At 46.2% G+C, this 60,740-nt stretch overlaps 2 protein-coding genes across 2 annotated transcripts in view; both read right to left on the bottom strand.

Moving 5' to 3' along the window:
• Positions 1-309: 309 nt before the first annotated feature.
• On the bottom strand, positions 310-47,409 carry LOC135909513 (decapping and exoribonuclease protein-like). The gene is made up of 6 exons (XM_065441487.2): positions 46,842-47,409; positions 34,454-34,683; positions 23,725-23,950; positions 15,260-15,395; positions 3,527-3,612; positions 310-817 (listed from the first exon to the last, which is right to left on the bottom strand). Exons 1-6 carry the CDS (start codon positions 47,234-47,236, stop codon positions 697-699), a joined length of 1,194 nt encoding a protein of 397 aa, XP_065297559.1. The 5' UTR covers positions 47,237-47,409; the 3' UTR covers positions 310-696.
• An 11,112-nt stretch (positions 47,410-58,521) lies between these two features.
• LOC135909529 (decapping and exoribonuclease protein-like) overlaps positions 58,522-60,740 on the bottom strand; it is a 92,943-nt gene continuing 90,724 nt past the window's right edge. The window contains exon 6 of the mRNA XM_065441509.2: positions 58,522-59,040. Within this exon, the coding sequence (XP_065297581.1) occupies positions 58,881-59,040 (160 nt within the window). The 3' untranslated portion in view covers positions 58,522-58,880. The remainder of the gene's footprint in view (positions 59,041-60,740) is intronic.

Below are 60,740 nucleotides of genomic sequence, written 5' to 3'. Positions count from 1 at the left end.
CTAAGCACACGGATGTTTTCGCATTTCGCCCCCATCGAAATGCGGCCGCCGTGTCCGGGATTCGATCCTGCGACCTCGTGCCCAGCAGCCCAACACCATAGCCACTGAGCAACCACGGCGGGTTATTTTCATTGTGGTGCAGCTGCTTAAAGATTTTGCAACTTCGCAAAGAAATACCTTGGTTGTTAGAAATAACGCTCGTTTCGAGGACCGAGAGCGAACTGTAGAAGTGTGACGGATCCCATATTCCAGGAATTTCGCCAAGTCATCGCTACAACCGTCATACCAACGAAAATAATTAGAATCACGCAGGTGTAACAAATGTTTTTTATTTTTATGCCTGCCTCGTCAATGAATATTACGAGTTCTGTAGGCATTCATTTACCTTTTAGTGTAATTACTTGAAATATTTCAATCTTTATAGAGCACTGTCATTAAACGGTAAAATTTGCAATAATTAGCTCTATAAGACATTATTAAACACAGCTACAATTTTGCAAGAATGCCATGATATAAACAATATACTTTGGATTTTTCAAAGGGCAATGTGCTACCGTCGTACATCTTCACAGAGTAGAGCGTTTTGCGGGGCGCCTAGAAAATATCAAACCCTTTGACTTGTAAAAAAGACTTTAGAACAGCTGTAGTAAAATCATCGCATGAGGTGCGATTAGACGAGCAGCTGATGTGGACACTTCAATATCCTTCGAACGCCTCCAGGAACCAATCTGGCAGCCCGTAAAGGTTCCCAGGATCTGTCAGGCGCTTGCAGACAACTTCGCCTGATGTAGGAACGTACTCGAAAAGGTAGGCATTCCTGCGGATCAGAAAACACTCAGCCTGCTGACAGCAGCGAAAGAATATTATGTACATCCATGTTCGCCCTAAAAAAATACGTCTCTAGCGCAACACACATAAGACACCCATGCCCGCTGTTTTCCGAAAGTGGTGACACCCTTCGATAAAGCATATCGCTATAACACATTCTAGTAACAGACTGTCTGCGCACATTTATATGGGTAACATGATCTCCTCCGAAGGTAATCACTTTAGACAAAAACTGAATGTATTTTGAGTGTCTTACCCCGTTCATATTGGTATTCAAGATATACGAGTAATTATATTACATTTTTTGCACTTGGCCTACATATCTCTTCTAAAATTTGCGGTTTCATGAAGTTTCATGAATGAACCGGTACATTCCCCACAAAAGCTACAAACAAATATAGCAAAAAGCACGACTGCTCATTTTCACTTCCACAGCTTGCTAGTCATGTCATTCAACCACATTATGAGCTCAGCTTCATGAACCAAGTAAACCGTTTCACATACTCAGGGTACCTCTCAAACCTCATGGTTTTAGTGGCAACGTGGTAGGTCAACAAAACGGATGGATCAGGGCGGAATAATAATAGCGGAATAACGCGGAATAACGACAGATTTAGAAGTTAGATTATGGGGTTTAACGTGCCAAAACCACTTTCTGATTATGAGGCACGCCGTAGTGGAGGACTCCGGAAATTTTGACCACCTGGGGTTCTTTAACGTGCACCTAAATCTAAGTACACGGGTGTTTTCGCATTTCTCCCCCATCGAAATGCAGTCGCCATGGCCGGGATTCAATCCCGCGACCTCGTGCTCAGCAGCCTAACACCATAGCCACTGAGCAACCACGGCGGGTGGCTTTAAAGACAAGATGGTATGTCGTACCTTATAAGCACACCGTTTCCCACATTCTGGAAACTATATCCTGGAAATATAGTGTTCATACGATGCTTTGTACACCTGTGCTATTGTTCTGGCTGTATAGAAAGGTAAGTGGCAGAAAAGAAGAAATTGTGTCACTTCCCAATCAAGAACTGTACTACTGTTTTGGAGAAACGCACTATGCTGCATACAACCACTTTAAAACGGTATGGAAGTCAGCGAACAGACAGCGACACAAATCGGTGCGCATTCCACCCTGTTTTAAAGTTTTGTGCAAGATAACGGGTTTATCCGAGACAATATTTGACCAACTCGCTAGAATTCCAGCGTTACTTGGAATAACACAAAACCGCTTCTATCTTTTGTACCACGCGAGATATTTATTCCGTTCTTTTTAACTACGATAAGGTTTATAGAGGAAGAAGGGCAGGTGCCTCAATATGAGGCTCACCTCTGCACATCACTAGAACAAAGCGGCCTTTAAACACTGTTAAACAAATAATAGAATGAACTCGCCATAACGGACTTCGTCTTATGAATCACATGATGCAAAAATGTGTCTAAAGCTTGACGAATTACTGAAGTTGTCGCATGGACATGTCACTTTCTCTTTTTGTCAAGGTATAGCGCTGCAAGCTACACAGGGGTGAAGCCAAGACGCTTCTCCTTATACCCAATGGCGCCGCTCTGAATTCTCTCCGCTCCGGAAAGCATTCAGGCACACTTCGTCAAAGTCCAGAGAAAGGGCTCGTCGCCCGTGACGGCCGCGATAGACTAAGCTACGCAAAACGCCGCTGACATCTCGGAGGCCATGCACAGCGCACGCAGCCGGTGGTGCAAAGATGAAATTACTTTCGGTCTATTTAAGATCACAGACGTTGATATGCTTCAATTATTAGACTTAAATATAGCAATTATGTGTTACTGAGAATGTTTTTACGATCGCTAAGTCAGCCAATAGAGCTGGTCTGTTAGCTGTTTTCGATGAGATTGCATGATAAGGTCGAAGCGAGTGCAATATTTTGCCGCGTTTCTTGCGATACTGTAATTTACCTGCTGTAGGCAGTGCATTAACACTTAACTCGCATGTTTGCAGCCGCCTCTAAGACAGTTTGCAAACCATGGATATCGCCAAGTGGAAGAACACGTGTCTCTCTTGCTCCTCAGTTGCGCTTTTAGAAAAGCGCGCCACTATCTGGCTATTTCAATCGGTATTTACCGCGCATGGTGACAGAAATGTTTCTCTACTTGTTTTCTCTCATTGCATACATGCCTAGCACGTGCGCTTACGATGTACTAATGCGTGTCATTGAGCAATAAGTCAATAGTTGCAGCTCAGCGCTGCATATATGGCCCGATTTCGCTCGTTTATGTTTTTGGTGTGTATGTGCCGTGGTTATAACTAGGCATTCAGTAGTACGCAGAACAAAGATGATGATGCTTAGTTCTCCAGTGTATATGACAAAGTGCGGTGGAGAAGGACTAGCTAGGAAGAATTTTTAAGAAAGAAATACGTGCTTACATCTTCGCCAGAAAATATCGCCATAACTGCTATCGCACACATTATCAATAAAGGGCGGATATGTTGTTCGCAATCATTTTGTAGCACGTGCGTGCGCTCCTGTAAGCCACCACGTCGCGATCATCTTCTTCGAAGCCCTAGCTGACGAGGCTCAGAAGCATAAAGCTTGGGCACATTACATTTATTGTTCAATTACGACTGGTAATTTTGTCGCCACGATGAAAACACCCTAAATATATAAATTATTACAAAAGGCAAAATATGTAATGGTGTAAAGTCAATGGGAATTTCACAGACCTTCCACCTTTCTCTTCAACATGCCGTTTGATGAAGGAGAGCAGCTGGTCGCAGAATTTCATGCATATGTCTTCCGACCACTTTTCCTGTAATCACAAACAAAAAGAAGGATGCAGCACAACCAGAATTTCAATAAACCTAGCCGCCAGGAAAATAAAATGAATTGCCATGAAATTACGTTCGAGTAAAAACATCTGAAATGAGAAATCAAGCATTTTGCCAACTTGCGTTCGAAGATTTGTCTAGGATCAGTTCATAATTCAAGATATTCACAGTGCTTATGTATTCTTCCAAGTAAGAGAACATATAGCAACCAGTCGTACCTCTAATCCCTGCCCCTAAAACCCCCTCCGTAAACGCGCCACCACCGCTATTACTACATTTCGCCAACTTTTCATGAGCGCCGCTGTTCCCCGATTCATCTTTCAAACCAATTATGCTTCCGCAATTCGCCTCTTTCATGTTCCTATGCTGCCCTCGGACGCACGCCGCTAGAAACGTTTTGGAAGGGTGCCGGAGATCTCGCCGGTTGATTTGTGTACCTGGGCCCATGTTGAGTGTGCGTCGGTTGTGCGTTTCGTGGATCACGAATAATTATTAATGGTTTCTCCGGGGCAGCATGTAACAGGCCCGAGTGCGCTGTTGTGGTAACAGCGTGGCCGAGAAAGCCACGCCGATCGATCGAGTTCCGTCTGCCAATGCGGCTGCCTTAGAGTTCACTGTCGCTGATTTCTGCGATTGCACATCGCTTTTTGTATTCCATTTTACACATTCACAAAACATTTCGCATAGGTATTCAAGAAGCCTTCGAGCGCAACCGTGCACGTGGGATTTCCCAAAGCGGTGCATTTGTTTACATCTACATCTACAGCTTCAGATCGCTGTTAGCTCTTCGAATATTGTACAAACTGCGCATCGTTGATGTGAAATAATCTCAAAAGCAAAAAATACATATCTGCGCATATGAGCCGCGTTGTTCCTCCCTGAGACGATTCAATATGAGCGGCCGAGCGACATTAACTGCAACTGTGATCCAGACACATATATATTACAGCCTGTTAATACTAATTCTCGCTTTCGTTTAACTTGCAGTTTGCGCGTGCCATAAAGTATAATTAGAGAAAACTGTGCTCGGCATAAGCCCCCACTTATAGGCCATATACTTCTGCGAAAACGCGGTTGCCATTGCTGACATCTTTGGTAATGAGCCAGTTTATGCTGCTGTACTGAATGGTTATTCTCTTCTTTCCCATTTGACACAGAAGTAAACAGTGCTTCTATGGAACAGAAATGTGTCAACATTACAATACACATAGGCCCACCATCTACGGGAATGCGACCAGCAGCGTTCGGGAACGGTGACCAAAGTACAATATGTTGGCACAGCGCTGTGTCGCCGCTTGCTGCTTAGTGTGCTAAGTGAACAGTAGTTATAACAAATCGCTATAGGGTCACAACTGAACGCGATTTCCTTCGTCCTGATTGGTTATTTTTTAAAGTTCAGGTCCATCAATAGCGGGTGCACCAACACGACGGGGTCATGCGTAACGCAACCTTCACTAAACCGGGTTAATATTGATGCAAACTTCACGTGCACGGCTTGAGAGGACTGAAGCTCGCGCATTTCAACTTCGAAAGCATGTCGACGCATTTTGACCGCGAATAATTATATTTAAAAGTAATTGAGCTGCAGATATCGTGTTGTCGATTCAGCCGCTGATCGCAGGCTCCGGTCAAGCTATTATGGTCGGCACGCTGATTTTGTCGGTGCCGTCGGCAAGAAAACCCGTCGCGCTATATGACAACTCGCACCCGTTGCGTCGCTGTCGGCCTATTATGATCAAATTGTCTCAGTGACACAGTGCTGAATCGTCGGCGTCTTTTTGGTCTCATATCGACACAATGTTACCACGCCGTAAACGAGTACACGAAGTCAGGCACGCGCTGCCACCACCAGCAACAGTAGGCCGACGCTGCATGAAATCTGCGTAAGCGACGTGTTTTTGAAGTGTCGCCCAAGTGTAACGCAGTGGTTTATTGATAAATTTGAAAACCGTCAATGCAAGGCGGCAACTAAGTTGTTCACGGTGCAGTCCGGACGAAGCCATAGCCCTTTCCTTTTTCAACGTGGAGTTGCAGTCGTACACTACGCAGGTTTTGCGGCACTGCACTGATGTCGAGCTACCAGGAGAGTTTCAACGTGGTAGACGGCACAAGTGTTAGCTGCAGTGAGCGTCCATGCGTTTTTTTTTCCGGGGAGATCTTCTCCGCACGTAACATTCTGGTGGAGGTGCAGGGTAACACACGTAACAACATGTTACGTCAACGGTCGCCACTTTCTTTTGAAGAAATGAATTCACCGTGCCGGCTTTCAACAGCGTTTCACATTGACAGTCGCGAACCATAACAGCAAGATCCAGAAGGTTAAATATGAGCAGCAGCGTCAATGTTTTTGTACTTCTTACTGTCCTCTTGCCAGGAACTGCAGGCTTGTAGCTCGGACGACGCAAAGAGCAATACTGGTTCTGGAAGAGAAAATTTAAAGGGATCGACAACTGGCTCCAAGATATTCTGAGACGTTGGTGGAAGTTGAATGACTATGACTTAGACTAATATACTCCAGTACGTTGTTCGCGATTTAAGTAGTAATTGTAATTTGGAAGTGGGAAAGGAAGTTTCAAAAAGCAGTAAGTGACGAGGCCTGGCAGAGAAATCTTGGTATTTCGGATGTAGTCTATGCGAACACTCTACGAAAGCTGACCTATAAGTATAACATAATTATTGCTTTCAACTGCAGTTGCTATATAATTACGCAGCTGCTATATAATTACCCACTTGCGCTTTATTCAATGCTTCGGAAATCAAAAGCGCGCGCATGGCTACGGCAATACACCAAACTGCCGATCACGTATATATATATCCCTTACAAAAATGGTTGTTGAATTTTCATTGTCGATCTGTTGTACTCTCATTGATTCAATGCAAACTCCACAAAATTTTATTATTCATTTAGCCAGCACAATGGTAGTTCGCCAACATTCCTGTTGATAACTACATAAGAATTTTTTATGATGAAATAATGTTGATTTTCCATGGTGAAATGCGAGCAACTGGACCGAGTTAGAGGTGACATATAATTTACAGAAAAAAACACAAAATTTTTTTCAGTTACAGCATGATACGGAGTAGCTAAGCTGGCCAGAGCTTGAACCAGGTAATATAAATATTGTTGTGCAGGCAATTGTATGTGCAAGTGCAGAATAAAGGTCACTGCAAAATAATGCACTCTTTCCGTATTGACCCTCTATAGCCCCAAATGTACTGTCTCCGGAGTGGTTCACCTGCTTTAATTAATATGGATGTGGCAATGTGCACTATAACTGCAATGAAAGACCTCAGAAACATTGAATGCAGGTGTTGCAGTGTAAAGCTTGAACATAGTACTACCAAGGAGAGAAGGGATACATCCCACTGTGGAAAGTATCACTGCCGCTCGATGCAGCGCAAGGTGCAGCCAGCTACGTCGCGCCGCGGACAATAGGCGGGCGCGTCTCGGCCGAGTTTAGAGTTGCGACCACTTTTCTTGGTGAGGGCGCCACCGGTCGGGGATGCTTTCGCGACTTCGCGCCGGGGCTAAGCGGGCGTTGGTTCTCACGCCAGAAAGTGTTTGCCTCGTGCTCTATGCACTAATCTCGTGCTTTTTCGCGTGCGTGTGTGTGAGCAAGTTTGCCTGTGCTTGCTGTGCTTTGTTAAGGCTCTTCGATGTGCTTGTGTGCCGTAGCCAGCCTCGTTCATGTGGCGCGATGCCGTGCAACTGTTGTGTGCCACTCTGCGACACAAATGCCAAAAAGGACCCGACTGTGAAACATCACGAGTTCCCATGCGACTTGGAGCGTCGAGAAGCGTGGCTAAAAGATATCTCTCGCCAAGGAGTGTCGGGAAAAGGAAACAAGTGGGAACTGAGCGATAGATCTTTGTTATGTTCCGTGCACCTTACGAAAGTGACTATAAAACGAACACGGAACTTAGGCTCCTGCTTCCGAATTCGGTACCGACCGTGTTTTGCAAATATGTACAGTACCTGCAAAAAGAAAATGTACAGCCCAAAAAACGCCACCGAGGAAACTTTACTGATCACACAGTAGTTGAGGCAAGCGATAATTGCGGCAGCTCAGGAGAAAGCCCCAACATCGAAAGTGCCTTGCAGTTTCTCAGCGACGAGGTGGAAGCTCTAGTTCCAGAGACTGCCTTAGAATCATGCTCTGAACGTAGTTTTTCTGTTTACCAGGCCGGCCAAACTACATTAGATATTCTGGACGTCCTAGAACAGTCAAAGCAAGCAGTCAAGAGATTGAAAAAAAAAATTTGCCCGTCAAGGAGAAGAGTTCAAAAAATTGCAGTCCGAGCGGGACGAAATGAAAAACCGCCTCTTAATTTATGAAAACAACAAAGAAATTCAGTCCTTTGTTCAGGTATTACAAAGAGCGGAAAAAGGAGACAAAGCTGCTGTTTTTATCAGCAACCAAATGGCCACTTCAGGGAAAAAAAAACCTGCCTACAATGAAAGAATACTGCGGGAATGTGTTTTATGGAAAGCGTGCTCAAACAAAGGGTATGAGCATGGTCGAAGCAGAGGCCTTTTGAAGCTTCGTTAAAAGGGACGCACTCCTTAGATAACCTCTAGCATCACTCAATATGCTTCGTTTTCACGAGAAACAATCTACTGATGAATATTTGTGATGATAAGCGTTCTTATTTCATCTAAGTTAGTTTGAATTAATTGGGAAACTCGTACTTGTTCTCTCTATGTAAAGCTTTTACTTTGCGTACGTGTTCTCGAGAAGTGAATAAAAGTACTGATAGATTGCTTCAAGCAGAACCTCTCGATGGGAGTGCACCAACCAGTCGTGCATCGTACGGGCAACCGTCACGGATGGCGTTCACACGTATTCTAGAACAGATTTCCACCCCTGTGACAATCTGTTGGCGTTTATGGCATAATCAGCACTTCCAATGGCGACTTAAAAGATTTTGTCTGCCATTTCCAAATATAACACGCATTATTTACGCCTTGACTGGAGTGGAGATCACGCGTGCCGACGCAGCTGTGAAGGCGCTCTCTATCAGCAGCCATCCCCGAGCGGTGGCGCCGCAGCGGGCGCACGGAGAACTAGGCCCGAGACGCCGTTCAGGCGCGACGCAGCGGGCCGCACCTTGTGCTTTTGGACCGAGTGGCCGTGAAAGTATACACGGAAACTGGCTGTGCAGTGTACAGCAGGGCCACATTGGCTGAGACAAAATATTACACAATAGCCAAATAAAAGCTAGTCTTATTGCTGTGTACATATTGTGTGCATTAAAGAAACAGCTGGCATTATGCTGGTCCCTACAGCTTTCGAAACTATTACGAAGGTGTCAATATAGTGAAGCTAAATTGCATGTCTGATTAAGTACTCCTATAGGAACAATTGGTCTTCCGAGTACTTTGTTGTACAAGCCGTATAATTTTATTCTAATACAGACACCAAGGCATTTGTAGTATTCATCCCACTTCTGTGTCCTTGTGGTTCTCTCTGCCTTTATCACCGCACTGTACCAACTCGCCCAAATGTCAAACTTGCCGAGGTTGTATCCTTTCTTTAAATGACAGGAAGGCATGGGTGCACCTTTAAGTATATTGTTGTGTATGTATTGCTACATAAGGGTGAGGAAAGGGGGAGGATGGGGGCAGGTGACCACCTCCCCCAATTCCTCGCTTTCTCTATTGGCAGATACAGACACCCTGCAAGAAAACACTGACAGCTTTGCCCATGTTTACTTCTCTCTGCCCACGTGTAGCCTTGTGATGTAAGCACAAACTTACGCTTTCCACTGTCAACGAACTAACCACTCAGCACGTCTGGTGTTGTGCTAATACCCCTCATCAGCTACCATGGCTGGCGTCAGCAGACGTAGTTTCATGCCTTCCTCAATACATGCAGAAGCACACAGCATACCGACAGGTAACCGGTTTTTGAACATTTGTTTCGAGCCTACTGGTGCTTACCAAAACTTACGGGGCATTGCAAGCTACCACACCGATACAGAGTGTACGGAAAGGCGACCTCGCGTAAATTTTCACTATTACTTTACGGCAAGATATGCAACAAAATGCAGTGTAAGCGCATTCACACTACCGGTTGGCAGAGATCATGCGACCAAATAGAATGATGATGATGATGATGATGATGATGATATTTATCGGCATCAAGAACCTTTGAAACAGGGCGTAGATAAATAGTCCTCTAGGCTGCTTGATTTATTCAGGTTTTACATCTACAAATGGCGACTGAGACGCGTCTTATGGAGACTCATGTTCGCACAAGCAAGCGCGACCTCCCGTTGCCACAACAAAGCATTTGCCTGTTGAGGCCATTCACCTCTGCTAGTGCCATCGCTGCCGCGTAAAATACCCTCCAGCCCATTGGTTAGGCAGCGTAACTTTGTCACTGCATTCGCGCCACTGAAATATATCCAGCACTTAGTGAATGAGGACGACGACGAAGTGTCTTTTGATACAGCGCTGTTCTTTCTAGCTCCAGTTTATTTCTGTGAAGATCTAAGTTCATCCGCTGGTCCTCGCTCCCTGCTCTTTCGTGATGGAAGTGGACGACCCCGCACGTCTGCCGGCGACGGCGGCGTCAGCGGCGGCCGGCTTCAGGAAGCGCATCGACCAGCAGAGCGACAGCGAGGACACCCATGTCTACTCTCTCAGCAGTGAGTACACTTCTGATGACGACTTCCAGCTGACGCAGAGCCGCAGAGCGAAGAGAAGAAACACCAGGATGTCCTCATCGTCAAGCACGCAAACAGTAAGACACACGCAGCGGCCGGACGCCAATACCATCATATTCGTGCCCCTGCTTCGCACGTCAACATGAAGCTACTCAACAGGAAATCTGTGTCGATGTCACTGGAAGCCCTGGTGCCAAATTAAATTTCAGACATTCGAGTCAGCACCCGAAAAAAATCTACTGGCGGTTGATGTCCAGCATGTACCTGCTCTGACCCGTCTACGCAGCGTGACGGACATCGATGGCATTCAGGTGCGCTCTTACATCCGTCTAGGATCTGACATGTAGACATCGCCATCATTAATAACGACTTGCCGATACTTATCAAGCCAGCAAATGATGAGGTCATTGTTGATGTTAAGCGGCTAGGCAGTTCACGCTGCGTGAAGATTGCATTCAAGGGTAATTATATACCCTCGCATGTTAAGGTGGGACACTTCAGACATTCAGTGCGGCCTTTCATTGCGAAACCTCTTCAGTGCCGCAAATGCATGAAACTGGGGCACGTGAGCAGCGTCTGCGAAAATCAGGCAGTATGCCCCCGTTGCGCCGAGCCACACGCTGCAGATAAATATGGCGCGACTGTCCTGAAGTGTTCAAACTGCGGAGGGTCACACGAAGCTTCATCGAAGAAATGCCCGCATATTAACAAGAAGATGACTATCTTGAAAGAGGTGGCGAGATATCATTCCTCTCATCGCGAAGCTGCCGATAAAATCAGGAAGCGACGTTCCCGTCACCGGCGCTCCTCAAGGAAGGGTGTTGTCTCTGGGACGTGCATGCCACTTCCTGCAACACCACCTGCTCCTCTGCCACCCAGGCTAGACTCTGTGGAAAGGACCTCGAAGAACAAGGCCACTGAGAAGACCACATCTGCAGAATCTTGGCCGGCTCTACCGAAACGACAGCATGCACCGACAGAATCACAGCAAAATTTTGCTGGACACTCCCCGACGTCTACTGTCAGTGATTTATGCGACCAAGACAGGCAGGTGGCTGATATGCTGCACTGGCTAATTAATACAATGCGCATCATACTGAACAAGCTGCAAACCCCAGCAGCTCGAAGTGCTCTGCAAATACTAGATGCACTAAATCCAGTGCTAGCTAGCATCGTTTAAGCATCATGGCTCGACCAATAGCCCCCTTCCGCACTGAAGTTAAAAGTGCGTCGATCTTTCAGGGGAATGCTAGGGGTCTGAGGACCCGTATAGCAGACTTTCGCCAATTCATTTTTACAAATCGCTTTCCTATACTGGTCATTTGCGAACCAAATACGCCAACTCCACTCAGACTGTCCGGTTACGAATCTTTCGTTTCGTCCACATGCAGTGCGAGCACGAAAGTAATCAGCTACATCCGCACGGACTTTACATATTGTCACAAGCTGTCATGAACCACGCCTGCCGCGCAAACAACCAGATGAAAGAAAGAAGAGAACGACGTGAGCCAAGCTGCCGCGAAACCGCTCTGCAACAACCGCGCCTATCAACCAGATTCATCTGGTTCTGCATTAAAACACCTCGTGTGTAACAATATGTCGCTAATGCGGTAGGGCCTCATGACGACAACCAATATGTCTGCCTGAATATCCAAAAGAAGGATGTGTCATTTACACTAATTGGAACCTACATATCCCCAGCGAGTCATTTTGTCGGCGAACGACTCAAGAAAATATTACTGATGAACAATGGCCCCTGGGTTATCACAGGGGACTTCAGCGCGCATCACCAGCTATGGGGAAGCACTAAAATTGATTCCAAAGGCAGGAGCCCCGCCTCCTTTGCTGCCGACCATGATTTGTGCTGTGTGAATGACGGCAGCCCTACGTTTCTGCGAGGCACGACCTATAGCAGCTGCTTGGACTTTGGTGTCATGGCGCTTTGCCCCGAGCATCCACTGGTTTACGGACATTGAAACGCATGAAAGCGACCATATTCCAACATACACAATAATTAGAGGAGTTGAGCAACGTTCCTCTACTGTCTTGCGTACAGATGATTGGACAAAGTTAGGTAGCGAGGCACTGGAAGTGTTAAGGGAATACATCTACTTAGGGCAGGTAGTGACCAGGGATCCGGATCATGAGACTGAAATAACCAGAAGGATAAGAATGGGCTGGGGGGCGTTTGGCAGGCATTCTGAAATCATGAACAGCAAGTTGCCACTATCCCTCAAGAGAAAAGTGTATAATAGCTGTGTCTTACCAGTACTCACGTATGGGGCAGAAACCTGGAGGCTTACTAAAAGGGTTCTGCTGAAATTGAGGATGACGCAACGAGCTATGGAAAGAAGAATGATGGGTGTAACTTTAAGGGATAAGAAAAGGAGCAGATTGGGTGAGGGAACAAACGCGGGTAAATGACATCTTAGTTGAAATCAAGAAAAAGAAATGGGCATGGGCCGGACATGTAATGAGGAGGGAAGATAACCGATGGTCATTAAGGGTTACGGACTGGATTCCAAGGGAGGGGAAGCGTAGCAGGAGGCAGCAGAAAGTTAGGTGGGCGGATGAGATTAAGAAGTTTGCAGGGACAACATGGCCACAATAAGTACATGACCGTGGTAGTTGGAGAAATATGGGAGAGGCCTTTGCTTTGGGCGTAACCAGGCTGCTGCTGCTGCTGCTGCTGATGATGATGAAGCAGTCTATAAACTCAGTATACGATCTGCTGCGAAGTGTGAAGGAGCTAGTGGCATCCAGTATCGCCTGGGCCGCCTAGCCGCGTCCAAACTGCGAGTTGCCAGTTAGTGTAAGAGACGAGAAACCAACGTCTGCAATGAAGCTCATGGTATTTTCCCTCAAGTTAGCTCAACCTACTAGAGGGAAAACGCCAGATCTAGACTCTCGGGAAAACCAGCCCAGCAATCACGTCCACCGCAACGAGATCGGCTTGCCAGCGTTAATCGGCAAAGCTATGCCGTGGATTCCACGCTTTATGGACTGGTTGCTGCTTCCCAGCCATGCGTATGCCGTCATTTGTTTTCTTTTGAACTCTGTTTAGTAGACCACCGTTAAATGTCTTTGTGTGCTGTTGATTTCTATATTTACGGTTAACTCTTCGGTGTATTTCTTTTGTCTTCATCACTAATCTAGATTAAGCGCATGTGTGTTAGTGTCCTTGAGTTTCTTGTGTTTCGTTTGAATCGTGTGTGGTTGTCAGTCTATAAAGATTTGTTTCTCTTTTTCTCCCGACTCTGACTCCTTCGCTGTGTTTGCTTGAGTACAGAATGACCGACCACCTTGCATACCCCGTCGACGACTTCGTGCCGACGGTGAACGGGTGACAAGCCGTGACAATACGTTAAGACTTTTCAAAAAGTCCCTTGGCATAATATTTGATTGGCAATTCAGTTCCTTGACTTGCGCTGCGGTATTGGAAGTATCGGTGACATATCACACACCAATATTATTGCCCAATATGGCTGAACTGCCCTTACAGCGTCCTTTTTTTGTACTATGTGGTCGATAGATATGCAATGCCTAACGTTTTAAATCTTCAAGTAATGAAGAAGAAGGTGCGCTAGTAAATATTAATACTTCAAATACTTTTCAAACGAGATAAATTCACTTCCAATGCAAAACCGCACCGGTGAACTGTTTTCACGCTTATATATTTACTCGCTTTTATAAATTAAGTAAGCAAGAATAACACGTTTATTCGAGATGGCAGCTGTTCTTTGCCGATATAGCGGTGGACGATGTGGACCAGAAAAATAATCTGATTATAAGTAAAGCGGGATTTCCCTGATTCAGGGCGCAGTCATATGACTTCATAGCACCTAGTACTGTTCAAGCTGCCTAAGGTGATCGTGGAAATTCTCAGCGAAGGTGACGACGTCGCCCAAGTGCACGAGACAGCATAGCGACTTTAACTCGTGTACGTCGTGTCCAACACTTGCTGGAATATTGCAGGTGATGTGCAGAGCCTGAAGCGGTCACCTTGAAGTTGCAGAGGCCGGACAGCGTGGGGAAGGTCTTCTCGAGATCCCACTCGTCGACTTAATTTTGTTGCCGGTCTTGAGATACATCGACGAAGTTTATGTAGAGTTGAGGAGCCGGTCTTATGCCTTATCTATCCGTCGGAGGAGACCCCTCTCCACCATTTTGTTCAGGCAACAATTGACGCAAAAACGCCGAGTTCCATCTTCTTCACTAAGACTACGGAAGAATCCCACGAACTCTCGGACGGCTGCATGATTTATCCTTGGAGCATTTCATCATCTATTTGCTTTATCGCTTCCCGTTCATGTGCTGAAACTCGCTACAAAGTTTCAAAGAGTGGTAGAGCAGATTATACGGCTATTATGCAGTGCTTTGGAATTGGTATTTGTCAAATGTTTGTTGCGGCCGAAAAGCAGTTTTCGTAAACTCGTATGTGATCCTGGAGCCATTTCTTCAGAACATATTGATCAGATAATATTTCTCTAATATATTGATTATTAATTAATAAATGAATTGTTGCACTATGCACAGCTGAAATTAAAACGGATAATCGGTATTGTGAGGCACCAAAGGAGCGTAGCATATATGACATCTTGGACGTTGCAAGGTTAAATGCGCTATGGACCATGTTCTTCACTTCAGAACTCTTCGCGCTTCTTTCGTTTGCAAAGTACTTTCATAGCTTATTGTGTATGCGCTGTAGGAAGTGAACAGTAGCTATTATATCACTATATTGCCCCAACTGAACTATAAGAGCAGTTTCCTTCCTTGTAACTGCTTGTTTTTAAATTCAGGTCTATCGGTAGCGGCTGCCCGAAGTTGACGGGTCCAGGCCTAACCCAACCAAGCGCGTGTCCCTTCCAAAACGTCTCGCAACTAATACGCTAGAGGAGGGCGCATGGGCTGTCGCGCCATGAAAAAGGCGCATTGCGGCTGGAGTGGGACACAACTCACTGTAGCCCTCTCCGGCATTTTCATGACGTCGAACTCCTGGATGGAACAGAGGATTCCACTTTCTTTGCGAAAACCACAAAGCACCTTCGGGACGCCAGCCAAGCGGCACTGGGCCCACCAGCGTAACAACGCGTGCCTGCGAGGGAAACAAGAAATGAATGCGCTTTAGTGCCATACAGGGAGACAGTGAAGAAAATATTGCTCACCTATCATCCCTTGCGACAGCTGACGATAAATAACAGTGGTGTCACAAAGTGACCAATATCAATTAGGACAGGTAAGCAATTACTACCAAGATGTCGTAGCAATTCGACTAAATTTGAAGTTTCATCCACGCGAATAACATGTTTTGTTTCTTTACATGACAAAAACCACGATATAAATATGACGCACGCCATAGCAGGGGACGCCGGAATAATTTTGAACACTTGGATTTCTTAACGTGCACCCAATGCGCGGTGCACTGGCGTTACTCCATTTGGCCCACATCGAAATGCGGCCGCTGTATCCGGGATTTCATCAAGCGCTCTCCGGTTTCACATGGCAACTCCAGTCTACGCCACCACGGCGGGTCGGCACTAACATTCATAGATGGTCAATTCTGCTGCATGCGCAGCGAAGCAAGGCGGACTTCCGACGCATGACTGAAACGCAATTTGCAGATGTTCGCTGTAACAAGCATATGAGGCCCCCGCGGCCATAATCTTCATTGGCCCGCCAAGCTCGGTAAGCAACATTGGTCATCGCACCCAATAAACACCAATGAGCACTGCTGCTCAGCGGTCAGTCATGGTTCATCACCACCACGCTGTGGTGCGTCTAACAGAGGGTGCCTCAAGCCTTCCCTCGTTCAAGAACCTGGGCGTACCGTGACACTGGCGAGGAGCACCCGCGGATCGTCCCACGCCGCCGCGAGTGGCCAAACACCGCTCCGGTCGCTGCTGCCATGCCGCTGTACGGAAGGCTCGATCCGTTCGAGGCAGATGGGTCCGCCTAGCCAGTTTACGATGAGCAAGTCTGCGTGTTTTTACGGGCAAGCGGCACACGCGAGGCCAAACAGCGGGACATTTCCCAGGGCTAGCTGCGGGACCCGCGTCTTCAGTCTCCTGCTCAACCTTGTCAAGCCAGCCACACCGCATGTTATGGCACTGGGTGAGCTGCTGCTCATCATCATCATCATCATAATCATAATAATCATAATCATCATCCTCAGCAGCAGCAGCAGCCTGGTTACGCCCACTGCAGGGCAAAGGCCTCTCCCACACTTCTGCAACGACCCCAGTCATGCACTAATTGTGGCCATATCGTCCCTGCAAACTTAATCTCAAACTTGATCGCCATCCTTCAACAAATCTGCTGTTACCTGATCCTCCCCAGCTGCCTTCCCCCTTTGCATAGCTCCCAAGGCTTTCTTTACTTCTTCCGGCGTTACCTGTGGGATATCGAATTGCTCTAGACTATTCTCTACCATTATCGTCGTTGGTGCCACTGGTGCTGTATAAATCTCTATAGAACTCCTCAGTCACTTGAACTATCTTATCCATATTAGTAATGATATTACCGGCTTTGTCTCGTAATGCATACATCTGATTCTTGCCAATTCCTAGTTTCTTCTTCCCTGCTTTTAGGTTTCCTCCGTTCCTGAGAGCATGTTCAATTGTATCCATATTATACTTCCTTAATGTCAGCTGTCTTACGCTTGCTGATTAACTTCCAAAGTTCTGCCAGTTCTATTCTAGCTGTAGGGTTAGAGCTTTTCGTACATTGGCGTTTCTTGATCAGATCTTTGGTCTCCTGCGATAGCTTACTGGTATCCTGTCTAACGGAGTTACCACCGACTTCTATTGGAAACTCCTTAATGATTCCCACAAGATTGTCGTTCATTGCTTCAACACTAAGCTCCTCTTCCTGAGTTAAAGCCGAATACTGTTCTGAAGCTTGATCTGGAATTCCTCTATTTTCCCTCTTCCCGCTACCTTATTGATCGGCTTCTTATGTAGCAGTTTCTTCCGTTCCTTCCTCAGGTCTAGGCTAATTCGAGTTCTTACCATCCTATGGTCATTGCAGCGCCCCTTGCTGAGCACGTCCACATTTTCTATGATGCCACGGTTAGCGCAGAGTATGAAGTCTATTGGATTTCTAGTCTCGCCGTTCGGGCTGCACGTCCACTTTCGTCTATCCCGCTTGCGGAAGACAACCGAAGCCGCCGGGAAGGAGAGACCCTTGGGCAGTTCGTCACTGCTCTACGAGGGTTAGCAAGTGCCTGTGTTTTGGGGGACCAGCTGGACTCGCTGATCCCGGACCGTTTCGTCTGCGGCATGAACAACCCCGCCATGTCGACGCGACTCTTGGAGTTTGCCGACCCCCCGCTGGATGACGCCGTTAAGGCAGCGCTGGCAATGGAAGCTGCTGCCAAGGACGCCGGCGAGATTGCCCGTGCGATTGGCCTACCGTCGGCGGAAGCGACAAAGGGCAGTACCTGTGGTTGCTGTGTTGGTTCCCCCCTCCTCACAGTGCTAGTTTTCTCATGCACAATGCTTCACGTGTGGGAAAACTGGGCGCCTTGCACGGGTATGCCGAAGGGGGAGGACTAACAGCAAATGGCAGCAGCAGCCTGGTTCATGCCCAGGTACCACACAAGCTCGCGGCCAGGGTAGTCGTCGCTAGGGTACGCGGCGGGGGCGTGTGGCAGCAGGCCCGAGTTCTTCCGCGGCCAGGCTCCACGTCGTGGCCGAGAAGCCGCCGATTTTCGACATGCGGCACACAGGCCTTGTTCCGTCGTCTGTGCCGACGTACATGCTGACCATCGAAGTATGCGGTCACCCCATTTCAATGGAACTCGTCATAGGGACGAGCATGTCAATAATGGCCGGGAAACCCTTCAAGCGTACTTCTCCCGGCATGTCGGTTGAGGCTTCGGGAGTGATGCTGCGCAGCTACTTCGGGCATCTCTTCCAGGGTCAGGCACAGGTCAGCGTTTGCTTTGGCGACAGGGAGGCAACCCTTCCCCTTTACTTAACCAAGGGGTCGTCACCAACGCTGCTGAGCCGAAACTGGATTCATGCACTGGGTGTTCGTCGACCAGAGTACAAGGAAGCTAGCCTGGGTGTAGTGAAAGACGTCCCCAGCCTCCTGACCAAGTTCAAATCCCTGTTCCAGCCAGGTGTGGCGCATTGACGTTCGCCCTTAAGGACGGGGTCACGCAGGAGCTGTAACGGTTACAGCGAGAGAGCATCCTGGTGCCCGTCAAGACGACTGAATGGGCCTCTCCCTCATACCAGCCCTCAAGTGAGATGACAGTGTCCGGATCTGCGGGGATTTCAAACTTGCCGTCAACCCCGTCGATACCGTCGAGAAGTACCCGCTGCCACGGATTGAAGATCTCTGGTCAGCGTTGTCCGGTGGACAGAAGTTTACCAAGCTCGACCTCAGAGATGCTTACCAGCAGTTGGTGCTCCAGTATGCCTCCGGGAAGTATATGACATTATGGACAACTTTGGGGCTCTTCGAGTACACGCGCTTACCGTTTGGTGTGGCGTCAGCCCCAGCCTTATTTCAAGGGGAGATGGACAACAACTTCAGGGGCATGAGGCAAGTGGCGGTGTACTTGGACGACATTCTAGTTACTGGAAGCGACGAAGGGGACCCCCTGCAATACCTGCACAATGTCCTGGCCCGACAGCAAGACGCCGGTCTCATTCTCAAGCTGGAAAAGTGCATTTTCCTGGCCCCAAGTGTTTAGTACTTAGGACGTATCATTTCCCAGGCTGGCCTAGCCCCGGCTCCCGGCAATGTTGATGCTGTGCTCAAGGCGCCGAAGCCCCAGAACAAAACGGAGCTTCAAAGCTACCTCGGCCTCATCAACTTCTACAAGAGTTTTCTGCCGAACGTGTCGGAGCATCTTCAGCCGCTCCATCTTGTGCTTCTATATGGTCAGCAATGGGTCAGGAAGAAGGAGCATGGCCGGGCCTTCCAGCGCATCAAGGAGCTAATCACCAAGGCTCCAGTGCTGGTACTCCTCGGTCCTGCCAAACCTGTCGTCCTGATCGTAGATGCGTTGCTGTGCGGCGTGGGAGCTTTCCTGACACACTGGGACAAGGATGGCCGGGAACGCCCTGTGTCGTTTGCTTCTCGTCGGCTTCATGCTGCAGAGCAACGCTACAACCAGCTGGACAAGGAAGGATTGGCCTTCATGTTCGGTATTGAACGTTTCCACCAGTATCTATGGAGCCGAAGGTTCGAGGCGGTCACGCACCACAGCTGCTCTAGGGGCTGCGGGGGACTGACAAGGTAGTTCCCACGCAAGCAGTTCCTCGAGTGTTACGCTGGGCTTTGAGGCTGGCAGCTTACAGTTACCAGCTGCTTTACCATCCGAGAAAGAACCTGGGATTTGCTGATGCCCTGAGTCACCTGCCCCTGCCAGGTGCCTGATACTGTTCCAGAACCTGCTGAAGTGTTCATGCTGGAACACGGTTACCCGGATGTGCTCTGCAGATCTGCGATATGGCAAGCGACCAGCCGGCACCCGGTCCTGTCTCAGGGGGTTAAGGCGGTGTACCATGGGGAGGAATTGGTTCAGCAGGCCTATAGCCACAAGGCCGCTGAGCTGAGCTTGCAGCAGGGTTGCCTAACGTGTGGTTCCAGGGTGGTGATCCCACAATGTCTCCGCTCGAGGGTCCTGCAGTTGCTGCACGTCGGTTATCTTGGCGTGGAAAAGACCAAGATGGTGGCTTGGTCCCATGTTTGATGGCCTGGCCTGGACCAGAAAATCGCTCACATGGTGCAGAGCTGCCAAATTTGCCTCGAGCTACAGTGGGCCTCACGTCATGTGGAAATTACCCGTGGACGTTCACACAAAACCCTGGTCCCGCCTGCATGTGGTTTTTGGGGGCCCTTCAAGGACCATTACTTCCTGGTGGTGGTGGACGCCTTTTCGAAGCGGGTGGAGGTTTTACCTGTCACTACTACATCGGCAGGCTCGACCATTAGAGCGCTACGACAGGTCTTCGCCACCCAGGGTGTGGTCGGACGCCATTGTGGCCGACAATGCTCCTGCTTTCGCCAGCACAGAGTACCTCGCCTGGCTGACGAAGAAAGTAATCCGCCGGACGATGGTTCCGCTGTACCACCCTGCTTCAAACGGTCCAACCAAGCGGGTGGTGAAAACCATCAAGGACAATCTCAAGAACAGCCAGAATGGAGATTTCCGGATGCAGATTGCCCGGATACTGTTCCAGTACCGGACCACGCCCCACAGTGTCACTGGCCGTGTCACCTGTGAGCTCTTGCTGGGTCGTATGGTCAAGACACCCTTGGACGTCTTGCATCCGAAGCTCCGATCCACAGTGCTCCTGAAGCAACTGAAGCAGAAGCTGGCTGCTGACCAAGGGTGCCGTTCCGGGCCTTTGCCGGAGTTGGTAGTTTCTGATTTCGCAAGGAACGTCCGTCCTGGACCACCCTGGTCCGCCGGACAGGTGGACCAGGGAACCCAAGGGCTCCTTGAAGCCCTTGGGTTCAGCGAGAGCAGGGGAAGGCAAACATGTCCGCAATAGAGATTAGTAAGAGGCGATTGGAAAATTGTTGAAGAAAAGTATGGAAACGACAAAAAACGAGGGCGTGCAAAAACAAAGTGCACAACAGGGGATCAGAAAGCGGTTACGACAATTAATCGTTTTTTTGGTTTACCCTTTTTCTTTTTTAACATAGGTAGGGCATCAAGCAATATCATAACAAGTTTGGTGGCGCAACCCACCGCCCCGTTTTAAAGGAGACAATCAATCAATCAATCAATCAATCAATCAATCAATCAATCAATCAATCAATCAATCAATCAATCAATCAATCAATCAATCAATCAATCAATCAATCAATCACTCCGCGCACGAGCCCACGTAAAAATGCAGACCAACTAGAGGTCGACAGCTTCCCTGTAAATAAATAAATAAATAAATAAATAAATAAATAAATAAATAAATAAATAAATAAGTCAGTCAAGCACATTGCTTTGTCTACTCTATTCCGTGGGGTAAAGAAAAAATCTACAACAGCAATGACACAAAAAGACATGCGCGATGCTTTGTTTACTGCACATGCATGATTATAAGTTCGGCCACTCTCATATCGGCATAACTGGCCTATATATCTAATGATCTATGGAAGCATGCGTATCACTCAAGGCTCAATTGCTAGCCGTTATAAAAATGTGGTTTTGAACCAATTGTAAAGAAGTATGCGTTTTTAGATGCAATACATATTAACTTGCGCGTGACTTTAGCGAAGCTTTTCATATGCAGGGTGTCCCAGCTGGCTTTAGCTAGAGTTTAAAAATATGAGAATGCCACATAGCTGGGCAGAAAGTGGTACATGAAAGTGTTTTACAGAGCGTGAAAAAAGCCCGCAATTCACGCAAAATCGCCCCTCAACTGGCCCTTGGAAGCATTTTGCGTGTATTGGCGGGCTGCTTTCGCGCACAAAAAACGCTTTTATATAGCGCGTATTCAGCAACAGAACGCTGTATCAGACGTTCTTCATGTTGCTGTACAATTTTCTCATTGACTGTTTTCATGAAAGAATATATATTTGAGAAGTTGAATAATTACGACAGCAAACAACATTGCATTGGTTTTTTACAGCTGCGTAGCATTCGCATATTTTTAAATTCCGGATAAAGTTAGCTGGGACAGCGAGTATAAAAGACGATCCTTGTGATAGCGCACCTTTAATATATCTGCTGTGGCAGCGAACGTTTGCTTGTCCCCTTGGGGAGCGGGTGGTACTGCCAGTGCGCACGCGCCCTTAATTCCGGTGAACATTGCTGGCCGCCAATTTTCGGCGCTGCTGGACATGGGTACAAGGGCATCGTTGATAGGCGTACGGGTGTTGTCCCACTTGCAGAAGCACTGAGTGAACTTGTGGGACTGCCTAACGACTTTCAATCTTGTGAAAGGCGTGGCCAGTTCCGGCTGGCGCCTCAACGCTGACTGTTAGGATGGAAAAGCGAATGAGACGCGCTTCGCTGATCTCCCCAGACTCAGGGTTCCTGTGATTCTCGGAAGGCACTTTCTCCTTAAAACCGGAATCGTTGTGGACGTTGCTAATGGCAGCTATCGCGACGGACAGTTCACGCTGCTAAAGCTGTTCATCAGCCGACGACGTCCGATCTTACTAGTGCAGATAGGGCATCGTAAACGCGACGAGCGAAGATTTCGGGGGCAAGCCCCCAGCTGCATGCTCGTCCACTCAAAGTCGCCTTTGGGATCCAGAGGTACGGCATTAGCCGTGTCGCGTGCAGAATGCGCAGGCAAGTCCCTGCGCTATGCGCTTGTGGGCTCAAAGTCCCGGATCAAGCGACACAGCATGAACAGGCATCACATCCTATGACTGCCTGTGAGGTTCATTTAGATGATAAACAGAATGCTCGCTTGTCGTCACAAAGAGCTCTTCACCGCTCAATCTGGCTTTACCGGTTTGGCGATTCACGGGATCGAAACTGGACACGCGCTTCCTTTGAAGTGTAACCACCGTTGCGTCAGCCTCGACAAGAGGTAAGTGATCGATGGTTTGTTGGACGCGATGCTATTGGCCGATATTATCCCCCACTCTTCCAGCGCCTGCGTGTTTCGAGTTGAGTTAGTACCTAAGTTGGCAGTCAATTTTGCGTAGACTAGAGCCATATGAACCGAGTGACTCGTAAGGATGCTTATCTGCTCCGTATACGATTAGATTTATTGTAGGGAACCCTGGGCAGTGCGAGGTAGGGATGCCTCAAAAGGTTACCTACAGCACCAGATGAATCATCGTGATCGGTGCAAGGCCGCGTTCATGTCCCTTTATTTTTGTCGGCTCTCCTACATGTGCTCGTTTGGCTTTGCAGCTTTCCTTTTATCGCCACAGAAAGTTGTTCGCGAGTAATCGATGACATGAACAATTTTTGTACACGTAACATCTTCCGCATTTTGAAGGGCAACGCAACTACGAGCCATGCATGAAGCTTGTAAAAATGTGGAAAACGCGCCATTGGCAACAGCCATTGGGCGCACATTTTCGAAATATGCGAAAGCATGTTGTGGATAGGGAAAGTGACTACAAGGGGAAATTACCACCAATTTTAGCAAGTACATACGCATTACTATAAAGCCATATTTTTGTCTCTCGTGTGCTTGCTTTGGTTGCTGGTATTTGTGGCATGCGGCAACCACAACGTAAAAAGAAACACGTAAATTAAGCCCCCGACGCCACAATAATGCGTGCTCCGAATATTTCACGATTATCCCACAATGAGTCGGCCCTGTATGTTTTAGACACCTTCACTTTGATTCCGCTGCTCTAACTCCTGCAAAAGTTGTTTCCGAAAATGAGTGCTTAAAGCTAGTGCAGAAACGCTCGCAATCTCGCACGACCTGATTAACGATTTGATGAAGGATATAAGCACCCTGTTGTGTTGAGTTCGTTTGTTTACCACCAACCTGTAGAACGTGTACCGCTGGGACCTCTTGAAATTGTCGCGACATGTCTTGAGCTCCACGTAGCCAGCCGTGGAACCCGGCTCGCATGGAACACTAGGGTTCACCGCTTTCATTTGAGCTCCTAGCACGATAGAGTGCAATCCCAGCTGACAGCGGAGGACGACGTTGTATGCATCGCCTTCCCTGACGACTTCATTTTCCTTGGGGGCAGCAGCTCCGGCTTCGTCTGCGTCGCACAAGAATGTGTGTGTGCTTAAGCACAAAATTGCTTCCGGTATTCCACATCCTCTTTATTAATGCTATTAGAACTCTTTGGGAAGTTCAAAAAATTTTCGGTATGTCTCTACACCCTCGTCTAACCTCTTTCCGGCCACATTGGGTCATTGGTATTCCATGGTGTAATTGCTGGAGTACCGGTTTTCTGCGCTGCGGCAACCGGCTTCAAGTACAGTCATCAGACCAACTTCAATCACTTGTAATGTAACTCTCGGTATGTTATACGCCATAATAAATTCTTGAGGTGTATTTCGGTCCCCTGGTATTGTACCGGTATGCACCGTGTTTAAAATAAGCCTGCTTAATGCCTATTATTATCAATATGCGTCAGGGGGTATTTCGGCGCCTTTCACAATAGACATTATATAAAAGATGTCAACAATTACCCACCAACGATTGGCAGTTTCCACAGACCATAAAAGTCGGCAATCTCAAAAAGATTGATGCGCCGCCAATAATTTTAATGCATGCGGACGTCTTCTCAGAGCTGTTCAGTAAAGTTCGGAATATACGCTGTCTCAAGTCAGGCGTTGAGAGACAGAAATGTGGGGGTTAACACTGGCCGCGGATAAATTTTCTGTAGTCCGCGACATGCTAGCGGCACACTTATATTGAGCCACATATGCTTGTCTTAATGTTTGGCCAAGAAATCCTGTGAGGATACAGCTAGCACATGTTGCCATCGACAGGAAGTAGATTAACTCATCGTAGGGGCACACATATGCATATTTGGCTTCATAAACCGTCTGCTTTGTACAGAATGAATGTACCACAAGAAGCAATAAAATATACTGTTATGTTTCCCTTCTTTTGCCTGCCTTCAGTTCTGCTGACACTTGACTCATGCCACGAAACATCTGCGAAACATCTGTGTTACTTCTGTCATCACTTTAGCTGATATCAATTAGATTTGACGATCGGTATGTATACATCCCTATCGTCAAATCTAATGAGTATTAGCTAAAGTGATGACAGAGGTACCCCGAAGTTATCTAATCACAGTCTACGCAAAATATTTCACGTGAAATTGTGCTCATGAAGCGAAACCAAAGCACACACTAAAAACTGCGAAAGCAGGTTCACCACTAGCGCTTCGGCAAGGTGCGCAAGCGTAAAACATATTGCCATTTATTCAGAGACACATTTTTTGACATTAGTTGATGTGCTAAATTCTCCCAAAACTCACTTTCACAATTGCGCACATAAGTGAACGCTGGTGCAGCCAAACTTGGTGGAGCATACTGGGCAAAGCCTCGAGCTCACATACAGAGCAAAGAAGAAAGGCATGGTGGCGCAGTCCATGAACTTTGTAGCTCCTCCCAAGTCCGTTGACAACAAGTGATGATACCACAGTAAGGTAACAGGCCCTTACAGCAACTTGGAGAGCACACATCACAAGAGTTCGCGCACACTGCTGAAACAAGACACCTCCCTCAATGACGCCAAAGTCAGAGGAAGCCTAGTAGGACGTCAGAAGTGCCGTAAGTGCATCTAACAAGACAGCCGACTTGTGCATCCTTGCAGACCCAAATTGCGCATTGAAGATCTTTCTTTCGATCAGGTGAAACAAATTTTTCGGTATCCCGTAACTAAATCCCTTTATAGCCTTGCCTGCAAACGATCTTTATTGATGCAATATCCAACCATTCATTCACACAAAATTTACTTCACATTATTACCATATTAACCATAGTTTCAACCTATAATTTACCATGCGTGAACAAGGTGCCTTTTCATTTCATAGAGGTGACCAGCGAGACCTCGCGCGACCCAGATACAACGCTATAAAGATATTGAAATATGGGCTTAGTTGTCGCAATACTTCTAATAAGGTAGGAACGTCAATCAATCAGTTGCATTAAACGACTTTAGCATATTATGGAAAAGAATTTCATTTAGTACAGATACCAGCAGTCATGGAGGCATTACGTAATCGAGGCATCATCATCATCACCATCATCATCATCATTAATCTGGTTACGCCCACTGCAGGGCAAAGGCCTCTCCCATACCTCTAAACAACCCCGGTCATGTACTAATTGTGGCCATGTCGTCCCTGCAAACTTCTTACTCTCATCCGCCCACCTAACTTTCTGCCGCCCCCTGCTACGCTTCCCTTCTATTGGAATCCAGTCCGTAACCCTTAATGACCATCGGTTACCTTCCCTCCTCATTACATGTCCGGCCCATGCCCTTTTCTTTTTCTTGATTTCAACTAAGATGTCATTTACCCGCGTTTGTTCCCTCACCCAATATGCTCTTTTCTTATCCCTTAAAGTTACACCCATCATTCTTCTTTCCATAGCTCGTTTCGTCGTCCTCAATTTCAGCAGAACCCTCTTCGTAAGCCTCCAGGTTTCTGCCCCGTAGGTCAGTACTGGTAAGACACAGCCATTATACACTTTTCTCTTGAGGGATAATGGCAACCTGCTGTTCATAATCTGAGAAAGCCAGCCAAACGCACCCCAACCCATTCTTATTCTTCAGATTATTTCCGTCTCATGATCCGGATCCGCCGTCACTACCTGCCCTAAGTAGATGTATTCCCTTACGACTTCCAGTGCCTCGCTACCTATTGTAAACTGTTGTTCTCTTCCGAGGCTGTTAAACATTACTTAATTTTCTGCAGATCAATTTGCAGACCCACCCTTCTGCTTTGCCTCTCCAGGTCAGTGAGCATGCACTGCAATTGGTCCCCTGAGTTACTAAGCAAGGCAATATCATCAGCGAATCCCAAGTTACTAAGGTAATCTCCATTAATTTTTATCCCCAATTCTTCCCAATCAAGGTCTCTGAATACCTCCTGTAAACACGCTGTGAATAGCATTGGAGAGATCGTATTTCCCTGCCTGACGCCTTTCTTCATTGGGATTTTGTTGCTTTGTTTATGGAGGACTACGGTGGCTGTGGAGCCGCTATAGTTATCTTTCAGTATTTTTACATACGGCTCGTCTACACCCTGGTTCTGTAATGCCTCCATGACTGCTGAGGTTTCGACAGAATCAAACGCCTTTTCGTAACCAATGAAAACTACATATAAGGGTTGGTTATATTCCGCACAGTTCTCTATCACCTGATTGATAGTGTGAATATGGTCTATTGTTGAGTAGCCTTTACGGAATCCTGCCTGGTGCTTTGGTTGACAGAAGTCTAAGGTGTTCCTGATTCTATTTGCGATTACCTTAGTAAATACTTTCTAGGCAACTGACAGTAAGCTGATCGGTCTATAATTTTTCAAGTCTTTGGCGTCCCCTTTCTTATGGATTAGGATTATGTTAGCGTTCTTCCAAGATTCCGGTACGCTCGAGGTCATGAGGCATTGCGTTACACGGTGGCCAGTTTCTCTAGAACAATCTGCCCATCATCCTTCAAAAAATCTGCGGTTACCTGATCCCCCCAGCTGCCTTTCCCCTTTGCATAGGTCCCAAGGCTTTCTTTACTTCTTCCGGCGTTACCTGTGGGATGGCGAATTCCTCTAGACTATTCTCTCTTCCATTATCATCGTGGGTGCCACTGGTACTGTATAAATCTCTATAGAACCCCTCAGCCACTTGAATTATCTCATCCATTTTAGTAATGATATTGCCGGCTTTGTCTCTTAACGCATACATCTGATTCTTGCCAATTTCTAGTTTCTTCTTCACTGCTTTTAGGCTTCCTCCATTCCTGAGAGCATGTTCAATTCTATCCATATTATACTTCCTTATGTCAGCTGTCTTACGCTTGTTGATTAACTTCGAAAGTTCTGCCAGTTCTATTCTAGCTTAGGGTTAGAGGCTTTCATACATTGGCGTTTCTTGATGAGATCTTTAGTCTCCTGCGATAGCTTACTGGTATCCTGTCTAACGGAGTTACCACCGACTTCTATTGCACACTCCTTAATGACGTCCACAAGATTGTCGTTCATTGTTTCAACACTAAGATCCTCTTCCTGAGGTAAAGCCGAATACCTGTTGTGTAGCTTGATCTGGAATTCCTCTATTTTCCCTCATAGCGCTAACTCATTGCTCGGCTTCTTATGTACCCGTTTCTTCCGTTCCCTCCTCCGGTCTAGGCTAATTTGAGTTCTTACCATCCTATCGTCACCGCAGCACACCTAGCTGAGCACGTCCACATCTTGTTTGATGCCAGGTTTAGCGCAGAGTATGAGGTCTATTTCATTTCTAGTCTCGCCGTTCCGGCTCCTCCACGTCCACTTTCGGCTATCCCGTTTGCGGAAGAAGGTATTCATTATCCTCATATTATTCTGTTCCGCAAACTAATAACTCTCCCCTGCTATTCCTAGTGCCTATGCCATATTCCCCCACTGCCTTGTCTCCAGCCTGCTTCTTGCCTACCTTGGCATTGAAGTCGCCCATCAGTAAGGTGTATTTCGTTTTCACTCTACCCATCACCCATTTCACGTCTTCATAGAAGCTTTCGACTTCCTGGTCATCATGACTGAATGCATGTACAACCTGTACAACCTTCATTTTTTACCTCTTATTAGGTTTCACAAGAAGACCTGCCACGCTTTCGTTAATGCTATAGAATTCATGTATGCTACGAGCTATATTCTTATTAATCAGGAATCCGACTCCTAGTTCTCGTCTCTCCGCTAAGCCCCGGTAGCACAGGACGTGTCCGCTTTTTAGCACTGTATATGCTTCTTTTGGCCTCCTAACTTCACTGAGCCCTATGATATCCCATTTACTGCCCTCTAATTCCTCCAGGCGCAGTGGTGGCGTAGAGGTAGAACACCCGCCTCTAGTGCAAGAGGTCAGTCGCTCGAATCCCGGTGCTACACAATTTTCGACTGGATAAAAAAATCCGCGTGTTGATAAAATTGCGTAAGCAGGCCTCGAGTGTGGTCTGATCCCGGTGACCAGAACGGTTAATGCACTCCCTCACCAGAGCAGGATTGGCCACCCTTGTGCAGTACTTGGCTACAACCTCCTACAACAGGTAAAATGGTGAAAATCCGGCAGTGTCGTGACGGGACGAGTTGTATGCGAAAGTGATGTATGGCAAAGCGACGTCCCAGTCGCGGTGATCGTCGGAAACGTACATGGCCAGCATTTCAGTTAGCGTGCAGTTGAGTCGCTCAGTGAGGCCGTTCGTTTAAGGGTGGTACGCGGTAGCAATCTGGTGTTCTGTAAAACAGGAGCGGAGCAGATCGTCGACGACCTTCGATAGAAAGTAGCGGCCGCGATCCGTCAGCAACTGGTGAGGGGCGCCGTGGTGCAGGATGACGTCGTATAGTAAGGAGTCGGCGACATCTGTAGCGCAGCTGGTTGGTAGCGCTCGTGCGATGGCATATCTCGTGGCATAATCGGTTGCTACAGCAATCCATTTGTTTCATTTGATGGAAATTGGAAAGGGGCCAAGGAGGTCTAGGCCCACACGGAAGAAGGGCTCTATAGGGATATTTATTGTTTGCAGCAAACCAGCGGGAGACATAGCATGCGTCTTCCGGCGCTGACAGAGGTCGCATGAAGCGACATAATGGTGCACAGAGCGATAAATGCCGGGGCAGAAGAAGCGTTGCCGCAGGCGGTCGTATGTACGAGTGATGCCCAGATGTCCAGCAGTAGGAGCGTCGTGAAGCTGAAGCACGGATAGTCGAAGGTGCTTGGGAACGACTAGGAGGAGCTCCGGGCCGTCAGGACGAACGCTACGATGGTATAAAGTTCCATCGAGCAAGGTGAACATCCGGAGGGACAGGTCATTGGGCGAGGAGCTTAGGCCTTCCATAAGTGTTCGAAGAACAGGATCTTTGCGCTGCTCGTCACCCATATGAAGGAAGCCGGAGAGGGATAGAACACTGATGTCAGAGTCTGCATCGGTATAGTCCGGTTGATTGACGGGATGGCGGGACAGGCAGTCAGCGTCTTTATGCAGGCACCCTGGCTTATACATAATCGAAAATTTATATTCTTGTAGACGCAAGGCCCAACGTGCAAGTTGTCCAGTTGGGTCCTTCAAAGAGGAGAGCCAGCAGAGGGCGTGATGATCGGTGACGACGCACAAACTGCGACCGAAAAGGTACGGCCGAAGTTTCGCGACCGCCCATACGAGTGCGAGACATTCTCTCTCAGTAATGGAGTAATTTCACTCGGGTGTGGAAAGAAGGTGGCTAGCGTAAGCGATGATACGGTCTAGGGCCTGTTGACGCTGAGCGAGGACAGCGCCGATGCCATGACCACTCGCGTCAGTTCGTACTTCAGTGGGCGCAAAAGGAGCAAAGTGTGACAGAATTGGGGAAGTTGTAAGCCGCTCAATCAGGGTGGAGAACGCTTTCTCTTGCAGTGGTCCCCAAGAGAAAGAGACCTCTTTCTTAAGAGGGTCAGTGAGAGGGTGAGCTATGTCAGCAAAATTTTTCACAAAACGCCGGAAATAAGAGCATAAGCCCAGAAAACTACGGACATCGTTGGTTGAACAAGGTACAGGAAAATTTCGCACGGCGTGAACTTTCTGTGGATCAGGTTGGATTCCGGCGGCGTTGACGAGATGGCCGAGCATGTTAATTTCACGGCGACCGAAATGGCACTTGGAGGAGTTTAACTGAAGGCCAGCCCTGCGAAACACGGAGAGTATGGTTGTGAGACGCCGCAGATGGCTCTCCAAGTTCGGCGAAAACACAATCACATCGTCGAGGTAACAGAGGCATGTAGACCACTTCAAGGCGCGCAAGAGAGAGTCCATCATGCACTCGAATATAGCTGGCGCATTGCATTATTCAAAGGGCATGACCTTAAATTGGTACAGACCGTCCGATGTGACGAAGGCGGTTTTCTCGCGGCCGATCTCATCGAGGCTAATCTGCCAATAGCCGGAGCGGAAGTCAATTGATTACAAGCATTGGGATCCGTGAAGGCAGTCAAGAGCGTCATCAATGCGAGGCAGGGGATAAACATCCTTCTTTGTTATCCTGTTGAGGTGACGGTAGTCAACGCAGAAGCACCACGAGTTGTCTTTCTTCTTTACTAAGACAACTGGTGATACCCACGGGCTACTTGAAGATTCAATGATGTCGTTGTCCATCATCCTGTCTACCTGATTTTGTATGATGGCCCTTTCTGTTGCGGAGACACGATATGGCCGCCTATGTATGGGGCTGGCGTCACCGGTGTTGATGCGATGCCTGACAACAGATGTCTGGCCGAGTGGACGGTCGTCCAAATCAAAGATGTCTCGATGAGATGACAGGAGGTGACGAAGAGCTGCTGTTTGCTCGGAAGGAAGGTCAGGGGCGATCATCTTAGAAACATCGTCCGTTGGCGTCGAGTACGGAGGAGTGGGCGACAAAGGTCCGTTGGTACTGAGGAAGGATTCAGAGGTCAAAGAAGAAACCTGAAATTCTTCCAAAGAAGTGATATGCGCTATGGCGATACCGTGTGGCAGCACATGCGACGAAAATCCAAAATTGAGGATGGGCATGCGAGTGCAGTTTTCGCGTATTCGGACTAAGGTGCTCGGCAGGGCAATATTGCGGGACAAAGCCAAGTCAGTAAGCGGCGTACGACATGCTCGCCATCAGGTACGGGAGGACAGGGCGTAAGGAGGACATTTGTAGCCGCTTGTGGAGACAGCCTTGCAAACTCAGCAAAACATAAGCGGTGTCAAGCACAAGTTGTTCCGTCGGCAGGAAGCGGCAGATCCAACTGAACAACACCTGTGGAGCAGTCAATTTGGGCAGAGTGTTTCGAAAGGAAGTCGAGGCCGAGAATTAGGTCGTGCGGACAGTGTTCAAGGACGATGAATAGAACAACGGTGTAATGGCCCCCAATGGTCACACGTGCTGTGCACATTCCAAGGACAGGTGAAGTACTCCCATCGGCGACTCGCACAGTGCCCTGTACGGCGGGTGTCAGAACCTTCTTGAGCCTTCGGCGGAGAGCAGTGCTCTTAACTGAAAGCTGCGCTCCTGTATCAACTAGAGATCTAACAGGAACGCCATCAACTTCAATGTCCAGTAGGTTTCCACTTTTAGGCAGGGTCAACAGAGGATTTGCGGGCCGGGTCGTAGTAGCAGCTTCACCTCCGGGAGCTGCACCGCCTAGTTTCCCGAAGCGAAGCGACCAGTTGCAGAAGGGAACGAAGCGCGGTGGCCGAGAGGCGAACGGGACCTACCACCTTGCGGAAACGGGGAGCGGCTAGATGTTGGTGGAGCCCTGTAGGCGTTGATGTTCCTAGTCGGCGTATAGGGCGAGAAAGTGTGATTGTCTGGTACTTGGTGGTAGTGACTCGGAGACGACCACCGAGAATGCGACGACCAGTGGTTGCGGCAATGACGGGCGATGTGTCCAATACCGGAACAATTAAAGCAGATGGGTTTATCATCCGCTGTGCGCCAGTCAGCTGGGTTGCGATGGAGTGGCGGAAAGCTTTGCGTCAGGGAGCGAGCGGCCGGAGAAATCTGGTAGGTGTTTGTATGGCGGACCGAGCAGAGAGATGGAATGCCCAAACTTGCTATTTCCTCCCGAATGACCGCTTGTATAAGGGAGATAGCGGGCACGCTTTTCCGACGGTCGGGAGGAACTGGAGCCGGAGTCATAGCCTCAAGCTCACGGCGAACGATGCGCGTGATATCTTCTGGTCCTGCGGCCTGAACGAACCGCGGCGGGTCTTCGCAAGAAGATGTCGTGGCGGTATTGGGCAATCGGTCGAAAGTTTGAGCGACGCGGTGACCCTTCACTTGGTCGAAGCGCCGGCACTCCTTTACAATTGCATCCACAGTGGCACAATCCTTACACATCAGGAGATTGAAGGCATCGTCTGCAATACCTTTCAGTATGTGACCAATCTTGTCTGCCTCGGTCATGTTGTCATCAGCCTTGCGACAGAGGGCCAGCACATCCTGTACGTACATGACATACGATTCTGTGCACGTCAGAGCGCGGCACGCAAGTTCTTTTTTTGCTGCCAGCTGACGACCGACAGGTCTGCCAAACAGGTCTCGCACTTTTTCATTGCAGACATCCCAGCTCGTTAGATCAGCTTCGTGTGTGTCTTGCGATTGTTTCGCAGTTCCTCTTAGATAAAATATCACGTTTGCTAGCATTATTGTTGGATCCCACCTGTTGTTGTCGCACACTCGCCCGTATATCGTAGGCCAGTCCTCGACGTCGGCGTTGTTCGTGCCACAAAATGTCCCTTGGTCCCGCAGAGGAGTGAGGGCGACCATCGGCACGGGCTGCTGAGGCGTTGTCGCTTGTGTCGGTTGATTTGTCATTGTGGCAGCAGGCAGACGAAGTCCGCTGCGAAGTTCCGTGATTGGACCCCGCATCTCCACCAAAATGTTGCAGGAAGAAAGCAGGCTCACGAGTGTAAAATAATGTATATTTACAACTAAGGTTGATGGCGTTCAGGCAACTGCCGGACTTCGTCTTCTTCTCGTCCAATCCAACTGCTTTCTTCCCTTCACCGTAACAATATTTTACGTATTTGCCTATTTGGATGTTTGCAAATACCTTTGTCTGCTTCACAAATCTATCCCGTGGAGATTTTAACATTTTTCACTTTTACAGCGAAGCCGTATACCTCTACCCACCAAGGAAATTTTCGTGTCGTCGTAAGATAAACTCCCCATACATGGGCCGATGCCGAAGATAGTGCAATGCCGATCCGATCCGCGGCGGAGGTGAAGCCGGCGTGAAGCACTCCCCATACGAGGGCCGAGCCGGAAGACTGTGCAATATCGGCCCGATCTGCGGCCGAGGGGAGGCAGGCGTTAAGCACTCCCCCATATCTGGGCCGATCCCGATAATAGTGAGATACCGGCGCGACCCGCGGCGGAGGTAAAGCAGGCGCTAAGCACTCCCCACACGTGGGCCGATCCCGAAGATAGTGCAATGTCGGGCCAACCCACCGCGGAAGTGAAATAGGCGGTAAGCACTCCCCGCACGTGGGCCGATCCCGAATATACTGAATTGCCGGGCCGACACCCGATGGGGGTACAGTTCGCCATTAAGGGGCCCACATACACAGCTTCGCTGGTCATTCTTCTTCACAGGGTTGAAGGTCACCGAGATACTTTTTTTGATGACTGTTCACTGCTATGGTTAGTTGAAATCACAGGCACACGATATCTATCGGTCTACACATAATATATTAGCCTCTACTGACTTCAAGATAATATATATTCCCTTGAGAATGTATTTATTTGGCTTTATTTGCAAGACAAGTAATACGAAGAATTAGAACAATCTGTTTGTTTAACTGAAAAGCTCTTCACGTTCACTCTTGGTTTCAGCTGTGATGCATCACCAATTACTCAGACAACGCGAGTACTTTTTTATTCAGAAATTCTACTGCGCATTGTCGCTTGATTGTTTTCATTATTATGCTACACATAATTACATATTGTACTTCTGGTTGCTGTCTGATTGCACGAAAATAATGCATCATGTCGTAATAACAAATGGAACGTTAAGTTCCATGTATGTTCTTGTAGAAGCTCGGCACCACTCACTCGTGGTCATGATGAGCTGGAACATCTGGCTCCAGTAGCGCAGGCGATCCCGATACCGGTCGCGACTGTCACTGGGGGACGGCTCAACTCCTTCATTCATAGGAATGCCACGGATGTACACGATGTCTTTATGCCGACACGCCGCTATCTTCCAGGCTTCACCTTCCTCGAACGGTGTGCACAGAAGTGTGGCCAAAGTGTACCGGCCGCAGATAAAATACGTGCGTGGGCTGTGCACAAAGAAACGAGATGTACTCAACATAGGGGAAATACATAATCCCGGAAAAATTGTAGGAGCAAGGACAAAAAACAAGATATGAGGGGAAGTGGCACCATCTATGCACCGACCATTGTCGGAATGCCAAGCAATGTGTAAACCGAAATAACGCTTATCCATTGTAGCAAGGTGGACTTCTACAGTTCATGGCAGTGAAGTGGAAAACTACACATCCAGTGAAGTACAACAGCAGACAAGGGGCCTCACAGCAATGTTTGTGTTAAGAATCAGAATCAGTTTCATTCGGATGATTAGAAAGAGTACAAGATATTAATATACAGAAGGAGGTCCCGAAGTCAAAGTCTGCAATGGGACCTCCTTTACAAAGTAAACGTAATAAAACAAAAAAATTATAGCAGTTTAAACGAATTGTTAACATGGAAGAATTACAGGTTTAGTATGAATAGCATGATTGAAGAATTACATGTGCATAAATGTCAAGGGAAAAAAAAGCACTGTAACATAATCTCGTTGACAATGAATAAAGCTGACGTGACAAACACAGTATGATTTGCTAACTCGAATGGATATGTAAGGCAGAGACAGAAACCTAATGGTATGGCAACAAAAATGAAATGAAGGCACCCTGAAAGAATGGTTGTGAGTATGAACTAGGCATCAGCATTCGAGAGAATGTACTCTTTTAGTCGTTTCTTAAATTCGTGAATTTTAAGTGTTTTTATGTGTAATGGTAGTGTGTTTCAGAATGCGATACATGAAAAATGGACGCTCTGTTTGCCATAATTAGTATGTGTTTTGGGTAAAATGAAGTTCCTATTTATTGCAAACCTGGTAATATTAGTATTTATTAGAGAAGATTGCGGTATCAAGCTATCGCATCGTGTGTAATTGATTTGACGGAACAAGAACGTGCTTAGGATATAATTAACGAGTTTCGTGACTGAAAGAATGTGATTAATTCGTAGAAGGTATGAGGCATTGCTGTTATATCGGCTAAATGTAATTATCCTAATAGCTTTATTCTGTAGGATTTGCAATGAGGTTAAGTGGGTTACGTAAGTGTTTTCCCAGCAAGTAACGATGTAGTTAATGTGGGAATAAATAAATGAAACGTATAATGATAGTAATATTTCATGCTTAAACATGTTTCGTGCTTTCATAAGTACCCTAATCTCGTAGGTAATCTTCTGTTTTACTTTGGTTAAGTGTTCCATAAATTTAGGATTTGTGTCTACTTCTATGCCAGGATAAATTACATGAAAAACTTGCAGGAATTGGACTTGCGCCCAGAAAAATAGGAGAAAACGTATATAAACGTTGTTTTTTTGTTCCATGCTTGTACCCTCTAGGGGGATTGGCCACATCGGAGGTAATGTGCACCGAAAAAAAAGACAAATAAGGCTACAAAGCAAACAATGGAACTCGCGTGACGCAACTTAAGCATTAAAATAATTTATAGGACTTATTCACAAAATGATAAAAGGAGGCTAATGCGCTTCCTCATGTCTTCTCTTGTACCTCTTTTTTTCCCTCTTAGCATCATTCCTGTTAGAAAATCGCAATTTAAAAATTAAGGCAAATAAATTACTGTTAGAAGTGGTGGGAACAATTCTCGCTTTATTAGGGGCTGCAAAGATCGGTTGCGTGATATCATTCAGCGAAAACATTCTTAATGGTTTGCGAATAATTAGTTTCAAAGATTGTGGGATCTATTTTCTAGAGAGAACTTCTTTGTAAAGCTATTAATTAGATACGGTGCCGAATAGCTAATCACGCTCACGATGCGGCCAAGGTTCTTATCGAAGCAATGCTGATGGCAATAAAATTTACAAAACTGAACAAAAGTAATTGCAAGAAACACGGCTCAGATTGCTTGCGCGGCTTTGTTGCCTGCCTTATCTTTAGTCGTGGCAATGAAATAACATTAAATAGCCATAATAAACCAACCTAGGTTGGTCGAATAGCTCATCAATACTGTCGTTTTATTTACTAGACAGAAAATGTTGGTTCTAGGTTCAGTCTCGTTCCAGAAAAAGGCCACGAGGCACCTCTTGAACGAAGTACTTAACGCATAGTTGTATCAAGAACTTCAAAGTGGCATTGCCACCATTCTTTGGTATCTTTTTCGTTCTTCCGCATTGTTTTGCTTGCATGAGATGAAAAGGAATTTAACACGACAGTTACTTCAAGTTTAATTTGCCATCGCCTACTTCTTCGGAGTCACTCAGCGCAATTACAACATTGTAAATGTCTTGATTGACATGTTCCACTGAACGATATAATATTGCAGACGTTTAACAGATAACGTCATTGTCAAACCATACGCCCGGACTTTGTGAGCACGTTATCGTGCCCTCGTCATCATACAAGAGCATTCGTCATCACATCGACGTCAGTTTGTTATTCAATTTTAATCAAGCTTATGGTGTTTATAGTAGGGCAATTACTGATGGGGAGAGGACACCTTGGCTCTACACATACAGGTTTTTTTTCGTTATCTGTCCGTCTTCCAGCCTACGTGAGCCACTGCGTTGTCCATGGTTGAATTAGTAGTGCATCGCGCTGATGTGCTGAAGGAACAGCGTTCGCAAACTTGGGTCATGTCTTATGTAGAAATGTGTAGAAAGGCATGTGTCGCTCTCCAACGAATCTCTCTCACACCGACATGGCTGCCTAAATGTAGTGCTGTGTAGGTTCCGTTGTTTAACGAAACTCTGAGACCGACATTGGTCACCGAGTATGTGCGATTCATCTGCGCTGGTCTTCAATGAACCTCTTTGATGCCACTTGAGCATGACGCCATTGAGAATGTGGTACCTCTACAATGACGAAAAATATCTTACATTTATTCGCTGCTGTACGGAATCGAACCTAAGCAAGAAAGATTTCTCATGGAGAGCATCCTGAGCAGGCTGCGCTACGAATGCAGCAAGTATGTGCCACCTTTATATGGTCGCGTAGCAGTGACTGAATAATGACGCATTCTTAAAAACGACTTAGAAATTTAACCCTTCATTGCACGGGCTTGGGCCCAGCAATAGAAGTAACATTAAAGCACAATGAGAGCAGCGAGCAAAGTTGGCGAGAAATTCCTCGATCGTGGAAAATCGTATCTGCGCGTCAAGCCCGTTGGCTCTCATCATGACCCTATGAAGGTACAAGCGAAATCGCAGGTGTCCGAGTGCCTTCCAGAATACACAAAAGAATTCGCGTCGCGCATTCGATCAGATTACACAGCGTTTGGAGACAACAGCGTCACAGATAGAATAAACGATAACCTTTGAGCAAGTTCTGAATGATGTAGGCGCTTCTGGCGCTGATCGGTCACATGAAGTTATTAGCGGACAAACATTCCACGACAAAGTGGTAGGTAAGTACTCATGCCAATATGAAAGTGTTGAACGCTCTGGTAAGTTGTGGCACAAATGCGCTGGTTATGTGCCGCTCTTCAACGAATATCTCTGAAACCTGTGTCACTGCCTCTGTGCCTGTGTGCGAGCAGCACGCGAGGGAACAATTTTCAGCGTTCGCTGACAAGGCGCGCAAGGCTTCTCGTTTCAAAGATCAGGCGCCTGCTTCTTGGCAGCGTCATTAGTCGGCCCAGCGTGTTTAGACAGAAGCACTAGAGAGAAGCACAGTTGCCACTCGACATGTTTCTAAGCATTCGTACGCTCTGAGGCGCTACGTATTTCGGCGGCCACGCGCAGGCTTAGCAGCAGTGGCGCTACATGGCGTGGATGGTTCTTAGGGAAGCGCTGCAGATGAGTCTGTCTGCAGTACGCACCTCGTACCTAAATCGATTTGACGGTGGGAATACGTTGAGTCACTATATTGACTAAATGATTAACGCATTACCGTCGATAGTCATCGTGAAATGGGCCGTGCAAAAGTTCGTTTGATAGCATTCGTTGTAAGCGTCCACCCGTCGTGCCCCTTCTTACTTTGTGTCCGGTCTGGTCACGCATTTTGTATTAACTAATCATGTCGTAATCATTCAATCACCTATATGCTTGGACTGCTGTACCTTTATCGCCAATGAGCAGTGAGATGCAGTGCGATTGCACATGTAATGCACATAATTTACTGGCGAATGCTTCTACAAAAGCACTCATGTTTTCGGAGAACGTCAGGCCTAAGCCATTAGCCGTCGTAACATACACATACGGACCTACGCAAAAGCCTACCGCAAAGTGCGTTGAATGACGTAAACAATGCGTCGCCTTAAAAAATCAGGCAGTCTGTATCAGAGACTGTTTCAGCTTGGGGTAGCATTTAGGCCAGGAAACTTCCACGTGCGTACGTCCGTGAGTAGGAGCGAATGAAGAAGATTTGTCCTACACATTCACACTGGCCCCAGATATAGGAGCTCATTTCATGTAGGAAACTTTGAAATGTCCGAGCTCACTACATGTCTGCATACATTCATGCCAGCACACGTCAGGACAATCACTGCACTAATAGCGTCCGCTTTCAAAATAGTCTTCCCAAGGTGACTAGACTAAGGAATCTGATTACTGTCTCGGCCAATCATTATCGTCGAACCATTCGTAAAATCCCTCACATGACGTCCCTCCCATGAAGTTGCACCATTCCGCCAGACTCCGCCTCCAAAATTCCGTGAGATCCCGCGCAACGTGAAGTCAACGCAGTTCCCACGGATGTCCTCGACGTTGGCCCTTGCATAAGTTAGTGGCCTCTACATGACGGTCAGCTTGCAGCGACCTGGGAAGCCTGGCCTTCACAGTTGTTGTCGCGTCTACATAATCCGGTGGTCGTTGTCACCTAACGGAGAGCTTCTTTGGTGACCCATCTGTAGTCGGCCCCAGTGCATTGCGCGATCAATTTGCATCGCCTCGCCACCTCGCTCTTCTGTGTCATGCCTAATATACCTAGAAAGAACCCAACTAAGGGGAACATAATTGCCCCTGGCTTTTGTTCGTTTTCACGCCAAACGTCCTTTTTGTTTCTGCTTCGTCTGGCGGCTTCGAACGGGCTCTTACTTCAAACATTCTAAGCGACAAACGCAGCTTTCTAACGCTTTCACTGCGCAGCTCCCAGAGTTTAGCGCCGTTCCCTTAATGCGGCGGCGTTGCCTTCTCTACTGCATTCCTGACTCTGCAACACCTTTCTCTAGCACGCTGTCTGGTGCTCATTTCTGAACTTTTCGCTTGCATAACTCTGGGTGAGCCACACTGATATCGTCGGTCATGAATGCCACCTCACCTGCACAGTCTGAATGATTTGCGGGTAAATCACCCTTGTCATTGCCACCTCGACTGGTGGAGACCTTTAACACTTTGGGATGATGCAGCTATTTTCTTTTGTGCATCGAAGCTCGCTACCCTGGGAGCTGTCCACAACTGGACTACCTTGCTTATATTGTGCTTTAGAGCACTATTCCGACCGACTGAACTCAGCGCTGGTGCTCTTGGCTAATGAGCCGGGGTCACTTCGGACTTCTGCAACAGCTGCCTTCGCGGCGTACTCCCTTTATAGCTGTGCGAAATCGTCCACAGCTGGTCTTCCTGCTTCTGTAGCATTCCATTGGCACAGTTGTACTCATTTAGGTCCCCATCAAAGGGCTCCTCAGCAACTAAGCCGCGGTCTACGAATCTGGCTTCACCACTGAACGTACATTTAGGGTCACAGGAATTAGCATCTCCTCCTAACATTGGTAGACCCGAGTGTGCTACTTCTTCGCACCTTCCGTGTTCTGCTTGCACGGGTGCCTGGCATTTTCGCTGCTTGTCGTCAGAATGATGTTTCAATCTTTCTGTTTATTTATTTATTTGCGTATTTATTTATTTATTTATTTGGCAATTTATTCAACAAAAGAACCTTACAGGCCCTATGGCATCGCTTAAAGTAAGGGGGGAGAGACATTTGAAACAGTAAAGACATAAAAAGTACAAACTTCCATCAGTAACAGTGCTATAAGAAGATTGCCGTGCTATAGAATCTTCAAGGCACAGGGAATACAAAGCGATGTCTGAAGGCACCCGACCACTTGTTACCATTAACATAGCAAAAAATTACTGTTCATGAAAATAATGTACAAGATTGCAAAAATACGCAATCAAATGCATTAGACTGGGCATTCGTGAATGGTATTAAATGGCTAAAGCGTGAGTAGCTGACAGGGCAACGTGTCGGGGTTAGATATGGAGGCTCAGTTATCAGGGAGGTCAACCAAAAGACGAATGGCATGAGGTAGTGCAGATGAACTAAATGCATTTGTTTTACCGTATGTGCGCATGAAACTGAACTGATTATGTAATCTGCATGAAAAATAGTGGGGTATTTGCAGTTGTAACCGGATTCGTTTATTAGTTGACATAATAACTGTTTACAGCGCAAACAAATGCAAACACAAAGTATAAGGGACATGACACTTTGTGGTTGCATGTGTTTGCGCTGTAAACAGTTATTATGTCAAGTATGCACCAACTCGCCCAGAAAGAAGTTTTAATCGTTTATTAGTGTAAATATATTTGTGGAATAAGCACAAAAGAGCGATGTTGCGGCGGATATTTAATGGCGGCAGTAGAGGGCCTAGTTCTATTTGTGTAATGTTTGAGTTTATACCGTAGTTACCTGATATGAACCAGGCTGCTCTATTTTCTATCCTTTACGTCATATTGATTAGGTAATTTTGATGAAGGGACCAAATTGAGGAGTCGAATTCTAACTGCGGCCAAATGAATATTTGGAAGGTGATTTTTCGAGTGTTTGTCAGGGCAATTAACAAGTCGAGTCGTAGATAGCCAAGAGAATGTGATGCTCTCGCACATGTAGAAGCGATGTGTGGGACCCATGAAAGATTCTCTGTAAGAAGAACACCAAGGTACTTATATGATGAAGTGTGGGAGAGCAAAGTGTTATAGGTGATACGAAAATTTGGATTTTACACATTTTCGGCTGAAGCACATTACCTCGCACTTTGTAAAGTTTAGGGTCATGAGCCATTTGTTACACCAGTTAGCGATAAGGTTAAGACCTGATTGAAGTGCCGAGTGATCGTCAGTAGTGTGAATAGGACGGTAGACTATGCAGTCATTGGCAAAAAGGCGCATGCAGGAAGCAATCTGGGTGGGTAAGTCGTTAACGTAGATTAAGAATAGTAATGAGGCGAGGACGCTGCCTTGTGGCACACCGGAGGTAACAGAAGAAGGCGGGAAATAAATTTTTAACAACAGTACTCTGTTCTCGAAAAGAAGGAAAATTACGAACCCAGGATAATGTTAGAGAGTCAAGTCTTAGGGCAGATAATTTGGAAATTATGCGGTAGTGGGGCACGCGGTCAAAAGCTTCAAAAAAAAAAAAACAGTACCGCACTTTTCTAGGTACTGTAGAGGTCAGTATAGAATTCTTCCGCTTCGTTTACTATATCTTCCAGATTGCTGATGATATTACCCTGCTTATCCTTCAGTGCATATATCTTGGTTTGTTCTATGCCAAGTTTCTTTCTCACTGATTTCAGGCTGCGTCCATTCTTGGTGGTTTCTTCAGTCTTTCTCACGTTATAGTTTCGAATATCACTTATTTTCGCCTTGCTGATCAGTTCGGAGAGTTCCGGGAATTCGGTCTTAGTTCTTGAGTTCTACACTTTCATTCTTTGTCATTTCTCTTTAGGTCCTTTGTTACTTGGGACAGCTTGCCTACTGTTGCCTTGGTGCCTTGCCACCCACTTCAGTTGCTGCCTCTGAAGCCCCCAACCTCGTCACCGTTCCATTTATTACCTCTATGTCATCATCATCCTCTCTATGTGTTCTAAGGCTACAAATTTGTTTGCAAGTACCAACCTGATTTTGTCTGCTTTTATCCTTACTGCCTCTAAGCTGACCTGTTTCTTGACCGATTTTACTCTTTCTGTCTTCAAATTGAGGTGAATCCTTGCCTTCACTAACCTATGATCACTGCACTTTATCCCACCTATCACTTCTACATTCTCCACTTTGCTGCGATCTCCAGAAAGTATGAAATGAATTTCATTTCTTGTTTCACCATTAGGGCTTATCTAGGTCCACTTTCTGTTGCTACACTTCAAAAAAAAGTTTTGGGGGCGCATATCTGCCACACAACAATAATCGTCATTTGACTTGCTTGCATTTCCTTTCTTGAAGATGCCGCGCCGCTACTTTCGTGTCTGCAGTGCCATGTCATGCTGATAACGCGCATGCCGTTCGTTACTGGGAAGTAACGGGCTCGCAGCGTTAAAGAAAGGAAGTGCGGACAAGACAGATGACGTTTATTGGTGTGTGGCAATATACGAATCAAAGGGTGTAAATTTTTCTTAGAGTGTACGCTTCCTGAAAAAGGTGCTCATTATTCGAGGCTTATTCCTGTCTGCGAATTCAACCAGCAACTCTCCTCTAGCGTCCCTAGTTGCCGTAGTTGCCAACTGCTTGTTCACCAGCCTGCTTTTCCCCCACTTTTGCATTGAAGTCGCCCATTACTACAGTATATTGAGCTTGCACTTTTCACATGGCTAATTCAACATCTTCATTAAACTGATCTACTTCCTCATCATCGTGATTGGATGTTGCAGCGTAGGCTTGTACTACCTTTAATCTATACTTCTTATTCCGTGTGATTACGACTACAGCGACCCTCTCATTAATGCTGTAGAATTCGTAAATGTTGCCCCCTATGTCTTTATGGATTAGAAATCCTACCCCATATTGCTTCACATATAAGAGACCACCTTAGCTGAGGACATGTACGTTATTGGGCAATGTATAAACTTCCCCAGTTCTAATCTCACTGAGGCCGATGATATGCCAATGTCTGATAGTTCCCCAAAGAGCCCTGCTAAGCTAGCCTCACTCAAGAGGGTACGGGTGTTAAATGCTGCAAGGGCCAGTTATATGAGAGGCTAAATTGTTTATTCCACTGGTACGCAAGAATAACACATTGTTTAAATAACAATCTGAACGAAGGCATACGTGTGCAAAAAAAAGTGAATGGAATTTTTGGGAATTCGAACACCATACATCACGGCACTAATTATAGACTTTATAGAACGATCAAGTTTATTGCATCAAAACACTGAACAAAATGAAACGAATGAATTCCATAGCGCAGCACACTGTATCCAAATGCATGAGCTGTCATTCTCCTCATATGAATTGGGCATAGACACGCTATTTCGCGCAGCTGTTAAGAAACATTAACCAATTGACTATCCCAAGACATGCTCGAATCAAAATGAACACCCAGGTATTTGACACTTTAAAGTTGTGGAACAAGAGAGCAGGCACAATTACCACATTGCGGAGAATGAACAAACAAAGGAATGTTGATAGGAACGCCTTTCAGGGGATTGTGGAAACATACGAGTTTAGTTTTAGTTTGATTGATAGAATTTAGGTTATTACAGTACCAAGTCATGACGTCAATTTCTTATTCAGCCATGGCTTCATCATAGTTTGCATGACGGGGTGCTAGAAGCGCGTGGTCAGCGTACTGAAAAACCCGGCAGTTAAAAATGAATTGAGTGAGGTAATTAACATATAAGTTAAATTACAAGGCGGAATAAAAGCGATCACTGAGGAACTCAGCTGGACAACTGTGTGAGCTTAATTTTAATTTTTCCGATTGCTACAAGTTGAGTCCGACCATGCAAGTAATTTTCAAGGAAAGATGGGAAAGGCTCTCGGAAGAAGAAATAGCTATGAAGGTCACAAAGCAGAAAAACTTGTTCACAGAATAAACATCTTGTGATAAATCTAAAAATAATGCGCAAACAAATGTGCCGTTTTCAACGGCATAATTCAGGAGATCAGTTAGTTCAGCTAAAGCTAACCTAGAGACGCGTCTGGAAGTAAATCCATATTGGTTTGGGGATAGCAGGTCATGTGCGTCAATGAAGCTTTTCATTACTCGAAAACTGATTTTCAAATGTCAGAGCAATGCATGAAAACATGGAAATAGGTCTGTAGTTGGCAACAAAATTAACCTGTACGCTATTGAAAATGGGAACTACAAGAGCTTCCTTGAGACCAGGTGGTACGATTTGTGTTACTACAAAGTTTATGACTGCTAGCGTAACATGCTTCATGGTCACACTGTTTCTGCGAAGAACGGCCGCCGCCACGTCGTCTTATACCACTAACTTGAACTGTTTGAAGTTGAATAGGATATAATGAACGTCGTCTTCAGTGCACTCTGGCAGAAAGGCAGACTTGGCCACCGATTGAGCGACAAGATCACTGGTCGTATTACCAGACAAGTTTGTTCCACGCGACGAGAAAAAAATTATTGAATTGGGCTGCTAGCGGAATAGACGGAATTGCGAAATTTTCAGCAATTATTTGGCACACACCTTTACGGGTACGACCCCTTAATTCGTCAATAACAAACCAAGCCTTACATGGATTATTCCTAGGTTCCAAAAATTCATTTTTGAAGTATTTTCCTTTTCCATCTTTAAGCACTGCAGTAACTTTATTGCGAGCCGTCTTATAAGCTGCACGAAGAAACCTATTCTTAGGGGAACGACGACAACTCGCCCCAGCTGATTCTCTTTCTGCTGTCACGGATAAAACATTTCCATTCATCCATGGGCAACATGGTTTTCCTTGTTTTATGACGATCACCCTTTAACATGCGTGCACTATCTGTCTGTAGACAGCAATAAAAGATTCACACAGTTCACTTCCGGGAATTTCCGTAAGCAAAGATCGCCAATCGTAATGATGTAACGACCAGTCAAGTTTTCTGTTATCAAAAATCAATATTTCTGGTATCGGTTTCTTGACGGTAATGTGCTGTCATTATAAAAAGGTACACCCCACAAGGAAGTGATCGGACAGCCTTTGCTCAAGAATAAACAGAAAGACCTGGTCGTTCTCTGTACGGAGATTCACGGGATCTAACATGAAGACGCGACTGATGCGCCCAAATCTTGGACACGTGTTGGAATGTTGATGACGGCTTCTATCCCAACATCAGCAAGCGTGTTCAAGTATTCAGTTACGATGTGCCGTTCTTTCTTCAGCATGTCAGTATTAACGTCAACTATCATGCACACATGACCAGAAGAAAAAGTAAGTAGACGTAACTCATCCACAAACTTCCTGAAGCTTGAGTTTGGAGGCCTATACGTAGCGAGCGAAGCGATGGCAAGGAGCTTTGTGCGAATACAAAGTGCTAGCAATTTAGCAGCTGTAAAGGTTATACTCTGAGGACTCGAAATACAGCAATCTTTGATCAAAACCGCAATTTCAACACCGCGGCAGAATTTTGCGCGTAAAAAGAAAATTATGGGGTTTTACGTCCCATAACCACTTCTTGATTATGAGGCACGCCGTAGTGGAGGACTCCGGAAATGTTGACCACATGGGGTTCTTCAAAGTGCCCTTGAAACTAAATACATTCGCAGGCCTACTTCTATGCACGACCGCAGTGAATACACTGAAGCAGGCTAGGCGATGATTTGTCACCGCATCGTTTCAAAGGGGATGCCAATACATCATCATCATGTGCTCACGTGTTCACGCTTACAGTGCTCATCGCTGCATCAGGCAGTAGCCGGTGAAGTCGGATATCTGATACGACGACTCGGAGATAGCCGAAAATTTTCACCTTTTATAGATCGGAGCTCCGAGCGAGGCCTACAGAAGGGCGCATGACGAAAAAACGTGTGCTCAGTGAAAGCGTTAAAGAAAACGCCTGCTATCTTGCTCCTACGTTTTTCAGAAAAGGTAGTGGTTGGAGCAAATATTGATTTAATTCGTGCTATTCTGCACTTTTCTTTAACATAAGTGCGATGTCTATTGTGGGAACAAACTGCTTTCTTTAAAGACATGCTGGAAATAGTGGTCAAAAATTAATTTGTGCCATGTATACTTGAGATTAGAGGGTCGCCTACTGTCACGTCGAAAGAATGGGGTGCCCACTTGCATTGAATCCCGCGCAACTGGTGGCTGCGTTTCCACGATACCAAGCGGTGCATCATCATCGCGAAGACGTGGTACGAAAATTATGGAGGTTGGTGGTGGGGGAAGCGAGTGCTGTGAGGCACGTTCCCAGGTGGCCAAACGCTGGCTAAGCCCCTGTACCTAATGCAATATGTAATATAGAATAGTTGATATGCGATGAATCCTGCATACTCGGATTCGCCGCGCAGCAGCGGTACGACACACTCACCTCTTAGCATCCTGCGACGAAGGTGTCACCACTTTGTCCTTGTTGAGCATAACCCAGCGAAGTAGGTTATGCGTCGGCAACGAGCTTTCTCCCATTCTGCGTAGTGCATTTTCGTATCCGGTGTTCAGATCCCAGTCGGGATTCAAAGGGATTGCCGTACGCAGGTACCTCTTTTGAATGGCCCCGTCGACATACTTGCGCTGTTCCCCTTGCACAGAGTAATGGCCGATCTCACAGGGCACACCGTATCCGGCAAAGTCTTCGGTCCACCCCGTGAGTGCCTCGCGTACGGTTATGACTGCGACGCGTTGCCCAGCGGGAAGGAGACCTATGCCGCGGTGAACTGCGTCGGCCGCCGCCGAACCTGCCGAACCTCCGAAATCGCCACCTATCATCTTTGACAGAAGTGTCCCAGCCTCTATGCAGACGATTCAGCTATGCTTCGCGCATTAGCGCTTCGAAGCATTACCAGCGTCCCCTATGTTTCACCGTGATGTGCGTGCGCATTAACGATGTCGCGGCGCCTGCCCCTGCGGCAAGCGAATGCGCTGTATATCTGAAAGGAAGCAATCTGTTCACCTTGCGAAGGCACGTCAGAATGCTGATGGGCAATGCAAGTCGCGCGGGTTGATTCTCTCGATGTTGGACCGATCGTTTCCAGTGCGCTGTTCTGCTGCGTGGAACGTCCCGCTGTCCCTGTTGACGTTGCCTTTTAGTGCGAATAGCCTTCATTGTCATTGTTGGACAAGTTTCTGTTTCCACCTATCTACTGAACCAAAAATATAGGTCGAACCCGAAGACTTTGCCGTGTAAAGGTGTGGTTCAATCCCAAATATTCTGGAGTTTTAAAATGTGGGCGTAACCTTGCTCACTGCGTTCGATGATTGAAAATTACTACTTCTCTCGCGCTGTGTGGAATCGAACAAGCGTGTCATGAGTTTCTCAGTCCTAGCGGCGTAACGCCGAGTGTGCTGCGCCAGAATTTTTTTCTGTATTTTGTGCTTGGCTACAAGTCAAATTAAGTGTTAGTCACCCCGCATCCGACATGTTTTATAGGTGTGAGAGCATCAAAGAGTGACATAACATCTTCGTGGCAATGAATCACCTTATACAGATGGCTCACTTCGACAACCAATTCCACATAATATTTGGCGAAGCACGGTATTTAATGTGACGGCATCTATATGTACTACGCCAGAATGCATGCAGCCTTAAGGAAAGAATAATGTTCATATCTTGAAAATTACGTTCAGCTGGCAAAAAACGTGTTATGCGGGATGAGGTGCACATCTGTTTGTAAAGTGTCGAAAACAAACTGCACTGCAATGAGCTAAAATATTTTTAGTGAACTTTTGACATGTTGTTTGTACTTGTATTTTAAGTGGAACTTTTGGCCTTCAAAACCATGAGAAATAAAGCTGGCCGAGACTTGGGGAAATCGAGTTTTCCTCCTCAACATACGACTCCGTAGACCCTGCGGGGCCGGATAGCAATACTTGGCCAGCTTCGGGCTCAGTGCGAGACGCTTTCCTCGACTTTTTCTTGTTAGGCTACAGCCACCCGTAGCATGACCAGAGAGATCAGTGCTCTTGAAAAGTATACTAGAAGGTGCGATTTGAAATACATAGTTTCTCCGTACAGCGTAATGAAGACCTGCTATGTGTACTTGGCCAAATGGCAGGAAAGTTGGATATACGGCATCAGCCTTCGGATGTTTTCGTTGTACACAGCCTGCCAGCTTGCATTGGTTGCATTCCGGCTGCCCTTATTCAAACGGAGACTGTAGCAATCAAGAAAAAGTGGCTGGATGATGTCAATAGTCACCCGAATCTTGTTTTGGATGGCATGAATCCGAACTCTCGTCTATATTTCAATGATGATTTGACGAGCGTCAACCGGAACTTGTTTCGCCAGGCTCGCATAAGAAGAAAGGAAAAGGAATAAAAGTTTGCCTGAAAGCGCAACGGAACGGCGCTGGCGAGAAAGGCTGAAGACACCCGTCTCGTTGACATTGATATTCTGATTGACGTTAAAAAACCCGCCGAAATATGAGCGTTGCCAGACCACTCTCGTTGGGCAGCTTTTTAGTGCTATAACCGGTAATGCTGTCACTGTCATCCATCTTAATATCCCCAGCATCAGAAAACAGCAAAATCGTCTATTTTTTCCTATTGAATGTCGTCTTTCCTGTATACTTGTGATGTCTGTGTTTTGGGAGAAATAAACGTTTCCGCGGATACCACTCCTTATTCTATACCAGGTTATCAACTATTTTCATATACTAGCACACTGCGTAAGGGAGGGTGTGTGTCCACGTTCGTGAAGGACACGTGGGCTGAATTAAAGATACCACTTTAATGTTTGCAAGCTCCAGTGGTTGCTTTACGGCTATGCTCGTCAGAGGTTTCAATAGTTGTACTGTCTGTTTACTGGCTCCCTTGTTCAAACGTACGCTTGTTCTTGTCTGAACTCAATACAGCACTATCATCCCTTTGTCCTGACGATTACGTGTTTGTGCTAGGAGAAATTAGCATTGATACCCTCCACCCTACTCTGCCACCACTCGCTGACTATCTCGACGTTCTATCCAAAGGGGGATTAGAAGGCGGCATACATCAAGCAACACGGGAATAATCTTTATCTGAAGAAGTTGGTCAAATCCTGCAGTTACCATATTGATGCCCAGTGCTGCAGTCTTGCGATGTATACAGCTGTTGTTGAAACTGAGGTCGCTGATAATTACTTCGTCTGCTGTTGTCTCTTAGAATATTGAAACGTGCACTCGTTTAACTTCATACGGTCACCACTTTTCCACGGCTAACAAATGATAAACGTTATCACTCTGCGCAAGAGGCGCCCCCATAATATCGAATTTACAGAATGTTATCATTGATTCCACCTGTTTTGCATACTCCCACCGAACCTTGTGTAATCTGATCGGATGCGCGACACGTGTGTAGTAATTCCTGGAAGGCATGCGGGCACCACCATTTACACTGGAACTTCCGGCGAGTAATATATAAACGACGATGTCGCTGTGTTTTGCGTGTAACTTGCTTTTGTTGGCAAACAAGTTCGCACAATAAAAATGTACTTTTGTCTGAGAACGGTACTGCTTTGCGCTAGTTAGGGCGGGAAAAAGTAGACTGGCCAAACAGGCTGATGCCTAAACGAAAGGCTTCGAGATCATAGCAGTAATGTACACAGGACGGTGCATTGATTGATACCTTCCACCCAACTCTCCCAGCAGTCGTAGAAAATCTTGACATTCTATAGAAACGGGAATTAGAACGCGCGATACATCAATCAACACGCGAATAATTTTAAGCTTATTACTATTTAGAATTTATCTTGCTATTTCACGTGTGAAAGTCGTTCTTGCTGATTGCACATGCCTATTTATGATGTCGCCTCTTACCTCACATTCCTGTATGTAGATAAACCACTTGACTTCCTACTATTGAAACCTGTTGAAAGTTTACACTTGTGTCTGTCGTCCCCCAGTCTTCGTTCCAAGTGATCCGCCAATAACACTGACAACAGTTTCGTCATTCACAGTATTTCTGCTGTGTTATTGACCGTCACTACTACGTGAGATCTGGTAGAAGCGCTTTTGCTTTCATGTAGTGGACGTCCCTGCAATGCTGCAATGCAAGCCCAAAACCAGAAGGTAACACCAGCGTCGCCCCTGATCACTGAGCAAGCCTCAGACCGCAAAACTAGCCCCCAGAGCACGGTCTTCTACCCAAGCGAAGCATAAAGATCAACGAGTCAGCAGCAATGACGACAGCAACAGCATTGCCATCAATGGTAGTGCTTCAGCAGCCCAAGGAACCACCTACCTTCAGTGGAGCTTCGTCGGAAGACTGGGAGACCTTGCTCGAGGCCTTCCATGGAGGGCGTCAGCCTAGGACAAGTGAAACCCTGAACAAAAGTTGCGTCATGTCAATTTTTCGTTAGGAAACTCCGCCAGGACTTGGTTCGAAAACCGAGAGTCCTCGTTAACGACATGACATGTGTTCTGCAGCGAGTTCCTGAAGACCTTCACAAGCATCGTCAGAAGAAAAAGGGCCGAACTTCTACTCAAAACCTGACTGCAGCTTCGTGACGAGAACGTCGCGGTATTGACGGATGAGATGACTCGTCTCTTCTGTCGCGCCGACCCAGAAATATCTGAGGACGTCAGGAGGCTTTAGTTCGCGGGAGTGCCATCACATGACGTAGTCCTTATACTTTTCAAACTTCGCGTGGTGTCGTAGTGAAGACGTCACCAAAGCAAAGATACAAGAATTAAAACCTATCCCTGCGCACCGCGCTTCACCACAAAGCTTTTCCAGCTGGCGTTATCAGTGTTCTTGACAAAGCCTAGCCACTCGTTGGCAAAAAATGACTTTTCATCCTAAGAGCCTTTAGTCTTGACGAGCGATGATTCATTCTAGGCTTTTGAGAGGCTTTACGAGAGGCAGATGCGGTTTGTTTCTTTTGTGCTACCGAGTAAACGAGCTAGGATGACCGTCGGTAGCATTCCGCGGCAGCTTTTATTCAGTCGGAAAACATTCTTACCCCCGTATTCTGAAATGCAACTGAAGTTGAAGCCGATGCTTTACTTGATTTAAATGACACCTGGCGTTAACATGCCCACAGACGCTCACTGCGTTTCCTTCGTCGTGTTCACGATAGGCATCATTTAGATCAAGGCAAGGGCTTCATGTTAAGATGCATTTTTGCATATGGCGGTTGGTGTCCGAACCTCGCACAGCGTCTACGGGAGATGCTGTCATGGACGGCTTTGGATTTTGGCCTATCGGGTTTCTTAAGGGGCCTCCAACTATTTCCCTAACCACTTTGCTATCAACACTCATGGGCTGCCACCGCAGCTGCAAATTGACATGTGCCTAACTCTTGATAGATGCATTGATAAGTTCATTTTGCACCTTGAGGCAAATAGCGCGTCACAAGGATTGTACAAGTTGTCTCCGTGCCATCGTCCATTAGCATGCTATAGCCGAAGCTGCTCACAATATTACAGCCCATTTACTGGCCACTGAACCAGGTACACCTTTGGGCATGCCTTATACAGCGCTTGCAGTTGTCAGTATATTCTTCTGTCACAGCTACCCTCGTGCATGAAGAAAAACCGCTATTTAAGATTATTTTATAGTTATACGCGCTGTATTTGTCTGTTCTCCATATTTTATACCATGTTGCCGTTCCACCTTCATAATGTAGCCTCAATGCCGACTAGCAGATATCGAAGGCCAACAAAGCTGCCTACATACCTTAAGGCCTAGCACTCAACTCCTCACATTTACTTGTGTAGAAGGGTGTCGCGACTGTCAAGGACATCATTAAGTAGTCTTGGCGGTTCGAGTAAAGTGACAGTTCGTACATGAGATAATTTGTTGGCATCATCATTGCGCAAGAATCGGTACCAGTCGTCGAAGGATGGCACTGTAGAGTGCATTGCATTTCATGTGATGGAGTCCGCGGGCCAAGTTTCAAATTCGACACACCCTGTAGCAACTGACGACCACGCATCTCACTTATATGTGTAGTTGTCCGACTTGAAGAACTTATTGAACACTTACCCAAAGTAAAGCAGAAAATTACCTACGGTATTAGGGTACTTCTAAATCACGAAACACATTCTACCATCAATTATTACTATCATTATATTTTTCATTTATTCATTCCCGCTATATCTACTGTGTTACTTGCTGGGGAAATACTTACGTAAGCGAGTTAAAGTCATTGCAAATCCTATTGAATCAGGCTATGAGGATAATTACATTTAGTCCTTGTAACAACAACGCCTCAGATCTTTTACAAACTAATCACATTCTTTTAGTCACATAACTCATTAAATATAACCTGGGTACCCTTTTTGTTCCGTCAAATCAATTGCATACGACGCGAAAGCTTGATACCACAATCTTCTCTAATGAAAACTAATATTACCAGATTTGAAATTAATAGAAACATCATTTTACTCAAAATACCTACTAATTATGGAAGCACAGCGTCCATTTTTTCATCTATCGCATTCTGGAACACACTACGGCAAGACATAAAAACACTTAAAATTCACGAATTCAAGAAACAACTAAACGATTACAATACTGAGGCCTACTTCATACTCACAACCATTCTTCAGGGTGCCTTAATTTCATTTTCGTTATCATACCATTAAGCTTGTTTCTCCGTTGCACATACATTCGAGTTAGTAAATTACACTATGTTCATCACGTCACTTACGCTGTTACTTTATTACTTGTCAACGAGGCTATGTTGTTATATTTTTCATGACATTTACGCACATATAATTCTTCACTCATGCTACTCAAACTAAGACCTGTAATTCTTTCATGTTAACGATTTAATAAAGCGGCTGTAATTTGTGTTTTATTACGTTTAGTTTGTAAAGGAGGTCCCATTGCAGTCTTTGACTTCGGGTCTTCCTTCTGTATAATAACATCTTGTAATCTTTCTAATCATCTTAATAAAAACCGATTCTGATTCTTATGCTTGACACTCGTATTTCAAATTCAGGGGACAGGCGCTTTAGGGCTATCTTTGCCTTAAAGCAAACTCTGGACGATATAAGTTTGAGCGAACGACCCCAACTAGAAGATATATCTAATCAAAATTAACGACAATTTTTTTCAAATAAAAAGGTCTGTCTTGGGTGAGCCATGTTTTTTGTAATAAATTATATCAGGGTTTCATTGAACGGTAAGACAATGTAACTCGGCGTAAGCGGCCAATATTCAACGACAGTTCAATTGCAATACTCTCAAGAACCCTACATTGAGGATGGTATTGGAGTAGCAACTACCTTCTACGAAATGTTCTCCTTGACAACCTTACTGGGCTTTTGAGCTTATTCAGAGGGGACATAGAAGAAGCTGGGTTCAATGGGTACCGGCTCCCTTTCTGAACCCATGCGTCGAATTAAACGTCTGTGGAGAAGTGCAAGTCTAGCGTAGGCTGTTGGCCAGTATTAGACGAAGACTCGGAGGTCTCGTGGCTGTTTTGCGAGGTAAACACGCCAGCGTAATTTTTCTCTTTAACTTCTCTATCAGGTGGCAGTGTAGAGGCGTCAGGAGTTGATAGTGGAGTTATCTGCAGATTAGGAATCTGGGCACTTACCACTTCACATGTGCATTCTGATATGTTAGCTACTAATCGCTACATTTCCCTTGCGATTATTTTTTGAACTGCATCGTCAATTGCCTGAAAAATAGTCGCAATTGTGAAAGAAGGCTAACGTGCTGATACGCCAGCGTACCCGTGAGCCCTCTCCTTAACAGTTGCAATTTCTTCTCTTCTAAAACAACTCCTCTTGTCAACTATTTATAACACCTGCGTTTCTTGCACTCGAGCTGGGCAGTTCGAATAGCCAGCAGGGTGTGATCCACCAAAAAGATAACACTTTTCAACTTGGGCCATACAATCCCCGTAAGAGTGACCTTCACATGTGCAGATTCGTGAAGCAGATTTACAACTGCCAGCACTATGGCTATATTGCGAGTAATTCCGGCATTGTAGGGGACGTGACGCCAGCATATCGGCTGTGAACACTAAAGGCCATGCTTTAATTTCTTATGGACAAGGAGTTCCGGTAGAAGTCGCAATCAATGACTCAGTGCAGGTTCTCTTATTGTCCACAACGCGATTGCAGATATAAACAGCTACTATGCCTGCCGTAGATAGCTACTCCAAAGTAGAAGATTGGCTTAGTTGCGAGTGGACGCCACGCACAATGCCCTTTGGGCATGCGCGGTGTGGTGGAATATACGGACTCACCGCGATGAATGCAAACGAGGAATGCTTGAGCAGGTTCGCTACACATGCCTAGAGGGGCGACCTGCACACTATCCCGCCTGACCAAACTGCCGGGCATCAGTGATGCTCTGGTACTTAGGAGTGACCGCATGTAGTTCTTGGAGAGATTTAGGGTTGTTGAACCTGATCGAGCCCAGAGCCCAGAGCCACCAGCACACAGGAACGATGCTCACTATGCAACGGACAAGGAGGTGAAGAGGCAGCTCACAATTTTGAAGAGTGGCTGTGCAAGGGCAACTACCCAGTCCAGCACAATTCCCGGACATCAGTGTGATCTCAAATACAACAAAAGGAAGAAAGATGGCTGCTTCAACCTAAAATGACAAAAAGAGAGAAGTAAACGCAGTAATCAATAACCGAACTAAATCTACCCGGTACTTAACGGACCCGGCCAATAGTGCCGGCCAAGAGGAGCTAAATCCGACACGTCAGCATCCGCCCTATTCTTACACCCCGGCGAACGAAGAACAAAATAGAATCGTTTTCTTTTTCCCGTTTATGATATAGTCGCTGGAATGGTAAAATAATTTCTTGAATAATTTAACTCTGAAATAGGGGAACGCTTTCTTGCCGAAAAGATCGTACATCTTGTACAAAGAGATAGAAAGAGCAAGGAGCGGACAAGCAGGTAGGTCAACCAGACGAGCGTCCGGTTTCCTACTGGGGGTGGCAAATCCCAGTGTTGCAATGCAGTGCACTGCGATGCATTGCACGATAACGCGTCAATAAGCTCTTGTGTAGTGCTAATTTGGGCTGGCTGGTGCATGTAACGAATGGATAGGGAGTTGTGTCATAAATTATTCTCATGGGTAGAATAAAGCTCATGGTATAAATGGTGTTGTGTGTTGGCTCAAAAAGAAAGGTTGAAACTTTACGCCAACAGGGCACTGGGAGTGTCTCGTTTTTTTGTTCTTTTTTAATACCCGCAGTACTAGGTCCCTCATCTTCGGTCACCATCGTGTATCTTGTACACAGTACATATCCGCGCACCTTCGCGAACTTTATTGTGCCGTACAAGAACATACGTGCTCGCCGGTCTTGTTTCAGGATAAAGCGTGCTAAATGCTTGCGATTACATCTAACCTTAAGCATTGACAACACATGAACAGTGCAGACTATGCGTATTCCTGGTGTGTCAATGAATGCACATGTACACTTATTGACAGAGATTGGGAATGTTGAACTATTAGGTGGTGGTTGAAATCATATGCAACTGCTGCACAGTGCATAATCTGTACAGTACACAATCACAACATTGACTGGGATAATGCCACTGTTGTTGCCAAAGAAAAGATCATGTCCTCCCGGTGGCTGCTAGAATCGCTAATCATTCAATCGACGCCAGCTACGACGAACCGGACACCAGGGACTATGCCTGCCAATTACGCACCTTCGTTACGTCACGTGCTGGCTACATAAGTAACGACGATTTCTTGTCCAACTCAGTGAACAAGGAACCCGTACGCGGTTTAGAAACGTCGGATTAAACATGAGACTTGGTCAGCGGCCGTGATGCCCTTCATTTCCATGCCTGACCAGACGAACTTTCGTCGAACCCTTGATTATACTGTAGTGTACAGTTCAGTAAAGCCATTTCATTCATGTTGTTTTATTATTATAGGGTTTTACGAGCCAAACCCATGATCTGATTATGAGGCACGCCGTAATGGAGGACTCCGGAAGTTAGGACCATGTGCGGTCCTTTAACGTGAACCTAAATCAGATCTAATGTACATGCGTGTTTTCGTATTTCGCCCCCATCAAACACTCGGGTAGTTTCTGGCATTTCGAAATTTCACCTGGCCGCTGCACTTAGGTCGATAGGCCACCGATTTTCTCCGAGACCATTTGTTGCTAAATGTAAACGCGATTATGGTCATTATACCACTCGCTGCGTTTCGGTATTTATTAATAGTGTACAGCAACACCTGAGCGGCGCAAGTTTGCTTACATGGGCACGTATGCGCGCCTCTTTGTTTACGTGAACATACATGCTGTATATTAAACTGAAAAGCGCTGAAACCAAATAATGTAAAAAGTGCAATTACACGCATATATTTGCCCATATGATCATCGTTACAAGGCCCGAGGGGCGGCCATCTGCGAGGGGAATAGAAGGTGCGAAAACACATATTTGAATATATGGTCGCTATGGCAGCTTTTGGCAGACAGCTATAGCTCTCAAACATTGTAGGTCTTTTCATAATGCGTACAGTTCGCGTGTTGAATAAAATAGTGTTAGATGAAACTCTGAGTAAAAGCGCTCATTCAGAATGCGTGCAAGCTTTCGTCGCAAAAAAACAACAGATGTTCCCATAACAAGAAATGTGCGGTGGGAGAACATGGTTAAACCAAGTTTGTCGAGTGATAGCATGGTTTTGTTTGCCTTGGGAAAGGACACAGACGTTGCTCAGTGCCGTCAGCAACTACCACATCTACAATTTCACCACAACATGCAGACGCTGCTCGGCGCGGCAGCAGCAGCAAGCGAATTCCCCTTCATGCTGCTTCTCGCTTCAGCGCGAGATATGCGTCGAACACACAGAGCGTACGAAGCTACCAACGCTCGGCGCACTTCGTACACATCGCAGATCGCTTTGGCAATGAGGACCGCGCGATCACGCCCTTTGTCTGCGTCGCAGATCGCTTTCAAGATATGGGCGCCCACGCGGCGTACGCAGCAGCCGTCGGTAGTGGCAGGCTAAAACCCAGTTTGACCTTGGCCGAGCTTGAAGGTCAGATTTACGCAACCTTGTGTTTTCTGAGTTTGTACCTGGAGTAGAAGCGCGATCGCTCTAAAATACATAATTCTGCCTTTTTCATGCAGAACAGCGTAGCCGCTGTATTATGACGGATGAAACATACCTAAACCTTAAAACGTTTCAGCATTTCAGTATTTCGGCGGAACTTTTGCAGTATTTTCAGAAAACGACATTTTTCGTATGATTACCTGCAGTTCCTCTGTATAGCGACGGGAATTTTTTTACAGTGCACTCTGTACGAGAGCTGCCGCTGGCATAAGCCATGCGGGGTAGACGGCAATGAAAGCGTTGAAATACAATCAGGAAATCGCTTGGGAAAATAGAACCTACAATCTGACTATAGAAATTGATATTGAACAATGAATCATGCCTACATAATCGACTATAAAACTGCGAAGATCGAAGAATCTAAGGAATTCGTTTATGGCCTACACAGATTACCACAAGGCGTTAGATTTAGTAAAGGTACCAGCAGCCATGGCAGTCGCAGAATTATAGCATATAGAACGCTTAGAGGATTACAATTTCACGTAGCGCAGAACAATCGCATAACTTATTTCGTTACGTATTCTCTTCTCCGATTACAAGAAAAACCTTTCTTACCTGCGACACAAACTTGTCAAAGCGTTGACAGGTTGTGGTGTAAGCCGCCAAACACCGAAAACGAGACAGCTTTGTCAAGGTGCGTATTCTGTGTGCGTCTTGAAACACGTGGCACAAGGCAATCTCAACTTCGCTGTGGTATACCAACCCCTAACCTACCGTGCATAATTGCAGACTCCATTTTGGGGAGCTAATGTAATCCGATACGCAAAAATATGGTTCCAGAGAAATCAAACCTGTCGAACGTAATGCAATTCTTGCCATTATAACCAGTTCAACGTAGCGCAATCCTTGCCATTTACACAGTCTTCACACACCACGAGCATCGGTAGTTTCAGGGAAGAGATAGCACACTTGGGACATGTTAAACACGTTGACGCTTTTTCACGCATTACTGTGAAATAACTGTTGGCTTCATAGGCGCCCTTTCTCACCCCCCACACTCCACACACACACAGATACACAAAGTCGGAGGTTCTTATACGAATCATTTATTAATTTTATTTTCACCAGTCGACTTAGTAGAAAGATGCAGAAAATTATGTCTACACATTCTGTAGTTAACAGAATCATTGCTTGGTTTCAGGGCATTGTCGATCGAGTTGCCACATTAATAACCCGAGGACCTCGGAACATCGCTAAAATATACACTTTTTTAAGAAAAATAAATTACAAAGAAAAATATCTTACTTTTTTGAGAAATTACAAGAAGCCATCGTTACGAGCAACAAAAGTTACAGTAAGGTGTTATGAACTATAAGGGCACAATAAAGTTTTTTTTTCCGGAAGGTGTAAATGTTTCGTAATGGCCGCTACTGTCGTAAACGTATCATATCGGGTGCGACGACTCGGAGCTGGAGTGAACACTTGAGCAGCCTTCGAACGCCTCCAGAAACCAATCCGGCAAAGCAAAGAGCTTCCCGGGATCTGTCAGGCGCGTGCAGATAACCTCGCATGATGACGGCACATACTCGAAGCAGTAGACAGTCCTGCGGGTAAGGAAACGCGAAAAGCGGAGACTACGTTACCGGTAAAGCGCCACTCACGGCTGTCCCATTCACTCTCTGGAGATAGTCTCTCCCGTAACACAAGCATCATATTCATGCTGTACCGTGGCCTTAGCGAAGCGCATCGGTACAAGACATCTTCCGGACAACAGAACGTCAGCGCATTTTTAGCTTCTCAAGGTCAGCACTGTGGGGGCTCCACTCTGCGTGCGGCTAAAGCTTAAGGCGAGCTCCTGATCTAGCCCCACACAGTCGCTCCGGAGCACTCCCCAACCCGTAGAGCGAGAATCGCGGCTACGTCGGTTTAGAACGAATAAGGCTACGAGTGGCGTCAACTCTAACAACGTTGATTGCTACAAGCAGTATAAAGAACACTGGCAGAGAGATGGCCTCTCTGTAATTAGTAATAATAAGCTGGCCTCTTTGCCCGGGATAGTCATGCAAGCGAGGTCACTCAGGGGGTGGCGGCAGGTACTCCATTCCCGCAGGTTGGGGGTCTGGCGTCAGAGGGTGGGGGTCTACCTCAGTGGCGCTGTTTCATACTTCTTTACCTCTGCGAGAGGAATGTCCTCCTCGACCGTCAGATACCTTCACGCGAGTCGGGGAGGAAGGGTTCGTGCGTCGTGAGAGCGAGGCAGAACCGGGAGAGAACGTAGTGCGCCGCTCCGTTGTCTACGTCGACTCTCGACGCGACCGTGACGAGGCGGGGAAAGATGGACGCGTGTGCTCCCCGCAGCATTAAATACCATTCCTAGAAGCCCCCTCTCAAAACTAACACTTAATGTCAAAAGATCACTATGACATAAGGCTGCTTATGAAATTGTATTCATTATTTACAAATCACCGTCAGGAACACCAGAAAAAAGTGCAGCACGAGTAGTCGCAGCCACTTACGGCAATTTTCAAACTGCACGGGGATTTTTTTTCAGACCTGGGGAAAAATGTAGCACGTACTCAGCACTATAAAGTTGGATGAGAAATTTTTCAGAATGGTATACTGCAATTTTATCGAATATTACTTTTGTTCTGCATATATTATTTTAGAAGTGGGTTATCAATACTGTTTATGAAATTAGGCCAAGAAATAGTCGGACCGGCTACAAGCGACGGCAAAAGTAGGATATATATATATATATATATATATATATATATATATATATATATATATATATATATATATATATATATATATATATATATATATATATATATATATATATATATATAGGGTGTCCCAGGAAACTTGGACCAAGGTTTTAAAGATACCCAAGAGCTCTAGAGAAATCGTACTGACTACATAGTAGCCGTAATTGTATGTACTCACGGCCAGTTGTTTTTTCATCACGAAGTAATAATTAATTGCTTTTAATCAGTGAACTTTCTAACTAATGCTTGGATGGCACACACATCAATGGCAAAGTTGTAAGGCACTTTAAATAACCTCCGAATCAAACATTTCGTGCTGAAGTGGTCGTGGTTGTTCTTTTCAATAAAAAAAAATGGCTGTGGCTTAGGTAAGGTTAAGCCCAGGATGCGAAGCATACTAGCCTTTATTTTAGTTGTTGAACCACTGTTTAGCCTGGTGAACTGCTGTTGCTTGGCTATATTTGGTTCGGCTAGACGAAGAAACAACTCATGCATTACTTCTTCGCCTTCAAGAGTGGAACGCGACAGCGTTCCCG

Source organism: Dermacentor albipictus, chromosome 5, assembly GCF_038994185.2.
Source record: "Dermacentor albipictus isolate Rhodes 1998 colony chromosome 5, USDA_Dalb.pri_finalv2, whole genome shotgun sequence".
Taxonomy (NCBI): Eukaryota; Metazoa; Arthropoda; class Arachnida; order Ixodida; family Ixodidae; genus Dermacentor; species Dermacentor albipictus.
This window is presented reverse-complemented; position numbering and strand designations above follow the sequence as displayed.

Excerpts from the sequence above, each read along its gene's own strand:
- LOC135909513 (XM_065441487.2), bottom strand. The coding sequence starts at position 47,236 with ATGATAGGTGGCGATTTCGGAGGTTCGGCAGGTTCGGCGGCGGCCGAC. Across the intron at positions 34,684-46,841 it reads TCGTCGCAGGATGCTAAGAG|CCCACGCACGTATTTTATCT; the intron begins GTGAGTGTGTCG and ends CTTTGTGCACAG. Across the intron at positions 23,951-34,453 it reads CCAGCTCATCATGACCACGA|ACGAAGCCGGAGCTGCTGCC; the intron begins GTGAGTGGTGCC and ends TGTGCGACGCAG.